The sequence below is a fragment of the Micromys minutus genome (assembly GCF_963924665.1).
Source record: "Micromys minutus genome assembly, chromosome: X".
In the NCBI taxonomy this organism is placed as follows: Eukaryota; Metazoa; Chordata; class Mammalia; order Rodentia; family Muridae; genus Micromys; species Micromys minutus.
Window position 1 is genome coordinate 47,525,072 of NC_137970.1, and position 69,747 is coordinate 47,594,818.

General features: G+C 43.7%; 3 protein-coding genes across 10 annotated transcripts in view; 2 read left to right on the top strand and 1 right to left on the bottom strand.

Moving 5' to 3' along the window:
• The window catches only part of ZMYM3 (zinc finger MYM-type containing 3), a 15,384-nt gene extending 2,058 nt beyond the window's left edge, over nt 1–13,326 (bottom strand). Inside the window, exons 1-23 of one of the 7 annotated variants that reach the window (XM_080909911.1) lie at nt 13,225–13,326; nt 11,792–12,474; nt 10,844–10,887; nt 10,480–10,552; nt 9,746–10,040; nt 9,341–9,518; nt 8,780–8,998; nt 8,340–8,490; nt 8,015–8,130; nt 7,768–7,854; nt 7,504–7,654; nt 7,092–7,264; nt 6,720–6,885; nt 6,006–6,103; nt 5,767–5,923; nt 5,404–5,516; nt 5,091–5,265; nt 4,773–4,919; nt 3,574–3,677; nt 3,086–3,254; nt 2,651–2,802; nt 2,024–2,138; nt 752–1,006 (exon numbers count right to left, since the gene is read on the bottom strand). In XM_080909911.1, the coding sequence (XP_080766037.1) occupies nt 752–1,006; nt 2,024–2,138; nt 2,651–2,802; nt 3,086–3,254; nt 3,574–3,677; nt 4,773–4,919; nt 5,091–5,265; nt 5,404–5,516; nt 5,767–5,923; nt 6,006–6,103; nt 6,720–6,885; nt 7,092–7,264; nt 7,504–7,654; nt 7,768–7,854; nt 8,015–8,130; nt 8,340–8,490; nt 8,780–8,998; nt 9,341–9,518; nt 9,746–10,040; nt 10,480–10,552; nt 10,844–10,887; nt 11,792–12,461 (3,808 nt within the window). In that variant the 5' untranslated portion in view covers nt 12,462–12,474; nt 13,225–13,326. Of the gene's footprint in view, nt 1–751; nt 1,007–2,023; nt 2,139–2,650; nt 2,803–3,085; nt 3,255–3,573; nt 3,678–4,772; nt 4,920–5,090; nt 5,266–5,403; nt 5,517–5,766; nt 5,924–6,005; nt 6,104–6,719; nt 6,886–7,091; nt 7,265–7,503; nt 7,655–7,767; nt 7,855–8,014; nt 8,131–8,339; nt 8,491–8,779; nt 8,999–9,340; nt 9,519–9,745; nt 10,041–10,479; nt 10,553–10,843; nt 10,888–11,791; nt 12,475–13,022; nt 13,156–13,224 lie in introns of those variants that run through there. The other 6 variants (XM_080909913.1, XM_080909912.1, XM_080909910.1 and 3 more) reach the window with 6 other exon arrangements.
• Nucleotides 13,327–22,896: 9,570 nt separating this feature from the next.
• Nucleotides 22,897–39,003, top strand: NONO (non-POU domain containing octamer binding). 2 transcript variants are annotated; one of them, XM_080910599.1, is made up of 12 exons: nt 22,897–22,966; nt 23,718–23,777; nt 29,262–29,430; nt 31,027–31,220; nt 32,212–32,513; nt 33,676–33,771; nt 34,047–34,243; nt 34,993–35,077; nt 35,419–35,518; nt 36,012–36,051; nt 36,650–36,759; nt 37,957–39,003. In XM_080910599.1, the coding sequence occupies exons 3-12, from the start codon at nt 29,271–29,273 to the stop codon at nt 38,089–38,091; spliced, it is 1,419 nt and encodes a 472-aa protein (XP_080766725.1). In that variant the 5' UTR covers nt 22,897–22,966; nt 23,718–23,777; nt 29,262–29,270; the 3' UTR covers nt 38,092–39,003. The 2 variants fall into 2 exon arrangements, with proteins under 2 accessions (XP_080766725.1, XP_080766726.1); XM_080910600.1 differs by having other exon boundaries at nt 22,910–22,966; nt 23,721–23,777.
• A 542-nt stretch (nt 39,004–39,545) lies between these two features.
• ITGB1BP2 (integrin subunit beta 1 binding protein 2) lies at nt 39,546–43,962 on the top strand. The gene is made up of 11 exons (XM_080910637.1): nt 39,546–39,680; nt 39,924–39,973; nt 40,062–40,118; nt 40,197–40,342; nt 41,987–42,081; nt 42,181–42,239; nt 42,347–42,417; nt 42,508–42,607; nt 42,856–42,969; nt 43,181–43,243; nt 43,552–43,962. Exons 1-11 carry the CDS (start codon nt 39,617–39,619, stop codon nt 43,783–43,785), a joined length of 1,053 nt encoding a protein of 350 aa, XP_080766763.1. The 5' UTR covers nt 39,546–39,616; the 3' UTR covers nt 43,786–43,962.
• Nucleotides 43,963–69,747: the final 25,785 nt, after the last annotated feature.

A 69,747-nucleotide genomic window follows, 5' to 3' on the forward strand; every position in this document is an offset into this window, starting at 1 on the left:
AGGGACCTGGTGAATCACTCACAGACAGGTCAGAATTCCAGGGCCAAAGAGAATGGAAACCAAAATGTAGTTTCTTTTTCTTCCTCTGCACAGTTTTTATTCGATTGTTGTTTTTCTGTGTGTGTGTGTGTGTGTTCATGTTTATGTTGTAGTGTGCACTGTGGAAGCCAGAAGCTGACTTTTGGTGCCTTCCTTTATCCGCTCTACATTATGTTGAGACAGAGTCTATCACTGAGACTGGATCTCACCAACTAGCTGGACGATGAGCTCTTGGGAAGCTGCCCGTCTCCACCCTGCCTGCTCTAGTCTAGGTTATAGACATAGGCCACCATGTCTAGGCTCACTTGGGTGCTAGGGATCCAAACTCAGATGCTCATGGCTATGTGGCTTGGGCATGTGTTTTACTGACTGAGCCATGTTTCCAGTCCTGAGTATGTAGGTTTTGCATCATGAAAAGGTTTGTATTCGCTTTCAACTCTCTCTGATAGCCAAATACAACTAATAGCTTACTACCTGCTCACCCTCATTCTCTCAAAAGAAGGCAAGCAAATAAATTGCCTAGAAATGATGAAGGTGAGAAACAGGCAGTTAACTGCCTTCCTATTAAGAAACAGCCAGCTGCTGTCTATCAGGAGGGCTGTTTTCATCTTTTCTGGAAACAGGGAAGCTAATGGCAAAGCAGAGGTATGGTGGGAATGCCATGAAAAAGAACATAAAGTACAAAAAGCAAAGGAAGGGGATAGCCTCATACCTCGCCCTTTCCTCTGTCGGACTGGGGCATAGTAGCGGATGCTCACCACCTTTGTGGTGCCCCGAGGCGTGGTACACTTTCGAGACTGCCGTACCACATTAGTGAAAGAGAGCTGCATGTGTTCCTCAGCTGTCTGCAGTCCAAAAAACTTAGTGTTGAAGAACATGAGGGTGTTGAGAAGGACAAAGGGAGAATAAACCCCCAGTTGCTTGCACTCCCAGAGGTGTTCTTCCTCCACACGGGAGAATACAGTATCTGTGATGGACAAAAAGAAAAAACAAAGGGGGTCGGCTTCCCAAAGCCACCTGAGTTCCTAACATGCATACACTTAACTGTGGGCTTCTTAGTACATACAAATCCTGGCAGCTGACCTACACAGTAGGACTGGGAAATTGGGGGCTGGGGGTGTTGAAACAGGGTTTTTCTGTGTCTCCTTGCCTGTCCTGGAACTGGGCATTTTTAATATACTTTTCATCTCCTTGAAACACTTCTCTGACCACCTCTAAGTTATATGCAGGTAGACACAAAGCTTAGAATTCCCACAACTTCCTTTCTTTCTTTTTTTATCAACTTATCATCCAAACCTGAACTATTTCTGGTTCCAGAGATAAATCTAAAGATCTGAGTCTCTTTGAGTCTTTTTTCTCTTTTTCTTTTTAAGAAAAGGTTTCCCCTATGTAGCTCAGGTTAGCCTTGAACTTGAGATCTTGTCTCAGTCTCCTGAGTAGCCTGAACTACAGACACAAATTATTGCTCCTGGATGAGACTGAAGCCTTGACCCTCTCCTCATCTTCCTTTTTTTTTTTTTTAGTGTTCCTATTCAAAAACAAAACATAAAAACAAAATAAGGCAACCCTATGTAGCCCTGGCTGGTCTGGACTAGGCTAGCCTCAAACTCAAAGAGATCCACCTGCCTCTGCCTCTCAAGTGTTGGGATTAAATGCATATACCACCAGGTCCAACTCATGTTCTTATCTTTAAAAATGACAGTATTTTAATATATAGTCTAGGCTGGCCCAGAACTCACAATTCTGCCTCAGCCTCCCCTGGTGCTGAAATTCTAGGCATGCGTCACCACATGTGGCTCTCCTCCTCATGCTCAAGGGCAAGGATTCTGGCTCCATTAGCCTGAAACCCCGTGGCATCCAGGTGCATACTCCTACCCTTGAACCCTTAGTAAAGAGTAATAGTTTAGCCAGTACAGGACTCTTGCAGTGGTGTGTTGGAAGAAGGGAAGAGAGGGAAAATGGATTGCTAAGTTCTGTCCCTTACTGTTGGGGAGGAGTGTGGGCTGCCAGGTACTCAGAGACTTGTTGAGTTCTTGAACGAAAGTCAAGTAGTAAAGGTCCGTGAAAATGTTCACCATTCGGTTATTTTCCAGCAAATACTAAAGAAAGAAAAACAAACATACATAAAGCTAGGCTGGACCATGATGATGAAAGCAGTCATGGTCTTTGATAATTAAAAGGGATGGGAACAAACTGCTGAGTAGATAACCCAGAGTGCTCTCCCTCAGGTGTGTTTCTACATTGCTGATGTACTGAGGCTTTGCTGAAAAGAGGCAGAGGCTTGGAGATGGTCCTCACAAGCTCAGATACCCATATCATTAAGTCATAACTGCTAAGCTCTCCTAGGCAGAACTAAACTTTACCTAACTACTCAAGGAACTCAGCCTTCACATCCTTCCAGATAGCAATCAACACTGATGCTTGAACAAGAGTCCTGGGATGAAGAAGTTTTAGAAGGTCACTGATGTCTATTTTCCAAAGGAAATTTAAGTAAGCTGCCTATTCAGGGTCAGAGACAAGTGATAAGGAGGAATGGGTTAGAAACAGTTCTAGTAGAATTCTGTAGACTGTGTGAGAAGTGAGAGAAAAGCAGGTGGTGTGCGAGAGTTACCTGCTGAATGCCAAGACACAGGTAGTAGATACTGTCAGGTTCATATCGTTCACCATTGGGTCGAGTAATTTCTCTCACAAACTGGGCCAGACCATAGTTGAGCTCAGCAGCTGAACAGGCGAGAATATCCTCCTTGATACGCATGGGTTTGGCTGTAGTGACATGTAGTAAAGGACAGGGTTAAGAAACCTTCATTTGCACAATTAATTGTTAGCTCCACAAACAGCCCTTCAGTCATAACTAGCTCCTGAAAAAAAAAAAAGAATTACAAAAGGAGTCCTCAGCCTTGGACTGAAACAGGTTCTCCATTTAGTCTACAACTGTTAGTTGTCTTTACTGGATGGGGAAGCCATAAGTGATCATACCCTTACCATTCCTAGGTATCTTCAGCTGGTCCTAGGTATAGACCCTTTTCTTTCCCTCCCATGTACTTACGGCCAAAGCGTAGCTCATCACCTTTGCTGGTCTCTCCATTGGCATACTTTGACTGTACCCAGCATTTCCAAGCGTTGACACCGTAAGAATAGTTGAGACCAGTACAACTAGGCTGGCTGCTCAAAGAGTCCCTGGAACAGCTTTCAGAAAGCATCAGCCTCTTTTGACCCTGGAAAGAAAGACAAAAGGAGAAAGGTGGAAAGCAAGGCCAGGGCAGCATAGAAGCTAGTCAGGACAGCACTCACCACCAGGAATGGGAGCACTGGGATAAGAACACAGAAAGCTCCATGGCAGAGTCCCAGAATAACTTTCATGATCTTTTTTACTGAGAGAAAAGCAAACTTTGGTGGCTAGGTCTCAGTCCTTCTATCGTTGGAGAAAGGAGGCCAGGGAAGGTCACATTAAGCTTTCTTGCACAGCTCTGAGAGCAGCCCTACCCCTTCAGCTGTCCAGTTTCTTTTTGTGGATATAGTAACCCCAGTTCTCACCTTCCTCATGGCTCTAGGAAGGTCCTGTTCAGTAGATACATCCTCAGGCCCTACAAGGCCACAATCAAAGAGGAAGTCTACACTTGGGTTAATGTCCAAAGGATCTAATAGAAGGGGCAGAAAGAAGAAATTAACTTCTTTAGGTCTCAACTCTAAATTCCTCTTATCCCATCCTTGCTACTTGCTCATTTAACTCAAGAGGAAGAACCACTTACTTGGTTGGCCTCACTGAACTCAACAGGAACCAGTAAAGCAATATGAAAGGGAGTCAAAGACACACCAGACACAAGCTATGTATGGTGGCACAGGACTTCCTGGGCCACAGAATGAGTTCAAAGCCAACCTGGGCAACTCAGACCCTCTCTCAAAATAAAAAGCAAAAAAAAAAAAAAAAAAAAAAAAAAAAACCAGGACTGGGATGTAGCTCAGTAGTGGAGCTTGCCTAACATACACAGGACCCTAGTTTTAATTCCTATAAACCCAAGCAAAAGGAATATACTTAACATGACTAAACTGGACACAAAAATGGTGACAAACAATGGGGACAAGGGAGATAGCTCAGTCGGTAAAATGCTTGCTACGCTAGCATAAGGAATTGAGTCTGAAGCCCTAGCACATAGGAGAAGCCAGGCATGGTAGCATGCACTTGTAATTCCAGCACTGAACAGACAAGGACAAGTGGACTCCTGGGGCTTGCTGACCAGCCAGCCTAGCCTAGTTGGCAAGTTCCAGGGCAGCGAAGGAGTCCCGGTGTCAAGGAGTAGGTGGACAGTACTTGAATGGCACCCAAGGTTTTCCTCTGGCCTCAACATGGACCCGTACACACACGAACATCCACACATACCCATATGCACACACATTCACACACAACTGAAAATACAAAAACAAAGGCTAGGGGATGTAGCTTAGTATACATGAAGCCCTGGGTTCAACCTCCAGTACCATTTTAATTAGGAGTGGTGGTACACACCAAAAATTTAAGCAGGAGGATCAGAAATTCAAGGTCATTCTCAGCTACAGTGTAAGTATGAGGATGGCCTGAGCTATATGACACTCTGCCTCAAAAATTTCAAACAAAACAAGAACATCCTGTCTTAATGAGTATGTTTTAGAGTCATACTTAAGATCACAAGAAACACTCCTCTCCTAATAACACAAATGCTACCATATTCAACGGGAATTCCTTAAATCCTACTTACTCTTGGGGAAATCAGCCTCCAAGTCTTGCCCAGGCTCATCCAAGACATTAGCCATCTTAACAGCCATGGCCAGGACATCATCCCGAGCTGTCCCAAACAGATCACAGTCTTCCAGAAGTCCCTCTGCACTCTGGTTGCTCACAAGATCTGGGAGGCAGAGAAGTCAGTTCAGTCACTGCAGTTCTTGTCCAATCCCCACACAGGCTTTCAGGGGTTGATCCCAGTTACCCCCACTTAGCACCAAGACCACACACCCCACCCTCCTAGGTAGATAGTCTGAAAGCACTATTTCCACCATCACCACTATCTACTGCATACCACAAAGATCAGAGGAGGCCTTGTCTAACTCTTCAGCCTCTGCAATCATCTCTGCCATGGCCAGGATGTCAGCCTCCAAGGGGTTGGAAGGGATCTTCACCTTCAGCTCCTCAATGGTCTCCACGATCTTCTCTGTGCTCTCCAAGGTAGTAGGCAAGAACATGGGCACAGGCACCTGGAGGCACAATTCCCAACTAAATGCCAAGAATCATACCAGTGGATAAAGGTACCAGCTTATGGGAAAGCCAGAGAGGGTGGGCCTCAATCCTAGAAGGGTAAAGGAGGACCCGTTGGAAAAAGCAAGAACAATTACCGGGATGGGCATTGAGAAAGGCACTGGGACTTTCTGGCAGTACAGATGCATAGGCACTGGCACAAATATGGGCACTGGGATGGGCAGCACAATCACTTGCGGCTTCCACTCTTCTGCAGACAAGAGAAGTCTTGTTAGCACCTGTTTTAGATGAGTGACATCTGACCTAGGACCCGATGCTCATTTGTTATTCCCAAAAGCTCTAAACATGTGTTCACTATCACAAAACTGCCCTTCAACAGACCAACAGACTGAGAGAGAGAGAGCTGCCCAAGGAATGCCCTGGTCCAGTTCCTGAACCTAAGGCTGGAGGCTTAGGACGTAGGAATACTGTCTGTGGAATAGAGGTATCATGGCACTCACCCGTCTGACTTCCTTTGGACTTCATTTCCACCTTGCAAGAGACTCCCCGATTCTGCATCAGCGGCTTACACATGGCAGCTTTGTTTTTTCGGGGTGTTGCTGGGGGTGGTGGGGGTGGAGGGGTGGGCACACTTGGAGCTGCTCTCTTCACAGGGATCTACAGCATCAAAGGAGTGTTAGTTCTGTAAATTACAGTCCCCTCCTCTGAGATAACCCTCCCTCTTGGCTTTTGTCCTGACCTTGCCCAAATTCCCATTCTCCTCTGGGGTCCTCACTGTGTTGTTGCTTTCCACTTTGGTTTGAGAGGGTGTCTGGGGCTTTGACTCAGAAGACTGACCTGTAGAATCAAACAAATAAACGCTCTTGCTGGAGGAACTGTTTGTTTGCCTCACCATTTTTCCCCCAGGAGAGTTTTATAAAAAAGCACACTAAAGAGAAATAAGTCTTGGATTTCTCTTCCTTCCTACTCTCCAGGTCTAGTCTTCTCTGGGCCCCAGAAACAATAGCCAAGAAGATTCTCTGCTTCTGGCTACCAAAAAGAATGACACACTACATTTAAAAAGCAATGCCACCTCTTCCTGTCTCTCGCTTTATACCTTATATTTAGACCCCCTTCAGGACAATGACTGTGGTACAACAAGGCTAACATTCTAGAAATGGTTTCTGTGTCACTAAAGGTGAAGCTTGTGCTGGTACTTCCCTTTCTCTGAAAACTAACATACCCACTACAAGTGCCATCCTATCTGGGTACACCTTAAGCTATATCCTCAGGGAGAACGAGTAGACTCTCACTCCAAGACTTAAACAAGAATACCCAGAAGAGTCCAAAAGATCAAAGGAGCACAATATCAGGCACTCTAGCCAGGATAATTAACTGCAAACTGAAGAATGGCTTGACCCAAAATTAGAAGAGCCCAGGCCATTCTAGTAGTGTAAAAGTGTCCCAGACTCACTGTTCAGTAGGCTTTCTGGCCCACTCTGGGTATCCAAGTTGGGTTGGTTCTGCTGGCTGTAGAAGCGCAGCAGACACTGTTGGTTGCAGAAATGACGAATTTGCCCACGCCAGTGGATGGTTTCCAGCAGCTTCCCCTGTCGCTTACAGGCATGGCACCGGGCAGCCTGAGGGTATTGACAGAATGGTCAGACCTGCCTCTTGCAAATGTGCTGGGCCCTCCTCTAGGATAAGCCATGTTTCTCTGTCTTTGGAGACTCAACCAGCTTAGAGACTGGGGAGGTGAGCTCCCCTCCCTGGAAGGCTGGTGCTGATGTCACTATAACAGTTGATACCCCTGCCACCTTCTGTCTGACATGTTGACTCTCCTTACCTTGCAGTACCATAACAGGTACTTGGTCTTACAGTCCTCGCTGCAAAAGTCCCAGGTGCTGCCATCCAGTTGCTCAGTGACGCCACGCTGACAGGTTTGGGAGCAGTAAGTACAAGTGATGCAGCACAGGCCCAGCTTCTTGGTAAAATCTTGCTTGTACAGCAGCACACAGCCTAGAAAGGAGACAACAGGACGAGAGCCTGGAGGCAGAGTTGCCCGCAGGAGTTAGACCCAGTCTTTCCAGAGTGCTGCATCTGCAACCTCCTCCAAACAGTCCTGCACCTAAAGCCTTAGCATAAATGGGGTAGAACATCCTGACAAGGCTTACTTACACCTTACACCCTGCTTCCTAAGCCTTGTTCCTTTCTTCGCCATAGGAGGCAGGGCCTTGGTTCCTAGCTCACTCCCTTACCTTCACTGCAGAAGCTTTTCTCTACCCCACTGAATCGAAGTTTCTCATGCAGGAGCTTTTCCTGCCGGCAGTGCTCGCACTGGGATACCACACCCCGAAGCCGCTTGAAGTCCTCACAGCAATCACGGCAGCAAAACTGGAAGACCTGGTCCTGAGGTGGAAACACAGGGCAGGGAGGGCAGAGCTACGACATCTGCACCTGATAGGCACAACTTGAGACTTCTTCAAACATGTGGCAAGATGTAGGTGGGGGGGGGATCTTACCTGCCACTCCAAGACCTCAGGCTTGCCACTGAAGAGGCTATGGCAGTAGTGACAGCTCAGGTGAATGCCCCCCTCAGGGCTAGTACGCTGGAGGGAAGGAAGACAGATAAGGGGGCAAGATGTGTGCAGTGCTGGAGGAGAGGGGAGGTCAGGCTTGCTCTTGCCTCTACCCAGGCCTACCTATCCCAGCTCTCCTACCCTTTCCCTGTTGCCACTCCCTTTATCCCTGGTCCAGGGTATGGAGTACCTGGAACTTGGTCCAGCAGCTGGGGCTGCAGAACTGGTAGACTGTGCGATCAACTTTGTTGTAGTAACAAGGGTCAGAGAGGCTGCGGCGGCAGAAGCTGCAGGGTCGGGGAGGGCCTGGGGCATAGAAAGAAAGAGAGAAAGAAAGAGAAAGAGGAAGAGAGAGCACATAGAAGGTGTAAGGTAGGGGAGAGATGAAATAGAAAGTTCATGGGAAGATGTGGCTGGGACTGAGGTTGGGCAGCAGAAATTACTCTACAAGAGGGGAATATGGGAAGTAGAAGGAAGGCCAGCAGGGATCTCAGAGAAGAGGGCTTTGCACCTACCAGTGAGCCCTGCCTGCTTCACTTTGTAAGAAGTGGTACAGCACAGGGAACAGAACAAGCTGGTCTTGCCATTACGATCCACATGTGATAGCATCTCAAAGTTCTTACACAGGGTCTTGCACCAGACACATGGGTACACACGTGTGTTTTTCTGTGAGGATGGGGAAGGAGAGGCTGAGGCTGGATTTGTCCCTTCACTTTTATTTTTAAAATTTTTTAAACATGAAATATTTCAGGCATACAAAAAAGTATAATGATGATATAACAAAGACCTGTGTGTCCACCAGCCAGCTTCAAAAATAAAACATAACAGATACAATTGAAACCCCCTTTATTTGTTTTATTTTTCCCAGCCCTCGACCCTTCAGGCACCTTTATTTATCACCCAAGGACCACACCCCCTTCCATAGCCCTCTAATTCACTACTCCCTCGGCCCCACCTTCTTGTATGCCCCCAAGCACGTTGTGTTGCAAAACCGCTTTTGTTGACCATCATGGAACAGGAGCTCTGGGCCAAGGCCCCCAGGCCTGGCATAGATATAAGCCCCACACTGGTCACAACAGTTGGTTTTCAGTCCCTTGTTGGCTCGGAATTTGGAGAAGCAAGAATCGCTGCAGAGTCGGTGCACCACGCTGCCATTGCTGACCTCATGTAGAACCTGCCACACATACATATACGCACCCTGAGCTGAGGCCAGGCCACCACCGCCCACCCCAAATCAATGCAAGGACAGGACTCCCACCTCACCCTAGACCTTTACAGCAGACAATGGGCCTAGGACCCCCCAACCTGTGCTTCAGGCGGTAGACTTGATGACGAGATCCTGGGAGGTAAGAAGGTCAGCTGCATACATCCTGGGAGAAGCTCTATCCTTGAATTTTTTTTCCCTCTTATTAGCTACCTTTTCCACCCAAATCCCTTTCTCCCAGGGTTCAGCTCCTGCAGCTCAAGAACCAGAGGGGCGGGTCAGAGCCAGCAGGCCTGTGGTGAGTACCCTCACCTCTCCAGTCTTCTGGCATATGCTGCAGCGAGTGGCATCGGCAGGATCCCCAGACTGGGGGATTGGACGCTGCTGCTGGGCCTCGTATAGAGAGAGACAGACAGATGTGCAGAACTCATGGAAGGAGCCTCCTGAACCAGTCTGTACCACAACTGAGTCCTTGATGTTCCAGATCTCCCTGGAGGTGGGAACAGGTTTGAGTAATCCAGGACCATCCTCTCATTCTAGCAGTAACCCCTGCACTCCCTAGGACTCTTACTGATGACCACAGAGTCAAATACTCTAACCACTTCCCTAAAATTAACCCTATCCTCTCCATCCTGCTTGGTTTTGCCAACATAATCTCTCTCACCCATAACTCCCTCCCCTAGTCCCTGCCCCGCCCACCCTAAAATCTGAACGCACTTCTTGCAGAAGGTACAGGTCTTTCTGCCCAAGGGCTTCTTGGAGAAAGTAGTGAGACAGGATGAAGAACAGAAGAGCTGAGGCAACCCCTTGCGCTGATAGGCCGTCTGCCCCTTCTGCAGTGGTGTCCGGCAATGTGCACAAGACATCTTGGTACCCATTGAAGAGCGCCCAGCCCTTTGTGCCATACTTGAGCGCAGGGACATGCGAGGAGAGCGCCGGGGCCGGAATGGCACAAAGTCCTCATCATTGGGGTCATCTACCATGGCATCAGAATCCTCATCTGACACTGGAACTGTGAGAGTAGGCGGAGCAGTGAGAAAAGACCACCAGAACAGATCTCCAGTCATTTGATGATAAGATCAACAGTAAGTTCAATATGGATCCTGGGATCTCTGGCACGCCTCTTGTTCTGGCCCTTATACTTCCTTTCCCATTATACCGGATCTTAAGCTACTCATGGTTATCCTACAATATTCAGGAGAAGAGGGGGTTCTAAGAGAGAAGACTGGGGACAGGGACAGTATAGTTGAAACTTACTATTCTTACTGTTCTTGTTTTCAATTTCCCCCGACTACCTCTTGGTTCCCATGCCAACCCACAGCAGAGACAGGCACTTCTCTTTCTGCAGAGAGGAACTACAGGAGCCAGAAGATCTATGCCCTGTCATAATCCCACCTTTAGCTCCTCTGCACCCGGAATTCCCAGGTCCCACTTCCTCAAATCCTACTTACTGCTCTCAGTGGAGTCCACAACCTCAGGCTTTGGAGGTTCTGCTCTTCTAACGCGCTCGCTTCTCTTCTGTACCTTGGAAAGAGGGGCAGGGGCAAAGCTGACACTAGTGGAGTTCAAGGTTTGGGGAGGGAATAGGAGATGGAAGGTGAGGTGAGAGACTCGGGACCCTTGGCCCATCTCTAAAGAGAAGTGGGGGAAACGGGAGCTGGACTTTATTCTAAGAATCAGTAGACACAAGACTTCCTCCCTTCTCTGACTCTCCTGACAGCACCCCCCCCAACATCTGGGAAGGAAAATGAAGGTTCTGTCCTTATTAGAGCTTTAGGGGAACTAGACTCTTTCCAATCCCCTCCCCCCCCTCACCCTCTCAGGTGGCTTCTCCATCTCCTTCCCAGTCAGGCCATCTCCTGCAAAGGAAGCAAGAAGGCAGCCTAAATCTCCAGCCTGCCCAGGTCCAACCCCCACATCCATTCCTGGGGAAGAATTTACTGAAAACTAAACAGGAAGAGTGTCTGTGGCTTCTCACCCTTTCAGAGTTACCTCAGACTCGATACAACGTGAAAATGGGGGGGGGGGTGCTGCTATTCTCCAATCATTTCTGTCCCATCGTACATGAAGAATTTATATTTTACCAACAAAAACAAATGGAACCATTTAAAGGGATCAAGAAGGGGGGAAACCCATCAATGTATGGGCAGGTTTCTCTGAGCTTTGATGACATCTATCAGTTTATATATCTGAAGATCCTTGTCACAGGCTAGAGGAAGGATATCACTAGGTAGATTAAGGAAGAAGAAACTAGAGCTCCAGGTCTAGATTGCCCCTCCCCTATCAGAGATGCAATCCTAGATCCTGCCTCTTTACAATTATCCTGAAATCAGTATGCTATTAGGGGCTTCAGAGAGGAGTTACCATCCATCAATCCCAGAAACTCCACTCCCATTTAGAACCAAACAGCTGGAAAAATCGTAGAGCCTAGAAGCCTGCTATTTTCCTTCAAATCCTGAAGGAAGGACCCTGGCACTGGAAGCCCCTTGGGCTATGAAAGGGGGAACCTCTGTCATCAAATCCATTCTTTCATACTACCCCATTCATCCTGCAGAGCCCTTCCACTCCTCCCAGCCATTTTCCATAATCTTCACCACACCCCACTCCTCCTTCCAAAAACCCAACTCCTTTACCACACATAGCCCTGCTTTAATCTTTCCACCCTCCTGCCCCCTCCTCCTCCTCTTCTCAAAGCACATAGCCAGCCCTCCTTACCACCACCCTTTCTTTCCCCAGCCCCCTCCAAATGATTAGGCAACCTACCTGGCAAAGAAGGATGTGCAGCAGGGTTAGATACCCCAGGTTTGGTCTGAGAACTGTTGATTCCATCCCCCAGAGTCTCTCCCACTGAAGGGCTAGGGGGTGCATTTGGGCTCTGTGGCTGCCCTTGGGTATGCTCCTCCTCCTGCCCAGGGGAGCCCCTTCTCCTTGTAGCTAGGGGGGTTATCTCCTCCTCTTCAATATGAGGAGACTCCAGGATTATTGGAGAATCTGGAGCCAAAGGTTCTAGTAGTCCCTCGGGTGAAGGGGGACTGGCCCCAGCCCCTGGATCAGGTGGCATCACCTCAGGGGTCTGACACCCTGGTCCAGGTTCTAGGGTCCGCTCCCCCGAATCCCATGCAAGGGTCCCCTCAGGACCATGGTCCACCTCTGGGGGAGAAGGGGCTTTATAGAGTAGCCCCCCCAGCCCCAGTAGCTCAGTGGCTCCATCCAGGACTACTCCAGGGTCCTTCTCCAGGCCAGAAGGGGTATCAAGCAGGTCCAGGGCTCCAGAGGATGGAGACGGACCTGGGGGGGCCCATCCTCGAGTTGGGGCAGTCTGAGATTCCAGCAGATCCTCTCCAAATTCCATGTCTACTGGAAGGTCTCCAGCCAGGGGCTTCTCTGGCAGGGTCAATGGGTCAAATGGACTGGGGAAATCACTGGGGTCCATGGCTGGGTATGGGCTGCAGATCGGAAGAGGGGGCAGTAGAGGTGGTCTTAGCCTGAATTTCTTATGTAGGCTGTGGGACACACCCCGTCGTCCACTTGGATTTCTCATTAGCAGCCGTCCCCCACAGCCAATAGGCATTTCCAGAGGCTTCAGTCTCAATGTCCACTCCCGCCCCCCAATACAGCGCCCTCTGTGGGGAGTGGCGTTCCCTGCCCTGGCCCGGTGCCCACTCTCGCCAGGCAGTTGGTCTCTAACCCGCCCGACACCCCCCACCGAGACTCGTAGCTCCTTCCTCCCTACCTCTCACACACCCCCCACCTCAGACTGAACGCCCCCTCAGATTTTCCTGTGGCTGCCGCAGCCAAAACCTTTCCCGCTCCAGCGACCTCAGCCTCTGCTTCCTTCTCACTCTCCAAAAGCCCCTCAGGTCTCCAGTCTCTACCCATCCTGTCCAGCCCCCCCCCCGCCCCTCCCCACAGAGCCCCGTCTTCTCTTAGCCCTTCCCCGCCCCCACAAACTGCTCTCCCTAGCCATTCCCCCCCCACACACACACTCGGTTACCTTTCAGGATGGACCACTTCCTCAGCCACGTCCCCCTTTCCTACTGCACCCCTAGTCGTTCCCTTCTCCTGTTGCCCACCCCCCACCTCAGGCATTTACAGGAAGACATTTTGGAGCTACGATTCCTTCTCAAACCCCCCTCCCGACTACTGCGAGATACAGCCTGCAGGTTCGGTTCGGCTTGAACAGACCCGACCCCTACCTGAGGCAGGGTTAGAGTAACCGCTACAAGCCTAGAACTGCAGACAGCAACGGCCCCGCGCTCCTTCTCCACCTCCCTCCCTAGCAGCCGGGACAGGGGTCGCGGCCCCTTTAAATGGCAGCGCCGCTTGCAGCGCTGAGCGCTCTGCACCAGGCAGGCGGGCGGTGCCAGCAACCAATCCCATTGGCTGGCTGCAGGAGGGGGCTCGCGAGACAGCGCCGGCCCCCAGCGCGAGACTCCCAGCCCAGTGGCTGCCTGGAAATTGTGGAGTGGAGTGCCGTCACTGGGGATGGAGCTTGAGCCCCCGCCCGGGGCCCCGTTAGTTGAGGAACAGATAGCCTCTGGAGCTTTGGAGCCCGCCCCCGGGGAAGGCGGCGCCCCCTTTCTACCGAAGGGCCCAGTACACTAAATACACAAAAAAAAAAAAAGAAGAAAAACCCAGATCTACGCACCTGCTTTCCTTACCTGGCTCAAGAGTTGGGCCCCCGTCACACCCGTGCCCGCCCTATCTCCGGAGCCCACTGTACCCGTGATCCCCTCCTCTCATTCAAATGGTTCCCGGTCCCCTCCCCCTCCCCGTGTCTCTCCGCTTCCCACTCGTGTCCCCCCCCCCGCATCCCCCCTCAGCACTCCCTACCTACGCCGTGCAGCAGACGCCTGCCAAGATTACCCTCCCCCATCCCCACCTCTCCGGGGCCCGCCCCCCAGGCGACTGTTGGGGGTAGTGAGTGACAGCGGAGAATAGGGGAGGCAAAGACCCAACCCTCAAGTGCCCCTCCTCCCCTTGTCTGCAACCTCAGCCCCCCCTCCAACCTGTCTAAGAGTCGTAGTTATGGGGTGTCTTAAGCTTCCTCTCCAACCACCCTTGCCAGTTAAATGGTTCTGGCTTAGTGACAACGCCTATATGCAGTAACGGTTACTGCCTGATGATCCCCCCCCCAAAGCAGGTTCTGCAAGGCTACACCCCCCTCTCCCTCCGTGGCCTTCAGTTAAGTTCTGGGATCATTTCACTGAATCTTCCTGTCGGAGCTTGAATTTTCTCTTCAATAGTTTTCCTCACCAGAAGCCCCCCACCCACCCACCCACCCACTCACTTGTACACGCGTGCGCGCGCGCAAACACACACACACACACACACACACACACACACACACACACACACACACACACACACACACTGTCCTTTCCTCTACCCTCTTTTTCTGTTCTTGTCTGTCTCTCCCTCACAGCCTCTGGTTTCTGCCTCCTGAGAGCACTCAAACAGAGTCTCCTGGGATCTTACTTGATGGTGGGCGTGGCTATGATTAAGGTTTGAGAAGTAGGGTAGGGGTCACTAACATTAGGTCTACAGACTTAAAAGAATGGGTGCCAGTGTTCTTTCTCAGACCTCATGATAGAACACTTCACCATCCCTCTCTCCACATTCCCAAGATAGTTCCTAAGGGCTGCACAGCACTTACCGACTCAGATACTAGAAACTCAGGCAAGAAGAGTCCTGGGTTGTCCATTGCTCCTCTAGTCAGCTTCTGACCTTTCTTCCTTCCCACAGAAAGCCTGCCCAAACCTTGTCCTTGACAATTTTGCCCATATTTTCACAGAAGCCTTGTTTTACCTTCCACTCCCCCCCCCTCAGCCTTGAGATTGTCTTTGCTCTCTCCTACATCTGAGATAAATGTAATTTTTTTCCAGTGTAGGTTTCCTAAACACAGCTTTCTGTGTCTTAATCAGTATGCTCTGTAGCCATCTCCCAATCTCTGCTTCTTTCTCTTTGTGCTGCTTCTTTGTATTTTCTGTTTGTTCCTTCTCAGTTGAGTCTCCTAGTTCCTTTATTTGCCTGAACCCCTAACACCTGCCTGGACCCTTGAGTCTTCTGGTGATAGAATGTCTAATTTGGTGGCAGATCACTGATTTTCAAATGGAGTGAAGACCATCTAAGAGGGATGGGTGACTTCTGTTCTGGCATGGTGGTCTGGAATTCCAGCACTTATAAGGCTGCATCAGGAGAATTGTGACTATGAGAATAGCCTGGGTGACATAGTGGAACACCTGTCTCAAAAACAAAAACTGGGAACCTGAGGCAAGATTCCCTGTAGTTTGAAGACAGCCTGGAATACATAGCAAGATCCTGTTTCAAAAGAACAAAAGCAAACTAAAACAAAACTTCAGTCACACCAAACAATGGCTGGGGGCAGTGAAACTGCTTAGCAGGGAAAGGCACTTGCTACCAAGTCTAAGGACCCAGATAATAGGAGAGAAGCTAGGTCTGCAAGTTGTCCTCTGACCAGCACACCTGCGATGTAGCATGAATGCATATATAGGCACACAAAATAATAAGTGTATTTTTTTTAACTAATGACAAAGAACACAGGATTTTACAATAGTAACACCACTCTGCATGATATAATAACGGTAGATACAAGTCAGTATACATTATTCAAATATAATGTAGAATACTAAGAGTAAGCTCTAATGTAAGCCATGAGTTTTGGTTAGATTGATACTTCTGTGTCCATTCATGGACTGAAAAAAATGGACCTATCTTGCCCTGGATATTGATAATTGGCAAGGTCTCGAGTGTGTGGGGACACAGATATACAGGAAAGCTTTATCTACATAATTATACTATGAAACTAAAAGTCTATTCCCACCCCCCACACCTACCCCAAATCTTTGATTGGTTGGTTTTGGCTGAGATTTTGTTTTTGTATTTTTGTTTATTTGTTTTATTTTTCTTGTTTTGGGGTAAGGGTCTTATTGTCCAAGTCTGGTAATTTTGAAGATGCTATGTAATTCAGGCTGCTCTACAACCCCCTTTGTAGCCAAGGATGACTTCTAACTTTTGATCCTCTTGCCTCCACCTAGTATTACAGGCATGTATCAGAACGCCTGTATTATGCCATGCTGGGGAATCAATCCCAGGGCTTTGTAAATACTAGGTAAGAACTTGACCAACTAAGTTATATACCTAGCCCAGAATATTATTTATTTCATGTTTGCAGTGCTGGGGCTTAAAACTGCACACATGCTAAGTGCTATATAACTGAGCCACACACCCTCATTTTATTTATACGTTTTTTTTAGATTACAAAAGTATAAACATGTCAATTATAGAAACAAAGGTCTGTAATCTTAGTATTTAGGGGGCTGACAGGAGATTACTGAGTTCAAGTTCAGCCTAGATTACACATTAAGAGCATTTCTCAGTCGGACCTCTTAGTATAGATGATAAACGAGGCTACTCAGGAGATTGAAACAGAAGGATGGAGAAAGCTCAAGGCCTGTCTGGGCTACAGAGTTAAGTTCGAGGCTGGAGGGATATGCAGTTAATCCAAGTGCCTAGGGTGGGAGGGATAGATTTCTGTGAGTTTAAGGCCAAAATTTTCTACACATTGAGTCCCAAGTCAGCTTGGGCTACATCATGAGACACTATCTCAAAGAGAGAGGTAACTGTTTCAAAATAAAAGACAAAAAGAGGATTGGGGATAGAAATCAGTTTTAGACCAGTTGCCTTGAATTTCTGATGAGCTCTTGGATCAGCCCCCAGTGCTGCTGTGAGTGATGGTTCCTGACATCATTAGAAGAAATAGGCAAATCCCTGAGTTCAAGACCAGCTTGGTCTAGAGGGAGTACCACGACAGACAGAGCTACGTAGAGATACACTATCTCAAAAGCCACAAAGTGTGCACTGTGCATGCACACATATCCAGTCCTGCAAATAAATAAATACCATGTCTCATTTATCTGTCCTTAAATGTTCACTCATTCACTGTAAAGATTTTGAAAATCACAGAAAGCCTTAAGAAAGCAAGAGAGCTGGGCAGCGGTGGCATGTGCCTTTAATCCCAGCATTTGGGAGGCAGAGGTAGGAGATTCTCTGGGTTTAAGGACAACCTGGTCTACATAGTGAGTTCCAGTACAGCCAGGGCTACAGAGAGAAAACCTATCTTTAAAATAAAAAAACAGAAACAGAAATAAAAACAAAAGAAGACAGACAGACAGAAAGACAGGGAGAAAGCTAGCTAGCAAGACGGTTTGGCAGGTGAGTTTGATTCCTGGAACTCACGTGGTAGGAGAGAACTGACTTCTGCATGTTGTCTGGCACTTGTGCATGCACCATCGCCCTCACCACACACAAATAAAATGTAAAAATTTTAAATTATATAATTCCCTAGCACTTACAAATAAACACTTCCCTTTTATTGCATTTTGGCAATGGGTATCAAATATAGGGACCTTGAATCTGGGAAGTACGTGCTCTGCAATGAGCTACCCTAGGCTATTTATTTATTTATTTATTTATTTATTTATTTATTTATTTATGAGACATTTCTCACTATGTGGCTCTGGTTGGCCTGGAACTTGCTATTCTAACTGGATTGGCCTCAAACTCACAGAGATGCCCCTGCTTCTGTGTCTCAAATGCTGGGATTAAAGGCTTGTACCACTATGGCCAGTGTATTTTTAATTAGATTTATTGATGTGTGTGTTGAGCTAGGGTCTTGCTATGCTGCTCAGGCTGGCCTCATACTCTTTTCCTTAAACATTTATATTTAAAAGAGCTCTTCATCCTTCAACAGAGGAATGGATACAAAAAAAATGTGCTACATTTACACAATGGGGTACTACTCAGCTGTTAAAAACAACAATAACGACTTCATGAAATTCCTAGGCAAATGGATGGATCTAGAAAATATCATACTGAGTGATGTAACCCAGATACAAAAGAACACACATGGTATGCACTCACTGATAAGTGGATATTAGCCCCAAAGCTCAGAATACCCAAGATACACACATACCACATGAAGCTCAAGAAGGATGACCAAAGTGTGGATGCTTCAGTCCATCCTCTCAGGAGAAAATATGGAGACAAAGTTTGGAGCAGAAACTGCCCCACCTGGGGATCCAGCCCATATTCAGCCATCAAACCCAAACAATATTGCTGATACCAAGAAGTACATGCTGACAGGCGCCTGAGATAGCTGTCTCCTGAGAGGCTCTGCCAGCCAGATCATGACAAATACAGAGATGGATGCTCATAGCAAACCATGGAACTGAGAATGGGGTCCTTAATGGAGGAGTTAAAGAAAGAATTGAAGGAGTTGAATGGGTTTGCAACCCCATAAGAACAACAATACCAACCAACCAGAGCCCCCAGAGATTAAACCACTATCCAAAGAGTACACATGGACAGGTCCATGGCTCCAGCTGCACATGTAGCAGAGGATGGACTTGTTGGGCATCAACCGGAGGAGGGGCCCTTGGTCCTGCCAAGGCTTGATGCTGAAGTGTAGGGGAATGTCAGGGTGGGGAGGAAGGAAGGGGTGGGTGGGTAGGTGGGTAGGTGATCACCCTCATAGAAGCAGGGGGAGGGGTAATGGAATAGGGGATATGGAAGGGAATCCAGGAAAGGGGATAACATTGAAAATATAAATAAAATATATCCAATAAAATCGGAAAAATACAATAAAAATGTTAAAATAAAAAAAAAGTGTTCCTTATTGTATTATTATACATTGCCTGCATGTATATATGTGTACTACCTTTATTCAGTGCTTGAAGACACCAGAAGGGGACACAAGATGCTCTTGGAACTAGAGTTACAAATAATTGTGACCATAATATGGGTGCTGGGACTCACATCCAGGTCCTCAAGAGAAACCAGTGCTGTTAACCACTGAACTATTTCTCCAGCCCCAATACTATTTTTTTATGTTTGTATTTGGGAAGGGCATTTGCATGCCACTGTGACTAGAGGACAACCTGTGGGGGTCTATTCTCATTTCATGTCAGTCTAGGGGTCAAAGTCAGATTAAAAGACTTGACAGCAGACATCTTTACTCACTAAGCTGCCCTGACAGCCATGGTCTCAAACTCCTACTGCCTTAGCCTCTCTAGTGCTGGGATTATAAGTCTATACAATGATAAAACCCAGCAATATGTGGCTAAAATTAACCTAATTAAAATGAACTAGAAACTGGATGAGGTGGTGTAGGTGAAGTCAGGAGGATGAAGAGATTGAAGCTATACGTGTGAGGTTCTGTCCCACCACTACCTTTCAAAAAGGAAAGGAGCTCTAATAGATCTGTGTCTGACTAAGGTAACACTGCCTGTAGACTCAGGTACTCAGGAGATTGAGTCCAACATATGCAACATAACCTATCTCTTCTTAAAATAATTCTGTGGCTGGAGGATGACTCAGTGGTCTCGGTGGTGAAGAGAACTTCCTGTTCTTCTGAAGGACCCAAGTTTGGTTTCTGACATCCAAATTGGGCAGATTACAACTACACAACTACCTGTAACTCCATGTGGCACATCCCACACACAATAAATACATTCTAATGTAGTTATATGTATATGTGTGTATATATGTGGGTATGCACATGCCGCAACACGTTTCAACATGTGGGTCTCAGGGATTGAACCCAAATTGTCAGGACAGTGGCAAGTGCCTTTACCTGCTAAGTTATCTTAGGTTGACCCTGACTTTTTGAGACAGTCTTACTATGTAGCATTGGCTGGCCTGAAGTTCACTATGTAGACCAGGCTAGCCTAAAAGTCACAGAGATCATCTTGCCTCTGACTCAGTGATTGCTGAGATTAAAGACAGAAGCTTAATTAAAGATTAAAGACCAAGCCCAGCTTTAAAAAAAACAAACCAATAGTTTTGCTATGTATCTTAATCTAGCCTCAAACTGAAGAGTCTCCTTCCTTAGTCTCCCAACTCTGCTAGTTTTATTTGTTTGTTTGTTTGTTCTGAGATAGGGATTATCTGGGCTTGGGGATTTAGCTGAGTGGTAGAGTTGCTTGCTTAGCAAGCTCAAAGCCCAGGTTCGGTCCTCAACTCTGAAAAAAAAAGAGAGAGATAGAGATTCTCTATATAACACTGGCTGTTCTAGAACTCCATCTAGGCCAGGCTGTCCTTGAACTCAAAGATCTGCCTACCTCTGCCTCCCAAGTTCTGGGATTAGAGGTATGTGCCATTTCTAAAGTATATTTTTAAAGTTTTTTAAGATTTATTTATTTTATGTATGTGAGTACACTGTAGCTGTCTTCAGACACACCAGAAGAGGGCATCAAGTCCCACTACAGATGGTTGTGAACCACCATGTAGTTCCTGGGAATTGAACTCAGGACCTCAGGAAGAACAGTCTTAACTCTTAACCATTGAACCATCTATACAGGACCTGCTAAAGTATTTTTTAAAATATTTATTTTATCAAAGCATGTGTGTGCATATGTAAGCATGTACACGAGGTTGTTTGGTTGATTGGTTTTTAAAGACAGTGGTTCTCTGTGCAGTTCTGACTGTCCTGGAACTTACTCTGTAGACTAGGCTGGCCTCAAACTTAGAGACTATCTACCTCTGCCTCCCAAGTGTTGGGATTAAAGACACACACCACAACTGGGCTATGCCTGAGTGTATGTATGTTGTGGATCACAAGCCTTCAGGAGGTTGAAGAGGTCGGAGGTTAGATGCCCTGGAACTGTAGTCACAAAAAGTTGTGAACTGCTCTGTGTCTACTGGGAATGTAACCAGGTCCTCTGCAAAAGCAGTAAGTGCTCTCAACTCCTAAGCCATATTTCCAGGCTCTGTGTTATTTTTTTTTTCCAAGAAAATCATGGTATACAAAAAGTCACAACTGTGACTTCAGGGATGGCTCAGAGGTTAAGAGCACTGGACCTGGGTTGGATTCCCAGACCTGCATGGTGACTTACAACTATCTGTAACTTCAGTTCTAGGGGATCCACCATTGTCTTCTGCCCTCCTTAGGCATTACACGAACTTACATACATGCAGACAAAATACACATATAAAATAAAATAAATATTTTGTTGTTTAGTTTTTCATTTTATGTCCATGGCTGTTTTGGTGTCTGTGGACCACATGCATGTAGTACCCTCAGAAGCCAGAAGAGGGTGTCAGATCTCCTGGAAACTGGAGTCACAGCCAACCACCTATGGGAGCTAGGGTAGGTACCCTAATCTTCTGGAAGAACAGCCAGCACTCTTAACTGCCAAGCCATTTCTCCAGTCCCCATTACATCTTTTTTGAAAACAGAAAAGGTCATGGTTTAGACAGTATACATCTTTAAAATCATATATATATATATATATATATATATATATAATTTATGTATTTGTCGGTGTGATTTTGTTGTTGTTTTGTGTTGAGATAGAGTCCTAGGTACTGGATACCCTGCTACTCACTATGTAGTCCAGGGTAGCCTCCTAGGCAATCCTCCTTTCTCAGCCTCCTGAGTGCAGAAATTAAAGGCTTAATCATTTTTGTTTGATCGGGACAGTCATACATAGAAAAGAGCTGTCATAATTGGGTAGTGGGTATAGGAGTAGAAGGGGTGAAACTTCATACTGCCAGGCATTGTTTGATCCCCCCAATAAGTAGAAATTTATTATTATTTTTTCATAGTAAAGTGCTATTTTATCTCAAAGAGTTTGGGAACCATTGGAATAAGTATACCCAATATAGTAACTTGTAGCCATATGTTGCTACACACGCACACACGGACACACACACGGGGTGGCTTGGGTGGAATATGGCTTAGTCTCTACTACTGTATTGAACGGCGCCACGGAAACTTGACAACGAGGCTTATTAGAGAGCACAGGTCTATATCATTGTGTCCTCATATAAGGTATAGGTAGTGCCTATTGGGACAATCTGACAACCAGAGTACGAATTAATTACTGAGGATTAACTACTAGTGCCTATCAATTGAACCTTGTAATCCTTGGTTAACCACCTGGGAGAGCTAGGCATTATGGAACAACGAAGGTTGTTATTACCTGATAGGCCTCCTATGGGATAAAGAGTAGGTCTGATGTGAAGACCTCCAACATACTGGTACTGGCACCGCCGACCAACCTGTTGAGTCTCTCTGAGACAGGAACCTCCGTTTGTTTGGCCCATCAGGTTCTCTGGTTACCATGGAAATAGTGCTAGTCACAGTTCTGGGTAATCACTGAAATTAAAGTGTCAAAATCTCTTGCCCTCCTGCCTTTCTACAACCATGACCAATTCAGTTACAGTTCCCAAACATACCCAGCACTGAGAAAGGAACCTAAAACCGAATAGGGTGTCAGGGTGGACGCTTTGAGGAAGTGTGAAAAAAGAAACATGGCGGGGCACTTTTTTTTTCAGTAGCAAACCGCTAGCTCTGCTTCATAGAATACAATGACATTGTTACTCTTAATTTTGCACAGGCGCAGTGCATAAGCTCTCAGCGCACGCCTACGTGCACATTTTTCTCTCCTTTTCTCTCTGAGACTCTTCCCCTCGCACGCGTCTCTCTTTCCTCCTCCGACAACTAGGTTTTCAGTCCTTCCGTAGGGCCGGGTTAGCCTCTCCTTCCGACCCCCTACCTTCCACGGCTGGCTCCCCCTCCCCCTTCCTTTTCCGTCTTGCGCTCAGCGCATCTAGTGCATGCGCATAAGATACAAAGCCTCGCTCTTTGTCCCTATCTGTCGTTCACACGAACCCCAGGCTTTGGCAGTCGGTAGCCAATAGAAGCTAAGAAATGGCGGACAAATGAGTCCTTCTCTGGAGCTAACCCTTGATTGGCAGTTCACGTAGCCAATCGGGAACCCAACATTGCCCCCCCCTTGGGAGGCAGCGAGCTCCGTCGGCTCGTTTCCGGCGGTCGCGCGCTCTTTTCTCGGGACGGTGGAGGCCGTGCAGCGTCGCCCTTACTCTGAGGAAAGAACTGTGTGTGGGCAGAGGGTGAGTTTTGGGATGGCTCTTTGCTTGTTTGGTGGGGCAGTGGGGCTTCCTGCGACACTCTGTGAAGGAAGGGGTGAGGGCGAGGCCGGCTTTGCACACAGACTATGGGTTCCGAGGGCCCGTGAGGCCTTTCCCCCTCCGCGCAAGGCCTTCGCAGCCCACCGGTAGGGTCCAGCGCGCTCTCTGCCCCACGCCGGCGGCTTTAGCCCTTGCCTTTCTTGCTTCCCTGCCCAGGCTCTTTATGCTACTCACCCCGAATTTTAGCGGCCCTAAGTTGGTGGCTTCTGAACGCCGTGGGCCAGAGGATGTGGGGTCTTTTATACTAAAGCCCTGAAGTCGAGGTTAGAGGAGGAGGCGCTTTGCTTTGTCGGATGCTCCTCCTCCCTAGCCCTTCAAGGCCATTAATTCCTAAAGGGCCATGGGGGCCCCTGGAGCTATGGATTTTTGGTTGTTGTTTTTTTTTTTTTTTTTTTTTTTTTTTTTTTGGCTTTTGAAACAACTTTTAAGTGGTAAGTTTGCTACTTCAGACCCCTTGGCTTTTGGAGCTAAGTTCATGAAAACACCCTTCACCCCACCCTTGCGAGCGCGCGCGCGCCTTTTTTTCTGGATCTCTTGCTCCTTAAGCCTCTCCTAGCCTTTTGTAAGCATCGGTTTTCTAAATTAAACTTATATCTGTGGCTTTACTTTCGAGTATTTTTCACTTTGCGGAAGTCTTACTGTAAGCTGACACCTTTCTTTGTGTTTTTAACAGCAGTCGGGGTTAGAGAGGACTGGGAGGCAGACACTTCGCTGTGTTCAAATCGAAGTCAAGGTAGGTGCAGGGGGTAGGGTCACCAGGTAAAGTGCAGGATGCTTAATTGAATACAGATTTCACAGACAAGAAATTAATTTTTGGTGGACTTTTCATGTTATTTAAGCTAAACAGTTTTTATAAATCTGAGACTAGAAATGGCTGAGTGGTGTGGGTTTGTCTTGGGTTTTTTTGTGTTTATTCCCCTAATTATGGCTGTTCTAATAGGGGTTAGTGGTTAAATTTATGTTTGTCCAACCTCATTGTTATTAAATGAAAAGTCCTAAGAAACTCAGCAGCAGCCTTTACTATACTATGATTGTATTTTATAGCTTTTACAGTAGCCCACCAGGCAGCCATATCAGCCTGGTAAATCGACACTAGATTTCTCTAGTGGCTTTCTACTTAGTAATTTGACTTCTAAAATTGAGAGGATCTTGATTTAGATTTCAGATACCTGTGATTAATGTGGTCCTGAACATGTGTGCAGTTGTATGACACACAGTAGCTTTCATTGTGGTCAATCTTAGGACATGCAAGTAGACAGAAATCCTATTTGCCAATCTCTGCGGTTAGGGTTTGATAAGTTTATTTCTGTATGTTTCGTGTAATTAATATTGTGGCAGTTAACATAGGAATATATTTCTTGTGTACTTGGTTCTTACTGTGTATACAGTGGTAATTTAGGTTCTTTGAGCAGTGCTAACCTGGATAAATGGGAACTTTGGGAGAAGACTACATGGAAGGAAAAGATTATGAAAGCTGTCATTGTGGGTATCTTTATTCAAAAGCATAAATAAAAGGTGGACAGTTTGGTTATTACAAGTATCCATTGCCATGGTGGCAGAGGCAGATGGGTCTCTTAAGAGTTAAGGGCCAGCTTGGACTACAAAGCAAGTTCCAGGACAGCTAAGGCTATGTAGAGAGACTGTCTCAAAAAAGGAGAAAGAAAAAGTTATTCATTAGTTTGTATACATACCTTTTTTTTTAAATTAGAGCTCAGAAATTGACAATTTAGGGAGAATCTGATGGTGGCATTTGCTTAACATTCTTATTTCTTCAGTGGGAATAGGAATGATAGTTTCCTTTGGGAGCAATTGCTTCATTGTTCCTGAATGATAGCTAAATGCTTTGTAGTAGTTTTTCACTTAGGTCTTAAAGTTAACCATCCCTGTAAGATCAATAACTGTTATTTACCCTTGTCTCCATCATAACAGGTTGCAGAAGTTAGGTGTCTTAGCCAGTAAGTTAGCAGAATTTAACTTGAATTGAAGGCTCATTTGATGCATGATGGTTTTGAATTATAGAGGTCCAGAGATCTCGGTTCTATTCCTTGCACTGGTGTGACCTTGGATAGATGGGTAAAGTATTTCTTGTGCTTCTGTTGTCTCATTTAAAAGAAAAACAGCTAGGGACACTAAATAAAATAATGTAGTTGCCTGGATTTTGGTGAGTCAGGATCTCACCCACTATGATGGCCTGACACTCACCTTGTAGACCAGGTTGACTTACATATCTCAGAGATCCACCTAACTTTGCCTCCTTGTGTTGGAGTTAAAGTAGACTGGGATACCCAGGGTGTTTTTGTTTTGTTTTAGGGGGCAGGGCCTCAGTATGTATCCTAAGCTGGCCTGAAACTTGGGTCCATCCTCTGAAGCCCAAACCACTAAGCTCAGCTTCTAAAAAGATTTCTATTAATGTGGAAATGCGTGTGAATTCCTTTGAGTGATAGAAGCTACTGGGGCTGGGTCCATTCCTTTCCAATTAAAGACTGGAGGAAAAATGGTTTTTGGTTCTTAACCTGAAAAAAAGTAAGATTGAGTGGGACAAATGACTGTGAAGATGACAAATCTGCCACTGACTACTTGGGGATAGAGGGGACAGAGGGAGACATTTAATACCTGAACTTAAAATAGGAAAAGATTTGACTCTCCTACCTTCCCCCATCTCTACTGTTCTGGGATGGGCCTTCATTTCTGTCTTTTTGAAGCTGGGAGGTGTTGAGTCTTGATATGTAGCCATGGCATTCCTGAAATTGTCATATTTCAGCCTGTATAACTGAAAGTACAGGTGTGTGCCATCACTTCTTGCTTGTACATCTTTTTCCCCCCTTTGAAACAGGTTCACATTGTAGCTCATGCTGACTTCAAATCAAAAAGGCTACAATTATAGGAATAATTCACCTTACCCAGTTTTCCTGGAGCCATACATTCACCTTTAATCCCAGCACTCAGGAGGTAGAGGCTAACCTGGTCTAGTTCCAGGACAGCTAGGGCTACATAAAGAAACCCTGTCTCAAAAAATCAAAACAAAGATTTGGTTTTTAAAAATACTTTATTGTCATTAAATCTCACTACACCTGTTGAAAACATTTAAGAATATGGCTTTCCAGAAAAACTACACTGTCAAGAGTCATGAAGCTAGATGCTGTTTTCTAATAAACAAAGCTTAAAGCACTGTACTGCTTTAATAGGAAAAAATGAGAGCTGTCTAAATTATGATGGTAGTTTAATAAATTAAATTTATTTAGCCACGTGTACTTTGTGGGCATTAACAATTATGTTGACATTGCAGAAATGAGGAAAATCTAAACATTAAATGGTATGTTAAAACAGTAATATGTCAGGATATAAATAAGCAGAGTTGGAAGTAGTAAAAGGATTATTTAAATGCAGATGTGCCCAAAGAGAATATCTGTGTGTATTGATTCTAATAGTGAAAATTAGAACTTTTTTAGAACTAAGTGTCCAACACAATAGGAGCTTGGGTGACAGTGTTATCCATTCATGTTAGTCTTTATTTTTTGGAGGGGTGACAGGGAGAGACAGGATCTATTAGCCTTGGCTGTCCTCTAGCTTGCTATGTAGACCTGTCTGCCTCCTTAATTGTGGAATTAAAGGTGTGTACCATTATGTTCAAGATTTAGTTACATGAAAATTGATCATTTCGACTCATAAAAAAAGAAAGGTTATGAACTGGTTTCTTTTGGGGGTATTGTTTTACTTTTTGAGGCAGGTTTTCTGTGTAGCCATGGCTAACCTAGAACTACTAGCTCTGTAGACCAGGTTGGCCTGGAGAGAGAAATCCACCTGTCTCTGCTTACCCATTGCTGGGCTAAAAGGCGTGCACCACCACTGCCTGGCATATACCTGTTTTAAATTAGATTTGTTTGTTTTTTATCTTTGTGTGGGTGTTTCAGCAGTATGTATGTCACCATCACATGTGTCCATAGAGGTTAGAAGAACTGGGGTTATATTACAGATGGTTATGAAACACCATGTGGGTGCTGAGAATTTAACTGGGGTCCTCTGCAAGAGCAACTAAAGCATCTCTTTAGCCTTCCCCAAACTGTTAATGTGCAACTTCAGATAGAAACTGATGGGAACTAAAGAGATGCCTCAGTTGTTAAGAGTACCTACTGCTCTTGCAGAGGGCCTGAGGTCAATTACCAGCAACCATGTCAGGAAGCTTCATAACTCCTTTGAAACTCCAAGTCTGAGAATCCAGTAGTTCTTTTTGTTCAAGAGGCTGGACATCTCAGCTGGTCTTCAGTATATACTGGAATCCTGATGACTTTGATGATGCTAGTCAAGGAATGGACTTACTTTGAGATTGAGGGCAAGCAGGCAAAGAAAGTAATCTTCCTTCTTCCGAGTCCTTTAAATCTGCCACCAGAAGATATGGCCCAGATTAAATGTGGATCTTCCCACATCAGATGATTTAATTAACAAAAATCCCTCACAGGTGTCCCCAGCCTTTTGGGTTTTAGTTAATTCCAAATATAATCAGGTTGAAAACCAAGGATAGCCATCACAAAGGGTGTACTAGAATGTTAACAGTAGCTGTTAGTGTGATGATTATGTATGTATGTATGTGGTTATGTGCCCAAGAGATTCAAAGACATCTGATTCCCTGGAGTGGGAGTTGCAGGCATTTGTGAATTGTCCAAAGTGGGTGTTGGTACCAGGGTTGCTTTTTTTCTCTTCCTCCTGGTCTCTATAGCCCAGGTTGCCCCTAAACTCATAATTTCCTGCCTCCGCCTCTTAAAAATGTTGGAACTACATGAATGTGCTATGCAATGGCTGTTTCTAATTTAGAGGCCAGGTGTGGGTTCCAGGCCAGCTGGGGCTATATGGACGCTGTCTCAGATTTAAACAGCTGGGCTTGTATGCCTATAATCCCAGCATTCTGGGAGACTGGTGAGTCTTTGTGTTCTGGACTAGCCTGATTTACACAATAAGCTCCAATATAGCCAAAACTACATAGAGAACCCTGTCTCAAAAAAAATTAAGTATGTGTATGTATCTGAGGTCAGAGGAGAAAGTATGAGAGTCAGTTCTCAGTTTCAAGTATAAGGGTCCAAGGGGGTTGGACTGCTTAAATTGTAACATTGGTGAGAAATGTGACTGAAATGTGAGAATTCACCTGGTGTGGTAGCATAGGCCTTTAATCCCAGCACTTGGGAGGCAGAGGGAGGCTGACTGAGTGCCTATGATATATTGGGTTTTTTATTTGGGTAATCATATTTTACTAGTATGATTAAGAGTTATTTACTGGGGCCTGGGGAGGTGGCTCAGTGGTTAAAAGCGATTGCTCTCACAGACGAATGGGTTCAATTCTGAGCACCCACATGGCAGTTCATACCTGTCTGTAACTCCAAGATTTGACACCTTCACACAGACATACATGCCAGCAAAACACCAATGCACATCAAATAAAAATAATTTAAAAAAGAATTTCTATCCAGGTAGTGGTGGCATAGGCCTTTAGTCCCAGCACTCAGAGGCAGCAGATATTTTCGGTGAGTTCAGGGCCTGCCTGGTCTTGATTGCTTGATTGATTTGGTCTCTCAAGATAGGGCTTCTGTGCTTGTCTTTGTCTCTGAAGTGCTGGGGTTAACAAGATGTGCACCATCACCCATCCTTTACTAGTTGCAGTCTTTAGTGTTTAAGTGTTGGGATTAAAGGCATGTACCAGTACCATGCCTTGCCCTTAGTTTTTTGTTCTCTTTTGGTTTTTTGTTCTCTTGTTTTGAGACAGGATCTCACTGAAACTTAACAAGTAGACCAGGTTGACTTCAAACTCAGGGATCTCCTGCCTCCTGAGTACTAGAATTAAAGGCATGTTGACTGTCCTTATATGTTTTGCTTTTTTGTTTGTTTTTGATTCAGGTTTTTCAAGGCAGGTTTCTGTAGCACTGGCTGTCCTGGTACTTTCTCAGTAGACTAGGCTGGCCTTGAACTCACTGATCTGCCTCACAAGCCCTGGGATTGTATATTTGTTTTGTTTTGTTAATGTGAGGGGATTTTTTTAAAAAAATTTTTTGAGACAGACAGGGTCTTGAATATACTAGGCTGTCCTACATTGTACTCTACTATTTAGAGTAACCAGTTGTAATCAAGAAAAAGGTAGAATGCCAAGATTGTTTTAATGATGTGTAAACCATCAAGAATGTAACTGACTGGATCCTGGTAATGGGTTTTTGACATTCCAAATTTTCTTTAGGCTGCAAAAATGCAGAGCAATAAAACCTTTAACTTGGAGAAGCAGAATCATACTCCAAGGAAGCACCATCAACATCACCACCAGCAGCACCATCAGCAGCAGCAGCAACAGCAGCAGCAGCAGCCACCCCCACCAATACCTGCAAATGGACAACAGGCCAGCAGCCAGAGTGAGTAGATGCTGGGTGATGAGAGGGTGTGAACAGATTCCCTTGGGAATGGTTTTAATGGTTTTGAATAAATTTCTCAGGATTATAAGTGAACGGGCCTTTGGTTGTGTTCTTTTTTTCTTTTTTGAAGGAGGTTGGTCAAGACAGGTTCTCTTTGTATCCCTGGCCGTCATAGAACTCACTCTGTAGTTCAGGTTCCTTTGAATTCTACCAGTTTCTGCCTCCAGTGTTGGTATTGGGTGCCACCACTCAACTTTTTGAGATAGGGTCTCAATGTGTAACCCTGGGTGTTGGCTTTGAGCTTCCGTTGATTTCCTTCTGAGTGTTGGGATTAAGGACATGTGCTGCCATATTTTACTATTCTGGTTTGGTTTGACAAGATACATGTGTATGGATGTTTTGCCTGCATATATTTATATTCCTGGTGCTCATGGAGGTCAGAAGAGGGCATTGGATCTTCTGGGTCTTGAGCCTGTTTTTTGTTCATTTGTTATTTTTTTTTTAAGATTGTTGTTAGCTGCCATGTTGGTGCTGGGAATCAGTGAGTCCTGCTCATCCAACTCTTAGCTCCTCCTATTTGGTTCTTAATTGATATTTTATAAGACTTTTTCAGCACATGCCCAGCCCACTTTTAATCTGTAAAAAGTTTTTATATGTTGTCATTCTTCAGGAAACTGAGTACCTATAAAAAGGTGAGGGTAACTAGAGAGCTGGTTCAGTGGTTAAAAGCATTTCCAGCTCTTCCAGAGGCCTTGAGTAAGTTAGGTTCCTAGCACCTACATGAGGTATATTGCTACCAACTGTAATTCCTGTTCCGGGAAATTCAGCATCCTTTTCTGACTCCTTGGGTACCCATGCACATGTGGCACTTAACACATATACACATAAGTAATTTTTTAAAGGGGAAGTAATAGTGGAGACTGGTGAGGTAGCTCAGCAGTTAAGAGCTGTACTGCTCTTGGATCCAGGTTCTTGACACTCCTGGGGTGGCTCAGGACCATTTGTAACTACAGTTCCAGGGGATCTGCTGCATATAATTCATCCAGACAGACATACATACACATTTTTCTTTAAAGCCAAACACACAACTGGGCTCAGTAGATAACTCACCTCTTAAAAGAACAAACTTGAGGACATGAGTTCTGGAACCCACTGTATAAGAGAAAGCTAACTTCTAAAACATGCCTCCCTGGACTTCACATATATGCCGTGTGTGTGTGTGAGATACATACCTAATGATAAATTTTTAAGCTATCAGAGCTTACTACAAAAATATTTATTACTCATTTCTTTATGTGCAACCTGTCATGGGGTTGGTAACTAGTTAAGAAATTTGAGCAACTTTAAAAGTCTGATTCCTTAGTGCATAGTTGCTGTATCATTTGATTATTTGTCTCTGATTAGCTACTTTAGATTCTGGATTATAGTAAGACTGTTAAGTCTCCTGGTCTCTTCATGGCTGCTTTCACATTCTAAGGTGCAGTTTGCTGATGAGTAGGACACATTGGGAAGTGGTGTTTGTCTCCCATCACAGAAACAGTGTTGAAGATATGACCAATTCTTTACACAGTCTTTTGATTGACTGTCTTCTTTCAGATGAGGGCTTGACTATTGACCTGAAGAATTTTAGGAAGCCAGGAGAGAAGACCTTTACCCAACGTAGCCGGCTCTTTGTGGGCAATCTTCCCCCTGACATCACTGAGGAGGAAATGAGGAAACTTTTTGAGAAATATGGAAAAGCAGGCGAAGTTTTCATTCATAAGGATAAAGGCTTTGGCTTTATTCGCTTGGTGAGTATGAGCTTTGGGGCATATGTTTGGAGGACTGGGGACTGAATATGGAAACATAGAAGTGAAAAGAATGACGTTGTTTATATGGTAATAGGTTTTGTTTTTATTGTCTTTTTTTTTTTTTTTTTTTTTTGAGTCTGGCTATCTTAGAACTTATTTGTAGACCAGGCCCAGGCTAACCTTGAACTTGATCTGCCTATGCCTACTGAATGCTGGGTTTAAAAGTATGCACTACCACCTAGCCTTATTTGCCTGGATTACAAGAACTAAAATAGTTTGAGGGCTTATTTTTGGCTGCAGAGCTCATTTTTTAACCCTAGGCTATCCTTGATCTTACAGACTTCTACCTCTGTTTTTAGAGCTCTGAATGATCAGGCATGCATTTACCATGCTTGGTTTAGGAAAAAATGAAGCTTGCTTTAGTGATTATCAAGGATTATATAATTTATTTCCAAAGTCTTTGTATGCATGTTATGTTGCTCTTAAACCTTGAGGGGACAAGTTTTTTGTGGATATCCATTTTGTTTCTGAAGCAGGCAGTTGGACACCGCTGCCTCTAATGTGCAGGCTGAACATATTAGATAAGTGTACTACCAACTCAGCACTACTCACAGTTCTGCCAGTTTTGAATGTAGATTTTATTTTTAAGATCAGATTTTAGGGGCTGGAGAGATGGCTCAGTGGTGAAGAGCACTGACTGTTCTTCCAGAGGCCCTGACTGAGTTCAATTCCCAGCAACCACATGGTGGCTCACAACCATCTGTCATGGGGTCTGATGCCCTCTTCTAGTGTGTATCTGAAGACAGCCACAGTGTACTCATATATAATAAAAAATAAATACATCTTTTAGAAAGCCTAGAGATCTACCTGCCTAAGTGCTAGAATCAAACGTGTGCCACCACACCCAGGTTTTTTTTCTGAGAGACATTTTATTGATGGTTGACTGGTTGGTCTTTTGTCAAATTCTAATTTTCAATTTTGTTTTCTCCAGGAAACACGAACCCTAGCGGAAATTGCCAAAGTGGAGCTGGACAATATGCCACTCCGAGGAAAGCAGCTGCGAGTGCGCTTTGCTTGTCATAGTGCATCCCTTACAGTCCGCAACCTTCCTCAGTACGTGTCCAACGAACTGCTGGAAGAAGCCTTTTCTGTGTTTGGCCAGGTGGAGAGGGCTGTAGTCATTGTGGATGACCGAGGAAGGCCCTCGGGGAAAGGCATTGTTGAGTTCTCAGGGAAGCCAGCTGCCCGGAAAGCTCTGGACAGATGCAGTGAGGGCTCCTTCTTGCTAACCACGTAAGTAATTTTCAGGCAATGGTTTAGGGTTCCTTATTTTTATTTATTTATTTTTTTTTGGCATGGAGTGTTAACATCTAGTAGCCATGTTCTTATTTTCATTTAAAGACTTAATACTAACTCAGCTTTCCTAATGCAGTTTTCAGTATAGTCCTAAATACTTACATATTCAAGTGCATGCACATGCCATGGTATACATGGGGAGTTGGGAGAACTTTGGGAAGTTGGCTTTCTCCTTCCACCTTTACATGTGTTTTGGGACCAAGCGTAGGTTGTCTAGCTTGCATGTGACTTTATCATCACGGTATGGTATGGGGATAGCTTTTTAGGCTGGAGAAGTACTTAAGTGCTTAAGAGCACTGGCTGCTCTTGCAGAGAACTGAGTTGGATTCCCAGCACCCATACATTGGCTCAAGATCATCTGTAATTTCCGTTCTAGGAGATCTGATGCCAGCCTAAGCAGGCACCAGGCATGGAAGTGGTACATTGATATATACATCTGGGAAAAACACTCAGACATGTGGAATAGCTTTTCACTGGGCATAGTAGCCCATGCCTCCTGTGTTCCCAGCACGTGGAAGGTATAGATATAAGAATCTGGTGTTAAAGTCATCCTCATCTATATAACAAGTTGCAAGTTAGCCTGGGATAAGTGAAACTGTCTCCAGAAAAAAAAATTCCCCTTCTAGAAACTTAGAATTCTGAAAAATGATCTGTGGATGTACTTTCTCTTAGTGTTTTTCCTTCCTTCATTTTCTGGAGTTATCAAATGTTAGATAACTTGACCTGTTCCCTTTAACATTTTTGAGACTATTACAGAGATCTGAAACCTGGCTCCATATGAGCTGTTATCCCCAAATTGTTCATAATATTGGTAAGAGGGACTCAGTTACTTGGGGTATAAAATGTTTTAGAAATATGTTTAGATGTGGTGGTTCATATTCATAATCCCAGTATTTGGGAGGCTGAAGTAGTAGTGTCATTAACTTGAGACCAGCCTAGTTTACAATATGAATCCTTGCCAAGTTCTCCTTCCTGTCAAAAGTACCATAGTTGTTCAGTCTTATCCCTAATTAGTTCCTCAAGCCAATGTCAGGTGTAGGAAGCATGCTTGTTAGGTAGGGTATGGCCTCATTAACACTAACTTTCTTCTTTCACCCAGATTTCCTCGGCCTGTGACTGTGGAGCCTATGGACCAGTTAGATGATGAAGAGGGACTTCCAGAGAAGCTGGTTATAAAAAACCAACAATTTCACAAGTGTGTAGTCCAGTTGTTGACTTTTATACATTTCTGGGGTAGAGGTGGGATGTGTGTTTATATGTGTGGTACTGGTAGTTGAACCCAGACCCCTTAACATATTTGTCTACATTTCATCCCTTGGTTATTTTTCTGTTCTTAAAATTTAAAGGGGTGATTTTAAAAAGGCATGTCTTTGCAGTATACATGTACTCACTTGGCCTTTAGAAAAGAATGTGTGATTCTGTGGAATTTTGGATAAAAGTAATACCATATATGATATGTATTGTCTATAGGGAGAGAGAACAGCCACCCAGATTTGCACAGCCTGGGTCCTTTGAATATGAGTATGCCATGCGCTGGAAGGCACTCATTGAGATGGAGAAGCAACAGCAGGATCAAGTGGACCGGAACATCAAGGAGGCTCGCGAGAAGCTGGAGATGGAGATGGAGGCAGCACGCCATGAGCACCAGGTTATGCTAATGAGGCAGGGTGAGTAGACAGCCTGTAAGCAGGAAAAGTGAATACATAACAAATGCCAGTTTTGTTCAGTGGTTTCTTTGTTCCTTAGTAGAAAAAGACAAAATCTCTGCCTTTATTTATGAAATACTTTATCCTAGTAGGGAGATGAATTTGGAGATGGGTATAGAATACTGGATAGAGTCTATGAAGAAAGAAATAATAAAAGTTTGAGTTTCCTTGCATGGTCATTCTGGTCTTAGTTAAGGGTTCTGTTGCTGTGATAATACACCAACTTGACCAAAAACAATTTGAGGAGGAAGGGGTTTACTTTGTCTTAAAATTATAGATAACTCCATCATTGAGAGGCTAAGGCAGGAACTAGTGCTGTTTACTAAGTTGTTGACCATGGCTTGGCCACTTTTTTTAGGGGGGGGTTGTGATGTAGTTACTTTTGGGTTTGTTTGTGGCTTGGTTTCTGTTTGGCCCTGGCTATCCTAGAACTAGTCTATAGATCCGGTTGGCCTTGAACTCAGATCTGCCTGCCTCTGCTAGGACTAAAGGTGTGTACCACCGCACCTGTTCATCCACTCACAATGAGCTGGGCCCTTCCATGTCAAGAAAATGCACCACAGGCTTGTACACTGACCAGTCAACTGAGCTTTCCTCTTCCAAAATGACTCTACATCTTGTGTCTTGGTTGACATCTTTGCTTTCTGGATATTTATGGAAAATTGTTGCATATATGTAAAGAGGATCAGAAAGTTTCAATCTGTTGCTAGATTTGATGAGACGTCAGGAAGAGCTTCGAAGAATGGAGGAGCTGCATAACCAAGAGGTTCAGAAACGAAAGCAGTTAGAGCTCAGGTAACTTTATTTTTAATATTTATTTGTTTGGGGCCTGGTTTCATGCCACAATGTGTTGAGGCCTTCCAAATAGTCCTAGGAATTAAATTTGCCATCAGCATTGACAGCAAGCATCTTTATGCACTTAGAGCTGCATTGGTTCTAGGAGTTGCCTAAGGGGCTTCCCGAAAGAGAAAACTTAATGCTGGTCTCTTGATTTCTTTGATTGTTGCCCTTACTTTTGTCAGGCTGTGCTGGCTTTAATAGGCCTGTCTCTCATTCCCTTAATCTTCTTCCTATTCAACTGGTCTACTCATTTTTTGGAGTGTCTTTTATCTTAAAACACATTGATAATTCTGTAGGCAGGAAGAGGAACGCAGGCGCCGTGAGGAAGAAATGCGGCGACAAGAAGAAATGATGCGAAGGCAGCAGGAAGGATTCAAGGGAACCTTCCCTGATGCGGTATATCTCCCATGTGCCTATGATGTGGTAGGCCAGTCATATAAGACTATGAGATATCCATAAGGATACTAGGTTATGAGTAATTTTTCTATATTATAGAATCCCTTTTAGGTATAATGTTGATAGGAGGTGAGGTAAGGTTTGAGGGAGAGCTCTTGCCATATATAGCAAATTTAGGATGAAAATCTGGGCCCACCTTGTTACTTATATCCATTGATAATAAGAGAGAAAATTGAATCCTATTGCAGACTTTGGCTAATCCACTGCTACTCTTGTAATTAGATGGTTTGCAGCTCTAAGAAGTGAACTATTTCTTCCCCCTGTTGCCTCTTTTGTTTCTAATAGAAAATTATAATTTGTTACCTGAAATCACTGTACAAATAGCAAGAGGGCATTAGTATGTCATCACTATTTACTTCCCTTTGTGTTGTCATCAGTGCACTGTAGCAGTAACTGTTGTCTTGGACTGTGTTAAGTATATATTGTTTTTCAGAGAGAACAAGAGATACGGATGGGCCAAATGGCTATGGGAGGTAAGAACTTAAGAATTTAAAAGTTCTGGTGCCTTTTATCCTCAGGGGATAAAGGGTAGTTATAAAATAAAGAACAGCAGGTATCCAGGAACCAAAGAACTGCCTGTCTGGTTTTGTTTTTGTTTTTTAGGCTGGCTGGCCAGTTACTGTGTTCTGCCTATCTCTGTCTCTCAAAGCAGGGGTAGCAAACATGTACAGCCCTGCCCGGCTCTTTTTTGTTCCTTTGAGACAGGTTCTTACTGTGTAGCCCTGGCTATCCTGAAACTCGCTATGTAGATCAGGCCGGTATTGAACTTAGAGAGCTCTACCTACTTCTGCTTCCTAAGTGCTGGGTTAAAAGTGTGAGTCATGATGCTTGGCTTTTAATGTGAAAACTGTGTTTTTAAACTTAGATTTTTATATTTGCAGAGTCTTCTTTCTCTTAATCTGTATTATGGAGCTTCTGCTTAGTCCACATTTAAGTGACATCACATTTACAGGGACATTAGGGCTTATCTCCTGGGAGTAGGAGATTGATTACATACTGAATTGTTTTCTTTGGTAGGGAAAGAGACTGTTAATCTTTTCCTCTTATAGTGATCATACTACTCTGCTTTAGGTGCTATGGGCATAAACAATAGAGGTGCCATGCCCCCTGCTCCTGTGCCACCTGGTACTCCAGCTCCTCCAGGACCTGCTACTATGATGCCAGATGGAACTCTTGGATTGGTAATAAATTACAGGGCTTCATAGTAATTGTAAATAGTGGGAGAAGGACCTTCTCAACCCCCTGGGATCGTGTGTGTGTGTGTGTGTGTGTGTGTGTGTGTGTGTGTGTACATGTAAGTATAGGCTAGAGGTCAGCTGCTTCTGTCATTGCTCAGGGGCCATTCGTAATGTAGGACTTGCCAGTTAGGCATAGTGGCATGCATTTGCAATCCCAGCACTGGGGAAACCAGAGCATTCCTAGGGCTCACAGAGTAGTCAGCTTAGCCTCAAGCTTACAGAACAAACATTTTACTCAATGAGTTCTCTTCTCAGCCTCTCCTACCTCTGAGTCTATTTTGACTTTGGTACAGATACTAATCTTCAGGACTAATGGCATTCATAAAATGTAACCTAAGCTCTTAAGGGGTGGTGCGGGTTATTGAACCCAGGATGTGATATATGCTAGGCAAGGCAAGTGTTGTCCCACTATCCCATATCCCTGGTCCTTCACTTTTTAATCTTGAGAAAATCTAATATCATATGCTATTTTAACCTTGGAGTTAAACTATAGCCTATGACTAACCTGAAGACTGTTATAGTTGTTGCTATCCTCAATAAGTTGCTTTTTTGTTGTTTGTGTTTTGTTTGTTTGTTTGTTTGTTTTTGAGGTAGAGTCTTTGTAGTCTAGACCAGCTGGCTTCAAACTCTGAATTGCTCCTGCCTCTTACCTCCCAAATGCATATACCATCATATCTAGCCAGCAGTTTGCTCTTTAAATGGGAAAGTCAAAGAAGGTTAGATATTAAGATGTATAATAGATGCGAATCCAGGGGTCTTGTGGTTCGTGACATCCTAAAGTTGTTCTGGTTCTAATGTTAAAAAGGAATGAGCCAAAACTGGATAGACTTAAGATTGCTAAAGAATGATATCCTGTTTTTCCTGGCTCGGGCAAAAGGACTTGGATAGAACCTATCCAAAATAGGAATTTCAGTTGTATGTAAAACTTGAATAGAAAGCTAAAGATGAATGACTGAACAGAGCCATAACTAGTAAAGCCTACTTTTCCTCTCAGTTCTCCACTACAGCTCTAAACAGACTTGGTTGCCTGCCACTAACAGTCAGGAGTCTTGAATAGTTAAGTAGAAATGGCCTTTGATGAGCTAGAACCTGCAGAGACAGATTCTGTTGTATGTAACATTGTTCTCTTTCTCTTTTAAGACCCCACCAACAACTGAACGTTTTGGACAAGCTGGTGCAATGGAAGGAATTGGAGCAATTGGTGGAACTCCTCCTGCATTCAGCCGTCCAGCTCCAGGAGCTGAATTTGCTCCAAATAAACGCCGCCGATATTAGATAAAGTTGCATTGTCTAGTTTCCTGCAGCCCTTAATAAAAGGGCCCTTTTTGGACTAGCCAGAATTCTACCCTGGAAACGTGTTAGGGGTTCTTCCCAATAGATAGGTCTTCCCTGCTTGTACTACTCTAGGGAGTTTGCTTGAAGGCAGAGGGCAAGGGAGGCATGGTATTTAACAAATCAAAGTCTGTGGTATAGTGTGTTATCAAGTCTGTCTGCTGCATTCCTGAAGTATACTGATTGTTGAGGGCCTGGACAACCATAGGAAAATGGACTCAGAGCTCCATTCATTAATCTTGATCATTCCTTTTCTCTCTCTCTCTCCCTCTCTCTCTCTCTCTCTCTCTCTCTCTCTCTCTCTCTCTCTCTCTCTCTCATGCTTTAATTACTTTTTTATCTTTATTCCCCTCAGCCCCAGAGACACTGCCATATATACCACAAAACCTAAACATCCTCCAACGACCTAGCCCAGTTCCTCCATTCACTCCCAGGAGAGAATTCAGACATATGTCCACAGAGGTTACAGCATAATACGGTTCTGTTATAGCTCATATATGACCCCTTCATGTCCTATGGAAGACATTTTCTCTTAGAGGTTTTCATTTTAGTATATCTTAAAAAAATATCTTGTGTTAACTTGCGTCCATCTTTTTCTTGGGTAAGGACTACACTTTTGTGTCTCTGCTGTTGCTGTTCACAGCTTTTCTTGACAGGCCTAGTACAATCTTGGGAACAGGGTTGCTGTGTGCTGAAGGTCTGACAGTAGCTCTTAGTCTTGCCTATCTTAGGTAGTTATGCTGTGCATTTTTATTGGTGTACTATGATTTGTTCCTGATACCTTCAATTTGAAAAATTTTCTGAGAAATGGAGCAGTAATGCAGCATCACCTTATTAAAATACATTTGAAGCCTTTTCATTTTCTGTGTTGTTTTTTTTTAAAGGAAGGGAAGACAATTCTGTTTTGGGAGGTATATACAGTAGACTACATTGGGGGTGATCTTTGTGACCTTCAGATTGAAATACTAAAACATCAGGGAAATCTGGGCAAGAGAAGGTGCCATTCAAGGTGGAATGGCTAGGATCAGTGCTGTTGGCACTACCTGGAAGGTAATGGCAATGGCAGGTAAGCTATTCTAGATGGCAGAAAATGGAGGGGTTGTACCCATACTCACATAGGGAGGGGGGACTTAATTAGTATTTTGTTTCTGAGCAGCTGCTGGTATGTCAGAGGCTTGGAATTGGCAACATCTAAAACTGCTGTAGTTAACTGACCTCACCCAAGTTCCAAGAGCTCTTCTTCCTGATCCTTTTTTCCTGAGCCTGAGCTCTGAAACACTTTCCTATTGGCTGGGAAGACCAACTCAAGTTCCCTTGCCCATGTTTGGAGGTGGACGCCTCCTGGACTAAAGATAGAAACAGCTGGCCCTTCTAAGCAGCTAAAAGCCTCCAGACTAAGAGGTGTTCCCCACTCTGCAGCCAGACTCCTTGAAATACCCTTTGAGTAAGCTCATCACTGAGTGCCTCCATGGCTCTGCTCTGCTATAACAAAGGCTGTGGGCAACACTTTGACCCCAATACCAATCTCCCTGGTGAGTAAATTATTTACCTCAGGGGCTCTGGGTAGGTGTTAGGGGTTAGCTGTGTATGTGGCTGGCCATTGGGGATAGGGAGAACAAAAATTGGACATAATTGGATTGGATCTGGACAATTTTGATTGCTGGTTTACTTTCCTCATCCCATGAAATGCCATTAGAATGAACCTGGAGAAAACGTGAAGGATGGTATTTGGCATGGTTACTTTTCAGCCTTGATCTTTCTTCTGGTATCTACAGATTCCTGTTGCTATCACCCTGGGGTCCCAATTTTTCATGATGCACTTAAGGTGAGGAATAAGGCATGGGGGCTTAGCACGCGAATTTTCCCCAAAAAAACACCCAGAAAATAAGCTGATCTGGGTCTCTTGTTATCAGGGTTGGTCCTGCTGCCGAAAACGAACTGTAGATTTCTCTGAGTTCTTAAACATCAAGGTAAACCCTTTACTTCCTTGGATTCAGCTCCCTCCAGAAGAATTCTACTTCTAACCCTTATCTCCTTATCTGTACTAGGGCTGTACTGTGGGACCACACTGTGCTGAGAAGCTTCCAGAGGTCCCTCCTCAGCCTGAGGGCCCTGCCACAAGTTCACTTCAGGAGCAAAAACCTCTGAATACAATTCCAAAGTCAGCAGAGACCTTGCTCCGAGAAAGACCTAAGTAAAGAGACCTGGGGGCTTTTGTCTACATACATCCAAGCTTCCTAGGAAACGATGAGTCACTGGGGTTTGGAAACTAGGGGCTAGGGATGTGAGGAGGGTCATGTGTTGATTTGGATAATGCATCTTTTGTCATGGGGGAAATTTGTATCAAAAGTTCTTTGCTATAAGACTGTATGGAAGATGGGATAGCTTTATTCTAGGGACTAGAGAGCCCCTCAGAAACGTGCTTAGTATATAGCAGTGTTTTGGTTTTGTCCGCTCAGTCTTGAACTCGATCCTCTTGCCTTAACTTCCTGAATGCTGAGATCACAGGTGGGCACCACCACACTTGAGAATGAAGTGATATTTTTGTTGTGTATTTTCAGTTTTTAATGATCATTATGTAGTATAGAAAATAGTGGGCTTCATTACATTTTCATGTGTATCGCTGCACCTTGATCACACCACCACCAATATGCCTGTATTGCTCTCTTAGTTTGTGGAAGAACCTTAAATCTTCCAGTTCTGTTTTGTTGGCTCATTCTTGTAATCCTAGTGCTCAAGAATTCTGAATCAGCGAGATTGTTGTGGATATTGGGCTGGCCTGTGCTACAGAAAATAAAATACTGGTTTGTACCTGTCTACATTCCAACACTTAGGAGGCAGAGGCAGCAGGATCACCACTTGTCTGAGGCTACTCCATTCTATATAGTGAGTTTCAGGTCAGTTATGGTTACCAAGTGATAGCCTGTCTCAAAGCAACAAAACAGCCAGTAGTATATATAGCTCAACAGAAAAAAAGGTGATTCCTACATCCTGTCGAGGTGAGTTTGATCTGTGAAACATTAAGACTGAAAGAGAGAACTCACTCTACAAAGTTGTCCTTTGACCTCTACACATGTGCTGTAGTATGCATGTCCCTATGCTAAAAATAAAATATCAAAAGCTCAACATTCTATTTGAATTTCTTTTTGAGACAGTAGCCCCAACTGGCCAGGAACTCACTGAGATCTCACCTGTTGTTTTTATTTTTGACTTTCTTTTTGCATTTTTATTTCTATGTATGTGTATGTGGTTACAGGTGGTTGTGAGCTACCTGATATAGGTGCTCCAGGTCTTCCGACCCTGGCTGAGCTATTTCTCCACCCCTTAAAAAAACACTTTGCAGGGCATGGTAGAGTACACCTTTAACCTCAGCACTCAGGAGGAAGAGACAAGTAGATCTTTGAGTTTCAGGCCACCCTGGTCTCCAGAGTGAGTTCCAGAACAGCCAGGGTTAAACAGAAACCCTGTCTCAAAACAAAAACATAAAAAGCTACATCTTACATCACAGAAAGGAAGTAATATTAGCAAGGCAGGGGGCTCCAGAGAACAATACAAGCAAAGTCATTAGGTTCACAAGGGAAGAGAAAGTGATGCAGTTCTGCAGAGAAATTCAGAAGATTGGAAGCAACCAGCCAGAAAGGAAGCGGTGGGCACTTTCCCAGAGTTCTAGAATGTGAATGTCCACAGAGATGAAAATTACCAATGGAGTTGCTACCTGACTTCTCTGACCCTGCTCACTTTAACCAAACTGACTTGACTTTACTCTCATGGGTAAGAGTGCTAGAGCTGGTGATTCTGAGGAACGATTCAGAACTAAATGCCTGCTTATAACCTCTAGATCTGAGATGCCTCCCAAACTGCTGCCACTTCTTATATCTCAAGCCCTGGGAGTGGTGTTGGAACAGAAAGAACTAGACCAGGAACCTGGAGCAGGTAGGTAGGTCTTTCATAGGACAGGTCTCAAACAGTGCAATTTTATGTAAATGCCAGTAGGGTGAGGGAAATAGGTTCCTGACTGTTTCCTTTGTTCAGGACTTGACCATAGTCTGATCTGGACTGGTTCCAGCTGCCAAAACCCAGGATGTGATGCTGTGAGTGAGAGTTTTGGGGGGCTCAAGCATGTGGCTAAGATATTTTAAGGGATGCCTGGGTATAGGCAGGAATTTGAATAACCTGATTTTCCTTTGGCCTTGTTTAGGTTTACCAAGGTCCTGAGAGTGATGCTACTCCATGTACCTATCACCCAGGTGCACCTCGGTTTCATGAGGGGTAAGAGAAGGGACTGGACAGGCTTCTCCAAATATGGATGAGAGTTAGGACTTGGGAGTAGGATTCAAATAAATTACATTCCTCCCTCAGAATGAAGTCTTGGAGCTGTTGTGGTATCCAGACTCTGGATTTTGGGGCGTTCCTGGCACAGCCAGGATGTAGAGTTGGTAGACATGATTGGGCAAAGCAGGTAAGCCCCACTTTTCCTAAACACTTGGTTAGGACCCAGTTATAGCTCTCTTCCCAGTATCTCATGGCTGACTTCCCTAACTTCTTAGATACAAATCAAGTAAGATTCTGCTTTTTATCCCTCCATAGCCCAGAGTCTAGGCCATATAAAATAGTTGATTTTTCTGGGTTTTTAGGTATCTTTGTACCCCGGTGAGACACCTCTTGTGTTGAGTTGACTTTTACCATCCTTATTTCATTTCTCCTTAGCTGCCAGCATCTTGCCGCCATGATTGGCACCAGACAGATTCCTTGGTAGTGCTGACAGTCTATGGCCAGATTCCACTTCCTGCATTCAACTGGGTGAAGGCCAGTCAAACTGAGGTGAGGAACAGTCTGCAGCAGGATGGGAGCCTAGTGAACTCTGGTGGCAGTGCAGTCTTACAGGGAGAAATGCTGACTGCTGTCACTCTTGAGGTTCCACAGTCCCCAGAGAGGAATGGAAAGTTATTACTTCAGGGTTGTCTGGCTTGTCTGTGGATCTTGCCTCTGACCTTCCGGAATTGCTACTATCCTTATAATTCTTTTCTCTCAGCTTCATGTCCACATTGTCTTTGATGGTAACCGTGTGTTCCAAGCACAGATGAAGCTCTGGGGGGTAAGTGAAGAGAAGTGGGCAGAGGCAAGGGAGATGGACTAAAAGGAGGGCAAGGCTGAGTTGAGAGAGGGGATGCTGAAAGATAGGATTTCTCTTTAACTGCTTTGGGTTTCCCTCCCTCCCTTCCTTCCTTCCTCCCTTCCTTCCTTCCTTCCTTCCTTCCTTCCTTCCTTCCTTTCTTCCTTCCATCTGCCCTTCCCCATTACCTTCCTCTGTCTTCCTCTTCCTTTTTCTGTTCTTATTCATGCCCACTCTGATCCCAAGCCTATGATTTCTTTATTCTTTCTGTCTTTTCCTCTCCTCCTCAGGTCATTAACGTGGAGCAGAGCTCTGTCTCTTTGATGCCATCACGGGTTGAAATCTCCCTGGTCAAGGCTGACCCAGGATCCTGGGCCCAGCTGGAGCACCCTGATTCACTAGCTGAGAAGGCTAGGGCAGGGGTTTTACTAGAGATGGATGAGGAAGAATCTGAGGATTCAGATGATGACCTGAGCTGGACAGAGGAGGAAGATGAAGAGGAGGAAGAAGCTATGGGGGAATAGTAGTAACAGCAGATAGTTGAGTTTCCAGGTAGGCCCTCAGTGACTGCCTTAGAACCTCAGAGACCAGGATATGGTTGATCATATGGTGTCACTGAGCAGCAGGAGGCTGAAGGAGGAGAGAACAAAATGTTCAAACTGTGCTGCTGCCCCTAATAAACCTTATATTCTGAAGTCTCACCTAAGTCTCATATCTCTCCTCATCATAGAAGAGTGGATTCAGCCCTGCCCCATCCTCTCTTGGCTGTGTGTCTGACAGCAAGCACATGCATGTTCTCACATCCACCAGGCACTCACTGAGCATTTCCCCTGTGTCCAGTTCCATGTTACATGCATGGTTTATAGATAGCTGAGAAACAGGGGCTTGTTCACTCTCCCCAGAGAAAGACCTGAGCTGGGCATGGTACATGCTTGTAACCTATCACTTAGGAGGTGAAGATGGTCAGGAGTTCTAGGTTATCCTCACCTACATAGTGAATTAGAAGCCAGCCTGGGCTACACGAAACCTTGCCTTACAACCCTCCCTTTGAATAAAAGGAACAGAAAGAGAAAACGAAATGACATTCTAGATTGGGTCTAGTGGCTTACATACGCGTAATCCCAGCATTGAGGTGGAAAGATCGCCGTGAATATGACTACATAGTGAATTCCAGGCCATCCTGGATTGATCTCAAACAAAGACATTCAAGCTAGCTGTCTTGGCTTGTTCCTATCATTTTAGCAGTCAGGAAGCTGAAGCAGGAGGATTTTAAGTACAAGATCAGCCTATGTCACATAGACAGGCCGGACCAGCCTGGGTGACAAAATGAGATTCTTGGTGACCATAGTGCTTCTACTATTGTGTACCCCACTACATATCAGAGTGTATGTGTAAAGAAGAAGGTTAAAAAGTTAGTGGGGTGTGGCTAGACTAAAAGAAGAAAGTCCTAAAAGTATGATCTTGGGTTGCCTCAAACTTAGTATCTTCTTGCCTTAGCCTCCTCACTGCTGAAATTACAGATGCTAGTCCCCATGCTCAGACCCAGATAGTAAGGGGTACTTTTGTTTGTTTGTTGTTTTGTGTTGCTGGGGATACTTAAATGTCTGATGTACAGGCATTCTATCCCTAAGCTATAAAACCCTAACTAAAAGAGAACTTTAAAAAAAAAAAAAAAAAACAGTATGGGGGCTCAGTATATGCTGTGTTTGCAAAGGAGCTGAGTTTGATTCCTAGTGCCCACATCAGGTGTCTCACAGCCATCTTAACACCAGTTCCCAGAACGTCTAACTCCTGTGGTCTCTGTGGACATGTGCATTCACATGCACATACCTACACACAGACACATGTTTTTTTTTTTTTAAATCTTAAAACACACACACACACACACACACAATTGAGCACTGGAAAAAGTTACCAAAAAAGCCCTCAAAAATAAGTAAATGGTTAGCTTACTGTATCTGCAGATTCTGCTTACATGGATTCAATGATTGCGAGTTGAAAATAGAAAGAAAAATTTGTTCTGAATGGTTATAGATTTTCTTGTGTTTCTTAAATAATAGGGTAGAAATCATTTACAAAGCATTTACTTAATACTGTAATCTAGAGCTGAATAGTTATAGAAGAATATATGTTGGTCACATGCAAATTCTATGCCTTTTTATATAAAGGATTGAGCATCTTCCAAGCTTGGTACAGGCAGGAGGTTCCTGGATGGACCTCCTTCCCTCCTACTGGTATTAAAGGACAAACAATGACTGTAGAGACTTTCATTTTTGTTTTATTGGTTTTTTTTTTTTTTTTTTTTTTTTTGTGTTTGAGACTCTTACACTGTTGCCCAGGATGACCTGGAACTTATTATATATAGCTCAGGTTGGCCTCAAACTTGGAATAATCTTTGTACCTAGGCTTTTGAATATTGGGGTGAGCCACCATACCCAGATGAAAATATAGATTTGTGATTTAAGTATTCCTCCAAAGAATGATCAATAATTTGAGAAAATCAAATTCCAAGAAACAGGACTAGAAAGATGGCTCAAGGTAGGAAAGGCAGTTTCTACATCAGACAGGTGGCATTCCCAGGAACCTATGATAGAGAACCAAATCCTGAAAGTTGTCCTTGGATCTACCCACATGTGCTATTGTACGAGTGCCTTTGTGTGTGCATGCATGTAGATACACACATACAGACACAGTATAACACACATACAAATAGTAATAGTAAATTTACAAGAAATACCCAGCAAGGAAACCTTAGGGAATCTTAAGTTTTTTCTTTCTCCCAGATCCATCTTTTTCCCACCCTACTTTCTCTCCTCTCTCTCTCCTCCCTTTCTTCCTTTCTCCAGGATCTCATGTAATCCTGACTAGCCTGGAACTCACTATGTAGAGCAGGTGAGCCTTGAACTTGTGGAGATGCTCCTGCCAGCACACCTGCATCAAGCTCTTTAGCTGGTATCTTTTCATTTCTGTTGAAGGAAGCTAGGATATGATTGGGAATTTGGGGTATGATGAAGTGTGGGCAGTAACACGCATGAGGATTTGGAGGCTCAGGGAAATTTAGAGGAGAGCAGGGTGATATCTCTAAGGGTGTGAGTACCACCCACAAAAAGTTTGATCCGAGGTAGAGGGTCTTCCTGGGTTTGTAGGATACACGTCAATTTTCATTGCTCCCATTCTGTCGATTCTAGGGTAAATAAAGTTTCTCCTTTGAACTAAATCCTTGAGAGCACTCTTTCTTCCTCCTCCCTTTTTCCTTCCTTCCTTCCCCATCTCCTCTTCTGTGGGACAGGGGGTTTCACTATGTAACCCCACCTAGACCAAAAGTGAAATGGAAAATGTAGGCCAGGCTGACCTAACTCAAAGAGATCCACTGCCTCCTGAGTGCTGGGATTCAAAAGCTGTGTGCCACTATATTCAGCCCAGATGGTTTACTCTAGTTAGTTAGTTTTGGTTTTCCAAGTCAAAGTTTCTCTATGTAACTTTGGCTGTCATGGAACTCACTCTGTAGATCATACTGGCCTCAAACTCACAGAGATTCACCTGTCTCTTTCTCCTAAGTGTTGGGATTAAAGGTGTGTGCCACCAACTCCTGGCTGCTTTTTAAATATTTTTTAAGATTTAATACATATATGTATATATACATATATATGTATGTATATATATGTATATATATATATGCATATATATATATATAAAATTTTCAGACACATCAGAAAAAGGCATCAGGTCCCATTATAGATGATTGTGAGCTACCATGTGGTTGCTGGGAATTGAACTCAGGACCTCTGGAAGAGCAGTACCCTTAACTGCTGAGCTATCTCTCCAGCCCTAAGTATTTCTTTATTATATTCTCTTTTTAAAAGATGGGTGTGGTGCCATATGACTTTAATCCTAGCACTTACCAGGCAGAGGCAGGTAGATCTCTAGTTGAAGGCCAGACTGGTGTACATAGCATGTTCTAAGCCAACCAGAGCTACGTAGTGAGACCCTGTCTCAAAAAAGCTAAAAAGTTTATTTTTATTTTATTATTTTATTAGATTTTAATTTAATTTTATTATATTTTCATTTATTTTGTGTACACATGCATGGGGTGGTATGTATGTAATTATGTAGATGTCACCTTATGACAGTCAGTGTTCCCTTCTACCATGTACATTCCAGACATTGAACTCAGACTTGGGAGCTAGTGCCTTTACCCTCTGTGCCGTCTCACTCCTTCCTGCCCAAAATGTACTCTTCAACTTATCTTTGTAGGGGTGAATTGACATAAATTGGATACTATTTTTAAAAGTTAGAGGTGCAGCCAGGCATGGTAGTGCATGCCTCTCTTTAGTCTTAACACATGAGGCCAATGTAAGAGAATCACTATGAGTTCCATATTAGTACAGGCTAGATAGCAAGAGCCTGTCTCAAAACAAAGAGGTAAAACAGTCAGGTATGGGCTGGATGTGATGGTGTGTACTCTTAATCCTAGTACACAGAGGCAGAGGTAGGCAGAGCTCTGTGAGTTCAAGGGCAGCCTGGTATACAGAGCGATTTCAGGTCACTGAGAGACTATATAGTGAGACACTATCTAAAAAAAATCAAAACAACAATTCCCTGCAACCCCAGAAACCAAGTGTGGTAGTACATACCTATAATCTTAGTACTTGGGATGTTGTGGCAGGAAAATCATGTGTTCCTGACCAAGCTGCACAACATGGCAACTTTCAGACCACTGTGGGCTATATAATACATTCAAGGCTAGTATTGGTTTCATAGGGAGACTTTCAAAGTTTGAAATAAAATGACTATAGAAAGATATAGACTATACATTAATCTTAACATTTTTCTATCTTCTCAAAATCAGGATAACAACTGTCTTGAAATCCTGAAGAGAAAAGAGGTGAGGATTTAAAAACTCCAGGTAATTATCATATATAAAGTTTATATATAAAATGTCAAATATTTAGTGTTGATGAAGTATGGTCCTAGTTCATTTTATAAAGCCGAAGCATAAAGTCTAAGAAATTTCCAATTGTATGATATGCATAGTAAAAATAGTAACCACACAGCTACTATGTGTGTATGTACATGTATACATGTGTACATGCATATGCATGTTGTATGTGCATGTGTGTGGAGGCCACAGGTCAACATCAAGTATCTTCCTCACCTTAATTTTTTAAGGGCTACCTCATTGAATGTATAATTCATTATTATTTGGCCAGTTTGACTGGCCCAAGGAGCTTTAGCTTCAGTGACCCCCCCTCCCCTCTTCAAAAAGCACCCACCTCTGCCTTCTCAATGCTGGGGTGGCTTTTATTTTATTATTTATCCTTTTGAAGCAAGGTCTTAACTATGTCACCTTGGATGTCCTGGAACTTATAAAGTAGATTAAGCCATGGAAATCCTCCTGCCTCAGCCTCCTGAGTGCTGGAATTAAAGGGATGTGCTGTTACCTCTCCCAGCTTGTAATGCCTTTTATGTAGGTACTGACAATCAAAACTCAAAGAACACAAATCTCACCCACGTCCCCAGCTTTATTTATTTCTTTATTGTGTAAAAAGAAAATGTTTTATTGCTTCTAGTTCCCATCCATGGTTATTCTGTTGCTTCTCCATGTGGCAGAGAGATAATAAGGGACCTTCAGCAAGTATGCCATTGAGGGCTATGACCCTGTCACCTACTTGCTCCAACTAGGCCCATCTCCTGTTTTCTATCTCCTGACAATAATGCTATCCATAAGTAACATTTCTGGTTCATACAAACTAACATGCTGGGCCTTATGCTAAGTGCTTTTTGTGAGTCATCTCAAGCCTTCTGTCCTACTCTCAGATCAACATTTGCTCACAGTAGCACAGATCCTCTCCCTTACCTCCTTTTACACTTGTTTTATGAATAAGGTCTTTGAAATTTTGTTTTGGCCTCTGTTTTCAGAGGTTTGCTTTTCTTTGTTTAAGATTTTTTTTTAATATGTGAGTACACTGTAGCTGTCTTCTGACACATCATAAGAGGGCAACAGATCTCATTACAGATGTGAGCCTCCCTCCCTTTCTCTCTCTCTCTCTCTCTCTCTCTCTCTCTCTCTCTCTCTCTCTCTCTCTCTGTCTCTCTCTCTCTCTCAGCAACAGTACTTTTTCCATGTTTGTTTTCTTTTGTGGTGCTACATTTAAGTGTGGCTACCAAGGAGCTACATCCTGAGTCTTGAATTACCCACAACCCCACCCATATACATCTTTCCTGTCTTTATATCTTGTTTTGTTCTTTTTTGTTTGACTCATGTAGCTCAAACTTGCTATGTAGCTGAGTCAAGGTAAACCTTAAATGTCTGATCATCCTGCCTCCACCTCCCAAGTGCTAGCAAGGATTTTTTAAGATTTATTTATTTTTTACATATAAATACATTGTAGCTGTCTTCAGACACACCAGAAGAAGGCATCAGATCCCATTACAGATGGTTGTGAGCCACCATGTGGTTGCTGGGAATTGAGCTCAGGACCTCTGCAAGAGCAGCCAGTGCTCTTAACCACTAAGCCAACTTTCCAGCCGTGCAAAACTCAGTTTGTGATAGGTTCATAGTTGACCACCAAATCACTAAAACCAATAGACATATTTCGTCTTCATCTTCCTAAGAAGCAGACTGTGACATTGAAGATGCTTTCTTCCTTGAAGCACCTTTCATGCACAGGCTTCCCAGGCCCATTCTTCATTGTTGTCCTACCACTCTGGCCGTTCTGGTTCAGCTTCTCCTTTTAACCTGGCCATTTAATCCTAGCATTTCTCTTATGTGATGACTCTTCCAGACATGCAGTTTTGCCTATGACCTCAAACGTAACATGAAGAGCAATCACTCACCCTTTTATCTCTGGCCTATATCTTTCTTTGTGACAAATCTAATAAGCATCATGTAAAATATTTCCTATTACTTTTACTAGTCTATTCACTGAGATTTTTTTCCTTTTTTTATAAAATTATTTTATTTATTTACATTCCAAATGTTGCCTCCCTTTTCCAGTCACCCCTCCCAGAGTTCTCTACCCCATCTACCCTCCCCTTTGCCTCTGAGAGGGTGCTCACCCCCCACATAACCTCCCCAACATCCCCCTTTCATGGAACCTCAAGTTTCTGCATGATTAGACATTCTCTCCCACTGAGGCCAGACAAGGCAGTCCTCTGCTACATATGTGCCAGAGCCATAGACTCTTTGGTTGGTGGCTTAGTCTCTGGGAGTTCCCAGGGATCCTGGTTAGTTGATACTTTGTCTTCCTATGGGGTTGCAAACCCCTTCATCTCCTTCAATCCCTTCCCCTGATTCTTCCATAGGAGTCCCTGACCTCAGCCCAAGGGTTGGCTGGCTGTAAGTATCTGCATCTGTCTCAGTCAGCTGCTGGTAGAGCCTCTTAGAGGACAGCCATGCTAAGCTTCTGACAGCAAGCACAACACGATATCAGTAACATTGTCAGGGTTTGCTGCCTGCCCATGGGATGAATCCCAAATTGGGCCAGTTACTGGGTGGCCTTTTCTTTGATCTCTGCTCCATTTTTGTCCCTGCATTTTCTTTAGACAGGAATAATTCTGGATCAAAAGTTTTTAAGATGGGTTGGTAGCCCTGTCCCTTCATTGGGGGCCATTGTCTTTCTACTGGAGGTTCCCTCTCCCCACTGTTAGACATTTCCACTAAGGTTTCCCCATTGAGTCCTGGGAGCCTTTCACATCCCAGGTCTCTGGGACTTGGAGAGATTTCTTTGTTCTCATTTTTATTGAGGTATGGTCTTATTATGCTATCCAAGATAGCCTTGGATTTGAAACCCACCATAGCCATGGCTGTTACACAGAGAAACCCTGTCTCAAAAAACAAAACAGAACAAAATGAAAACCAAAAACAAAAAAGAAAACCCCAAAACACACAAAAAACAAACAAACAAACAACAACACCAAAAAAAAAAAAAAGAAACAAAATCAACCATACGAAAACCCAGAGAGGTAGGCATGATGGTGCATCCCCTTAATTTTAATTTCCAGTACTAGGGAGGCAGAGCAGATATACCTCTTTGGGTTTGAGGCCAGTGTGGTCTGCATAACAAGTTCTAGGCCAGCCAAGGCTACACTGTGTGACATGTCTCAAAACACCAAAGGAAAACAAAGCCTGGGAAGGAAAAGAGATTGGTTCAATATCTGGACTGCAGGTTTTACTGTTCTATGAGGTGATGACATTTTCACTGAAGTTTTGTATCAGCTTCAAGATGAGAGGGGCTGTCATTTTTTTGCTCACTGCGTTACTGGCTTCTACTCAAATTATTTTACCTAATCCTTGGAACAGGTCTGATGGAGGTATTAGTAGCCTATGTTTTATTGCTAAATTTCTAATTGTTTCCTTTTTGATCCAAGATCTTACTATGTAATGGCTCATGCTTACTAAGATCTCACTATTTAGCATAGGCTGTCCTTGAACTTGTGAGCCTCCAATCTTAGCCTGAGCACTAGAATTACATGTGTTTATCACTACTCCATTTCCAGACTCCTTACATAATAGCCTTGGTGGCACACACTTATAAAGCTAACACTCAGGAGTTGGATGCAGAAAGATCAGGAGCAGAAGACAGAGAGCACAAGGGACAACCTGGTCTACATGAGACTCTCAAAAACAGAAGGAAAAAGAAGAAAAGATAGAGTGTGCCCAAAGTCCAACATTCAATTACAATCACACACACACAAAGATACAACAAAGAAATTGATTACATGGGTTGCTTGAGGTCACATGCCTACTAATTAAAACCTCAGTCATCGCTAAGAGCTGTCTTAGTGCCATTTGAGAACATGCAAAGTCCAAGATCCTTCCAGGATCTTTGAAGAAGAGGGTTCTCCTAGCCTCCTGGTCTGCCCCTTTGTCCAGCCTAACTGGGGTGCAGGAGTCTCTTGATCAGTGATATCACACACCAACATGAACCTTTTCTCAGCCACTCTGACCACACTGATGGCCTGATCCTTGACCTCAGTGGGACTGCAGCCACAGAACCCCTGCTACCTCTAAATCAAGACACTCTCTCAGGTGTACTTGCGACTTCACACTCCCTGGCAGCAGCCACTTCAGTGTCACTGTCTCTGGGACTTCCTCATCCACTGTCCTCTCTTTCTGTTTCCGCTCCCAAAGTCCCAGGTCACTGCTAGAGGGAGAACCAGGAAGACAAATATAAATCTGTGCCGTCCAGTTTCAAATTGGCCCTTGCAGCTGCTCAGCAACCCTTTATTTGTCCCCTGCATTCCCTGGCACTGTCTCCTGCAGGGCTGTTCAGATCATCCGTCTTCCTAATTCCCCTCCTTTGCTCTACTCTTTTAGACTAATATAGAGACTTTCATCAGATGCTTAGAATTCCACAATGTCGTTGAAAACTTCTGTGTCTGTGAAGAATTTACAGTATGGACAAAAGTAGGCAGAATCGCACATAGAATCATTTACCACATACTCAGAAGGAATACCAATTTTTGGCCAATCTTATTTCAAGTATCTTTTCATCTATTTCTTTCATCCTATATTATTTTGGAGAGAATTCCAGACAGTATATCATTCCAAACTTAAAGATTTCAGTGTGTGTGTGTGTGTGTGTGTGTGTGTGTGTGTGTGTGTGTATGTATGTATAAAAGTACAAATCCTAATGGTGATGTCATTAGCACATAAAATAAATACACCCAGTACCAAATTGGTATTTGCACATTTCATAAATGTAGAAATATAGCCTTTTGGTTTGAATCACTATTCAAATTTAACACATAATATATATTGTAATGGGTTTTGTTGTGACATCTTCATATGTATACGTGATGTATTTGATTATAATCACATACACACACACCCACCCATTACTCTCATAACCTCTTCTACTTCTGCTAATCTATTTCATCTTCCAGTTTATGTGATCCAGTAAGTTCCATTAGAATTCTGGAGCAATAGCACTCTATCAATGGCTACCTCACTAAAGAACATGCCTCTGCTCTCTTTAACTGTTAAATGTATATAAATCCTCAGGAGCCTAGCATGGTGGCACGTACCTTTAATTCCACACCCAGGAGGCAGAGGCAGGTAAGTTCAAGGCTAGCCTGGTCTACAGAGAGAGTTCCAAGACAGCAAGGGCTACTCAGAAAAACCCTGTCTCAAAGTAAAAAAAAAAAAACAAATCTCGGGGGGGGGGGGGGAGGGTTGGTCCATAAGCTGTCGCTTTCTATGACAATATAATGATATGATGACAGACCCTCTCTACCTTGTAAAGGTCATCACAGAATGCAACAGCCATGACATGTCTCGGGGTCAGCATTCCTTCATCTTCTCTCCATTCTTCCTACTGTCTGCTTCCCTGTTCCCCGATACAAGATGTCCCATTTATGGCCCAATCACTCAGCAGTCACTTATTCTTAGCACTTGGGCTAATCTCTGTAGTCACTGCTGCTCACTGCAAAAAGTTCTCTGATCTGAACTGACAGCATTGCTATTCCATGAGCATAAACAGTGATTTAGAAGGTATTGGCATGGACCATGCCCAGTTAGAAAAGAACAGTAGTGGGCAGCTTTCCCCAGCCGTAAGCTTTTCACTGGGTTTGATGTACCATGTATGCCACTAAAAGTTCATATTCTTCCTTTTTTTACTTTCTTGCAATTAATTTGAGAATCTTACTATGCAACTCAGGCTAAATTTGAACTCACTACTAGCCCAGGGTAGCTTTGAACTTGTTCTCTTTCTGCCTTGTTATCCTGAGTGCTGGGGTTAGAGGTGTGCACTTGTAAGGTTTTTACTGAAGAAGTTGGACAGTTTCCCAGTAGTTTTGAAGCCTGGGTTTTATTTGACTACATGTCAGTTGTATAGTTTAATCTGTCCTTTTGACCTCCTTGTATTAACATTTTTATAAACATGTCTCATTTTCATTGTCCTTCTTTCAGTGATATAGAGAAATTGTCTGTGTGACAAAGGAATAGAAGACTGCTCACTGGCTTGGAGCATGACTCAGAATGGAACCCGGACCTCTTTACCAGGACAAAAACAGATGGTTGGCGTCCTAACTCAATAAATAGTAACAGAGGTCCAGGGAAGGTAAGATGCTCAAGGGGTCTCGTAGTATCCAATTTCCACACAGCTGGTATGTAGACTAGGCCAGGCAAGAGGCATTCAGGCTGAAGTCAGAGCTAGAAAAGGAGAAGCAGCAGTTGAGGCAGCAGCTGGGATTATTGCTCAGGGGATTACTCTGTTCACTACTCCTGTTTTCTAAATATATCTTGGTTCCCTCTGTGCCTTTGCCCAGGATGAGTCCTGTGTTGGAATACCTTTCTCTCTTCTCAGATATAACAACCAGTACACATTCTCTTGTTTTCATATTCTTACCAATAGGGTCATGAAATATCTGAGAATGAATAAATGATAGAAATAATGTCCATTGCTTTTCCAGGAAGGGAACTGAATAGGTAAGAGAAAGGGCTAGAAGGCTGACAGATAATACTAATTTGTTGCAAATGAAACAGTTAATCTGATCAGAGTATCCAGTATGGAGTCTTTTGAAGTAGGAGCAGCACAGGAATTTATAGTTTCAGAAGAAGACGGATGATCTGAACAGCCCTGCAGGAGACAGTGCCAGGGAATGCAGGGGACAAATAAAGGGTTGCTGAGCAGCTGCAAGGGCCAATTTGAAACTGGACGGCACAGATTTATATTTGTCTTCCTGGTTCTCCCTCTAGCAGTGACCTGGGACTTTGGGAGTGGAAACAGAAAGAGAGGACAGTGGATGAGGAAGTCCCAGAGACAGTGACACTGAAGTGGCTGCTGCCAGGGAGTGTGAAGTCGCAAGTACACCTGAGAGAGTGTCTTGATTTAGAGGTAGCAGGGGTTCTGTGGCTGCAGTCCCACTGAGGTCAAGGATCAGGCCATCAGTGTGGTCAGAGTGGCTGAGAAAAGGTTCATGTTGGTGTGTGATATCACTGATCAAGAGACTCCTGCACCCCAGTTAGGCTGGACAAAGGGGCAGACCAGGAGGCTAGGAGAACCCTCTTCTTCAAAGATCCTGGAAGGATCTTGGACTTTGCATGTTCTCAAATGGCACTAAGACAGCTCTTAGCGATGACTGAGGTTTTTGTTTTCACAATTTTAAAAAACTTACATTTTATTTGTTTTGTGTGTGTTGGGAGAACTATACCACTTGCCATGGTACTTGTGTGGAGATCAGAAAACAAAGTGAGGGAGTCGGTTCTCCTTTCACCAGGTAGGTTCTGGTGATCAGAGTCCATCAGTCTTGAGGATAGTTACCTTACATCAGTAATTCATCTTGCCAGCCTGCAGCTGAAGGTTTTGTTTCCCTCTTAGACAGGGTCTCACTTACTATGTAGCTCTGGCTGGGTCTGGTAGTTAGGTTGATCACCCTGGCTTATCACAAAGATCTGCCTAACTTTGATTGTGGAGTGCTGGGTGCCACCTCATCTAGGTACTTTATTATTTTAAAAGGATATTTATTATTGGGCTGGAAGATAGTGCTGCTCAGACACATTATGCAGGCAACACACTTTTTTTCCTTAAACTTGAAATGTTTAGTTACACGAGCTGCATGTGTCTAGCAGTTCTCCTTTTAGATGGTGACCGTAGAGAAAGTTCTTTTTTTTTTAAGATTTATTTATTTATTTTATGAATATGAGCACACTATAGCTATCTTTAGACACACCAGAAGAGGGCATCAGACCCCATTACAGATGGCTGTGAGCCACCATGTGGTTGCTGGGATTTGAACTCAGGACCTCTGGAAGAGCAGTCAGTGCTCTTAACTGTTGAGCCATCTCTTCAGCCCCCAGGCAAAACACTCTTACACATAAAATGAAAAGATTTTTAAATTATTCCTTTATCATCAAATCTTTAAAGTGTCTATAATTATTGGTGAAAATGTATAGATGAGCCAGGCATGTGGTATACATGTGCATTATACAGGGTGCACAGACAGACAGGAATCTGTAAATTTGAGGCCAGCCTTATCAACAGTTAGTTTCAGGACAGCCAAGCCAGGGCTGTGTAGAGACCTTGTTCTATCCCTCCCACCCTCTGCTGCTGTGGCTGCAAAATAGACCCTCCCCCAAAAGAAAGAAAACATGGAAATTTTTATAATAGTGTTGCTACCTGTATAAGATTCATTTAATGAGGCAGTAGTGCTGGTGTGAGCAGGGTTGTAATCCTGTCACTGAGATGTACAGGCATCATGGTAATGAGTTTAAGGTCATCGTCTATAAGGAAGCTAAGACTAGTCTGAGCTACTAGAAATTCTGTTCCAATAAACACACAAACCTACCTATTTAGCAGGTGTAGTGACTCATGCATGTATCCCTACCCTCAGGAGGCTGAGGTAGTCTGATTAGTGTGGGTTCAAAGGCAGACAAGGCTACATAGCAAGACCTCATCATGACTTAAAAAAAAAGGAAAAGAAAGACTTAAGATGACAAAATTGCCAGTAAATACTGTATCCAAGAGTGGTGACATGGAGCCATACCGTGGTAGTAGTAGTGCATGCTTTTAATCCCAGCACTCAGGAGGCAGAGGCAAGAGGGTCTCTGTGAGTTCAAGACTAGCCTGGTCTACAACACAAGTTTCAGGACAGCCAGGGCTATTACACAGAGATACCCTGTTTCAAAAAACAGACAAACAAACAATGACAACACAAAGAGTGGGGACATGGACCCTATAATCCTTTTGAAAATCTATTTATTGCATGCATAAGTATCTTGTCTTCATGTGTATCTCTGGGTAATGTGTACCTAGTGCCCCTGGAGGTCAGAAGAGGGGATGATTGTAAGGAAAAGATGACAGGGCACCAATGAAAGGAAAAGTCACAGGGAACCAATGTTGTGAAAAGATGATGTCCTGGGTTTCAGCACCAATGTCAGGGGAAGGATGAAGAGAATGGGGAGCATATGGCCCATGGAGGCGCGGCGAGGCCTGGGGGCAAGGGAGATGCCTCTGAGGGGGACCAGCCACACGATGGTATAGTAGAGAATAGAGTCTATTCAGGTCATGGGAGAGTCAAGAGGGTAGTAGAGGCAGAAAGGGGGGGGAGGAATAGAGGAGTAGAGGCCGGCCATGAGCACGTGGAGAGAGAGGGGGGAAGGGAAGGGCAAGAGGAGGAGAGGGGGGGAAGAGAAGGGCAAAAGGAGGGGTAGGGTTGGAAGAGCAAGAGAGCCAGGAGGCAAGAGAGGCCGAGAGAGAGGAGGGGGCAAGCAGCCCCTTTTATAGTGTCAGGTCACAGGGGCGGAGCATAACTGGCTACTGCTGGGTAATTGAAGGGTGGGGTTTACAGAATCCCAACATTCCCCCATTTTGGTTTAATTAAAAAAGAAAAATTAGAGGCGATGGTGGTCCAGGAATAGGGTCGTTGTGATCTCTTCACTGCTTCATACTTGTTTGGGGTGACGTTTCTAGAGAGTCCAGAAAAGTGGGGGTAGGGATGTTTGTCCAGTCTTCGAGTTGGCTATTTCCTTGTTGTCCAGAGTCTGTGGAACCATCTGAGGCTAGGTCAGAAGGAACAGGTCCAGTAGAAGTGTCTGTGTCTGCGAGAGAAAGCTGAGGCATCTGTAGGTTGCTTCTCTGTTCTCGATGTAAGGAGCGCCTGAACTTGACAAGATGCTGGAACACACACATGTCTACATTATAGGTAGAAATTAAGTACCTTTGGTTTGGAAGAAAGAAAACTTTTTTCAGGAGCAGTCCTAGTGCTGCCATTCTCCCCTTTTCTTACCATAAAGAGGAGAAAAAAGGGAGGGGGAGGCCAGTAGTGAAAGGGGAATAGGAACGGCGAGAGTCTCGTTGGCTATTTCCTGCTGTCTTGGGGTGTCATTGGGGGTGCAGCTGGCTTTCACCATTGGGGTCCACTTGGCAAACATTCATATCAGGCTCCTCTATGGACAGTGGCTGGTAATCCTGTAACAGGAACTAATTAATAGTTTGATTAGTAAGTTTCTGTGGCTATCGTTAAAGGAATGTAGAACAAGATTTGATAAGGTTTGGAGCAAAATTCTACAGGATATGTCTCAGTTGTCTTAAAACAGGTTGTCATGCCATGAAGAGGGTTAGGGGAAAGGTGTGGGGTCATGGCAATGTCAGAGTCAGAGCAGCTGAATGTTGATAGTACTTACTGGGGACCCTGGTTGGTTTTTACAGTAGAGCTTACTAATAACTTCTATCTCTCACCTGGGATTTCACGGATCTTATATGTGGAAAAAGAGGTGTAGGTGTCTCGAGAATCACCTTAAAAGGGTCCTAGTATGGTCTAGTAATTGGATGGGAACAGAAGAATGTTTAGCAACAGAGGGGTTTTCGACATCTCAGACTCGGGGGTCTACTGAGAAGGTGGTAAAGGAAACATGTTTGTGTTAGTAGGCTGACTGGCTAGAAGAAGGAGCAGAGGGTTTGCTGGCGAGCTTGGGTTCAGGCAAATGGGGGGAGCAAAGGAAATAGAGGCTCCCAACTTAGCTAGAAGATCTCTTTCCCAATAAGGGAACAGGACATGTTGGAACTACCAAGAAGGAATGCCTAAAAGGTACACCCCTAAGAATGTAAGTAAGTGGTGGGGTCTGGTGAGGAAGGTAAAGTTGTCCAATAGGAAAATGGAAGGAGAAGTGGGTCCCCAGAATTCCATCAGGACCGAGTAAGTGGCCCCAGTGTCTAAGAGGAAGGAGATGGGCTACTCACACACCATGATAGCTACCTGTGGCTCCCTGTTCGTGATGGTAGTGGTCAGGTCAAGGGAGCCTGGGCCTCTTCAGTTGTTCATAGCCAAGTCTAGAAGGCTGGAGGGTTATTTAGGCATGATGTCCCTCTGTTCTATGTGACACAGGGCAATAGACAGCCCAGTGTTCCTCTGGATTATACTTAGGACATGGCCCCTTGGCTTGTGAGGGCTTGAGCAAGCTTTCGCCCAATGACCTATTGACCACATCTGTAGCAGGGGCCCGATGGTGTAGCAGTGGCTGGGGCTGGTCAGGAAGCCTTTGCCAGCATATGGTATTTGTTTGTGAGCCTTTTTACCTTTCCCATGGTACACTTTAAAGGCCAGCACCAAGATTTCTGCCTGTGGAGTTAGGGTTCCCCTCTCTAGCTTTTAAGCTAGTCCCTTATGTCCGGGTAGCTCTGGGAAAAGAAATAGGTCATTAGAAGTTGTTTACTTTCTGGGTTTTCAGGGTCTAAGTTAGTGTCTATCTGTTTGATGGATCTCGTCTGCATGCATTCTTTTTGCTCCCAAAGTCGTTGGCTTTCCTCAGAAAGTAAATTATTAGTGAGAATCATACATAAAGCATGGAACTTCAGACTATAAGATTGTGGCACAGAAGAGGACAAGATAGGGAGGTAAGGGGCATCAGCAGCAGTGCTTGAGGCCAGGTGGTGTGCCCACATCCACATGTGAGTCTGGCCGTGGAGGGGAGAGTTTTGAAAAGCTTAGAATAACATGAGTAGAAGCTGAGATAGAGGTTTGGGTTTGTGGCGGAGAGAGCATGGCTCATTGGCTGGATCGAGAGCTGTGGTGTCATCTGCCTTATTGCCTCATTGCTAAAAGAGGTGGGTGGGGTTACAAGAAGAACACAGAGAAGGATTAGAGTGGAGATAGATAAATGCCTGTACACAGGGAACATCTTTCCATTTACCAGATCTTTGGCAGTATGAGTGAAGGTCTCATAGGATTAATGAGTCTAGGGTGCCATTTTGAGTCATTATCTAGTTGCTACTGAGTCCAAACATTGTTGCAGAGGTGTATCAATTTAGATGTCTTTAGCTGAGGTGTCACTGGAACTCCTTACAGACAGTTGTGAGCTGCCATGTAGGTGCTGAGACACAAACTGTGGTCCTCTGTAAAAGTAATGTATTCCCTTAACCACCCAACCATCTTGACAGTTACAAGCGATTGATCTTTTCTTAAGCAGACAGGCTTATGATGGCCAGGTTGGCCTTAAGATTTGAATTTAAGCTATTTGCAGCACTCTCACCTGGGACTAGCAGTGTGTACTATCATGTCTGGATTAAAACAAAACAGGGCTGGAGAGATGGCCCAGTGGTTAAGAGCACTGATTGTTCTTCCAGAGGTTCTGAGTTCAATTCCCAGCAACCACATGGTGGCTCACAACCATCTGTAATGGGATCTGATGCCCTCTTCTGGTGTGTCTGAAGACAGCTATAGTGTGCTTATATATAATAAATAAACAAATCTTTAAAAAAAAAAAAACACAGTTCAGACTGAGTAGTTCTGCTGAGGAAAATGGAAGAAATGTGGATTAACTTGAGAGAAAGCTTCATAGGCAAAAGTGAAGAAGTAATGTGGTCTTCTCTGTTCTTTTCTACATAAGACTGATTTTTATTTGTGTGTATGTGCAGTTTAGGCCCCCTTGGATGTGAGAAATGGGGATCTCTCTGGAGCTGGAGTTCCAGGCAGTTATGAATCACCTGATGTGGGTGCTGGGAATCAAATGCATATGCACTGCAAGATCAGCAGATGCTCTGAATGGCTGAGCCATCACTGCAGCCCTCTTCTCTGTTCTTGAACGCAATACACTCTAGTCTCTAGCGTCTCTGTACTACCTGTTCCTCTTGTCTAGAATAGTTTTGTTCAGATTTCAGGTCACCTCTCATGATAAGGAATTAATTAAGTTGAAAACTGGCCAATAAAAGGAAAGAATCCACCATTAACCTATCTTTCCCAGGGGAACTAGACAGAAAAATATTATTTGTGTCTTTTTGCAAAAGTATTCCAACAAATTAGAATATTATCATTTTTTAAAGTCTATACTCAGGAGGCAGAGGTAAGCAGATTTCTGTGCATTTGAGGACACCCTGGTCTATAAAGTTAGTTCTGGTTCAGCCAGAACTGTTACACAGAGAAACACTGTCTCAAAAAAAAATAATAACAAGAAGAAAAAAAAGGAAGAAAAGAAAAGAACTCTCTAGGTATGGAGCAAGTCTTGGTGGCAAAAGCCTTTGATCCCAGCACTAAGGACAGCTTTCTGTAAACCAACCTGGTATATATAGTGAGTTTTAAGAAAGCCAGGGTTACATAGACCCTATTGGACAGATGGATGCATAGATAGATAGATAGATAGATAGATAGATAGATAGATAGATAGGTAGATAGATAGGTAGATAGATGATAGATAGATAGATAGATAGATAGATAGATAGATAGATAGATAGATAGATAGATAGATAGATCTGCATGTGGTTATACAGGCCTGTAATCTCAGTTACTCAAAGCCTAGGGTGGCCTTGAACTCAGAGCCCTTTGGAGTGTTTCATTACAGACATGTATCACAGCACCTGGTTCAGGAAAAGCCATCTAGACAATCTCTAAATCAACACCTAATGTCCAGTTATATTCTGATTAGCCTTGATTATTTTCCCATAACCCTTATTAGCTGAAGTTTCCTTAAATGAGAAGCAATAGAACAGAAGCAAGGGGACACACTATGATGTCAAACTGAATTCAGGTTGTCTTCTTCACTATCTAGCTGTATGGCCTTAAAGTATTTAGGAGCTACATGTCTCAGTACACCTAAGTATAAAACAGAAATAATAAGACTGTATCATGAGTTCATTAGTATTAAATAAAAGAGCATATAAAGCCCTCAGCACAGTCAGAGCCTGGTATAGGACGCACATCTAAATGTTAGCATTGTTAATGTTATCTTATTGTATGATTATTTGTTTATTTGTACATTATTTTTTTCCACTAAAATAAAATGTTATACTAATACAATATTCCCAGGACCAAATTTTACATAGTATATTTAATATACGATCAGCTGAGCCAGCAACAAATGTGTAGGAGCCAGGTTCTGGAATGTATGCTGTTGTCCTAGCTACTTAAAAGGCTGAGACAGGAGGATCCAGGTCAGCCTGGAATGCCTGAGACCTTGCCTCAACCAAATGAGAGCCAGGTCGGTAATGCCAGCAATCTGGGAGGCAGAGGTAGGTGAATCTCTGTGAGTTTGAGGCCAGTTTGGTCTACATAGGTAGAGAGTTCCAGGCCTGAGGAGCCTACACAGTGAAACCCTGTCTCAGAAAAATAAAGGCTGGAAGAGGTATGTAGAATAATAACAGAGAAGGAAATCCTGAGGTCCAGCTCAGTGTACACTGGGTGCTATAGTATACCTGAGCCTGTGCGAGGCTCCAGGTTTTCAAGAAAGAAAAGATCCTGGATGTTGAAGTATATATGTATGTGCACCCATACACAGTCACAGGAACACCGTGGCTCACATGTGCACTTCAAAGGGCACTTTTGTGGAGTCAGTTTTCTTTTTCCAGCTTGTGCATCCTAGGGACCAAACTCGGGTCCTTAGGCTTGAATGATGAGTGCTTTTACCTGCTGAGCATCTCCCCAGACCCTGAACATGACATTTTTGTGAAAGGATGAAAAAATACACTGAATGTTTCTAAGATTTCAAGTTGAAGTAGTAAGGAGACTAGTAGCCTTTTTGTTTGTTTGTTTGGGTTTTTTGTTTTGTTTTTTTTTTTTTTTTTGAGACAGAGTTTTCTTTGTGTAGCCCTGGCTGTCTCTGTGTAGCTCTGACTGTCCCAGACTTGCTTTGTAGACCAGGCTGGCCTTGAACTCAGAGATCCACCTCTCTTTGCCTCCTAGTGCTGGGATTAAATGTATGCTCCACCATCTCCCTGCAGTTTTTTTCTCCATTAATTAATTTATTTACTCACTTTACATCCTGATTGCTGACCCCTCCTCCCAGAACCCCCTCACATCTTCTTCCCCCATTCCGTCTTTCTCCTCTGAGAGGGTAGAAGCTCTCCCCATGGGTATCTCCCCACCCTGGCACACCAAGTCTTTGCGGGGCTAGGCACATCCTCTCCCACTGAGGCCAGACAAGGCAGCCCAGTTAGGTCCAGCCCGTGTATGCTCTTTGATTGGTTCACTCTCTGAGAGCCTCAAGGGTCCAGGGTAGTTGACTCTGTTGGTCTTCCTGTGGAATACCTATCCCCTTCAGAGCCCGAAATCCCTCCTCCTGGTCTTCCAAAAGAGTCCCCAAGCTCCAAGTTTAGCTGTGGATCTTTGCATCTGTCTGAATCAGCTGCTGGGTGAAGCCTCTCAGAGGCCAGCCATGATAGACTCCTGTCTGCAAGCATAACAGTGCATGCTGACAGGAGCCTGATAGAGCTGTCTCTTGAGAGGCTCTGCCAGATCATGGAAAAAATACAAAGGCAATGCTCACAGCCAACCATTGGACTGAGAATGGGGTTCCCAGTGGAGGAGTTAGAGAAAGGAGCTGAAGGGGTTTGCACCCCCATAGGAAAAACAACAATATCAACCAACCAGAACCCCTAGATCTCCCAGGGACTAAACCTCCAAAAAAATACACATGGAGGAACTCATGGCTCCAGCTGCATATGTAGCAGAGGATGGCCTTGTTGGGCATCAATGGGAAGAGAAGCCCTTGGTCCTGTGAAGGCTCAATACCCTAGTATAGGAGAATGCCAGGGCTGGGGTACATGGGTGGGTGGGGGATCACTCTCACAGAAGCAGGGGAAAGGGGGATGGGATAAGGGGTTTCTGGAGGGGAAACTGGGAAAGGGGATAACATTTGAAATGTTAATAAAAAGTATCCAATAAAAGAAAAAAATAGTGTCAGGGACTGATGCCTGCCCGTGGGATGGGTCTCATGTTGGGCCAGTTATTGCTTAGCCATTCCCCTGGGCTCTGCTCCATTTTTGACACTGTGTTTCTTTTAGAAAGGACAAATTTTTAGTCAAAAGTTTTGTGGGTGAGTTGGTGTCCTTATCTCTCCATTGAGGGGTCCTACCTGGCTACAGGAGGTGGCCTACCTGGCTACAGGAGGTGGCCTCTTCAAGTTCTATATTGAGATGAAGAAACATAACCAAGATAGCATATATAATATAGACTACCTTCTTATCGCCACCTAGCAAGTACTCTTTCTTCTTATGCCTGTGTTTCATTTCATTCAACATTTGAGATAGGAGTTTGTATAATAGCCGTGGCTGATCTGGAACTTGATTTTAAACTGTGCTAAGCAAGTACTCTCTGAGATGCTGAGTTCACCTTGAGCCCAGAAAGCACAGTAAAACAAACCCAGTGTGGTGGTGCATGTCTTTAGTTTCAGGATTCAGGAAGCCAAAACAGGTGGGTGTCTGTGAGCTTGCAACCAGCATGCTCTATCTCTGTGAGTTTGAGGACAGCCTGCTCTATGTAGTGAGGTCCAGGACTGACAGAGTTATATAATAAAGGGAGCCTGTCTCAAAAAAATTAAGAACAGACAACGCATAGAAAAACAATAAATGGGAACTAATATTTGAATATTGTTGTGAGAACATTATTTTAGAAATGGGTGTTGCAGTAAATATTAAAAATGGATGGCTTACCAGCCCCTGCTTAATATGGAGCTGTGCACACAGGCTCTGTCACTTGGTCCATGAACTACAGTCTCCACAAGATTCCCTTCCCTAGTGGTTCACTCCACCCACCCTGGTGCTTCTGCCCTGCGTGTTTCCTTGCCCCACTGCCAGGCACAAACATGACTCTAAGGCCCCATAGTTTTTCATATAGGTGTATACATTATAATCTCAATCCATAAACACTCTATACCATAAAATTGCATCCAATGGACAAAGATGCAAACTGCCCTTCTATATGAGATAAAATGACCTACAGAAACCCTTAAAAATAATTATATCTACCTATAGCCGATTAAGTCCACCTGGATCTAAGTCTGCTTTCTCCAGCTCCATCTTGCTCACCTCCATCTCTCTTCCTCTGACATTTTCCTACCTTTTCACTGCCTACTTTTTCAATGTCCAATTATGTATCACCTTAACATCAATCCACAATGGGCTTGAGAAAATTGGCATTTAGGAACAGAAAGGCAAGGAAGTACTTATTGGCAAATGGAATGTTAGAATTTGCAAGAAAAGTCAGCACTCAAAATGGGTATTTTCATGAGTATTAGCTGCATCATTTTGGTACTTTAGAATATTCAACTTTATTTATTTATTTAAACTTACAATGTATATGAGCATCTTGCTTCCATGTATGTCTGTATACCATGTGCGTGACTGGTACCCTTAGAGGCCAGAAGATCATCAAAATTCTCTGGAAATAGAGTCATAGATAGGACAGTTGTGAGTCACCACTGTAATCACATGCACATACCCATACAGACACTTACACGTGATTCAAAGTTAATCAATTAAATTAAAAGATAAAGTCTTACATAGCAGAGTCTGGCCTTGATCTCCTGATTCCCCTGCCTCTGTATTAGGATTATAAATATGTTCTACCAGGTATAGTATGAAATATTTTTGTATAAGACTCCTTCATTTCTAAAATGGAACAAATTTATAGAATTGAGTGAAATAAAAATTAATTCCTTCAATTATTCTTCATGGAAAAATCACATTTAACAGTTTAGTTGACTAATCCACCTCTCCCTCTCTGTTTCCTTGTTGGGGTATATATAGAAGGGTGTCAAACAGTGGCTGTGTAGCCCAGAATGGCCTTGAGCTTTGGTGTTCCTCCTGGCTCTTTCTGATTATAGGCAAGGTTTGAACCTCTGGATTTGCATGATTTTGTGGGGTTTTCTGGGTCAAGGGAGTAGCGAACCATCTTTACAGGTCACCTCTGGCTGCTTACAGGAAGAACTCTTTTATACTTTCTTGTGAGGGGGGTAAACTATTTTCTTACCATTGGTCAGCAGTATAATTTTCAGAAAGAGGAAAGGAAGGGGGAAGAAAGGGGGAGAATCTTTGGCAGTAAGGTTGTTGACAATTTGCATTCTCCTTGAAATTCAGTACAGGGAGGGGTAGGGGAGCTGTTCCTAAATCAGTCATTTTTGTCTTGTCTTAACTCAGCTTGGTCAGTATAGCTTGCCCTGTCCACTAAAACTTTGTTTTTACATTTTCAGACCCTTGTTTATATATTTCAAAACTTTGAGGGGTTTTGTCCTTGTTTTGTTTCTCAGACATGGGTGATTAGAGCATGAGCTAACTATGACATGCGTCAGGACCCTATATCTAGGGCTTTCTAGAGGGCCAGGTGGCTATCAGTCAGTATATTCTGTGTTTTTTTTTTCCTGAGAATTACTCTGGGCCATTGTTTTATTTGTCAGGCACAGGCAGGATCTCATAGCCTTGGGATGACTTTAACCATTTCTGTGTCTTTAGGGTCTCACATTCTAAGAATGGGGTGTTTTGGAAAAGTCTCAGAGCCCCCAAAACCTTGTTTTTCTTTACATCATCCCCAGTGAGACTGTTGGAGAAACTGATTTTTCATTTGGGAGCAGTGACATCCATAGGCAGGTGGGCCTGGGCTATATAAAAATACTAGCTGAACATGGGCCAAGGAGCAAGCCAATAAGGAATGTTTATCAATGGTCTCAGTTTTTGCCTTCAGTTTCTGCCTTTAGCTTTTTTCTCGATGATGGGCTATAACTTGTGAGATGAAATAACCACATTCCTCCCTAGGCTGATTTTGGTTATGACATTAATCACAGCAATAAAACACAAACAAAAACAGAACACTAAGCAAGACTGTCTATGCTAGGCAAGCAAATATTTGTATCATGGACAATCTGAAAGGTAGAAATTAGAAACCTGGAACTTAAAATGTTTCTAAATTATAGCTAAACATTGATTTATATAATTTTAAAAGTCAGGTATCATAAAAGGGCATAGAATAAAAGTTAAATATGAAAACTAAAGAGATGGCTTGGTGGTTAAAACATTTTTTATTGGATAATCTCTGTATTTACATTTCAGATGTTATCACCTTTCTCCCACTCCCTCCTTCTCCCATTGCCTCCATGAAGGTGCTCCCTCTCCCAACCACCCTCTCCCACCTCAGTGCCTTGGCATCCCCTACACTGTAAAAACGAGCCTTTACTGGACCAAAGGCCTCTCCTGCCATTGATGCCAGACAATGCCATCCTCTGCCACATATATACCTGGGGCCATAAGTCTCCATGCAAACTCACTGGTTGGTGTTTTAGTCCCTTGGAGCTGTGGTAGGTTTAGTTAGTTAATAATTTTGTTCTTCCCATGGGGTTGAACCTTTTCAGCTCCTTCAGTCCTTTCTCTAGCTCCTTTATTGGGGTCCTTGTGTTCAGTCCTATGATTAGCTGCAAGCATCCTCCAGGTTAAAAAATATTTACTGTTCTTCATGAGGAAGACTTTTAACTCCTATCATCTACATTGTATAGTTCACAAAAACCTGAAACTTCTGCTTCAGAGAATCCAGTACTGACCACTGACAGAAGCATGCAACACACGCAACACACACACAAAGTTTTGTGTCTTTTTTTTTTTTTTAAGATTTATTTGAGTAAGCTGTTGTTGTATTCAGATGTACCAGAAGAGGGCATCAGATTCCATTACAGATGGGTGTGAGCCACCATGTGGTTACTGGAAATTGAACTCAGGACCTCTGGAAGAGCAGTCAGCTCTCTTAACTGCTGAGCCATCTCTCCAGCCCCTCCTGTATACTTTTTAAAAGTCATATATTAATTATTTCAGTTCTCCAATTCTTTTTCTAGAAATAAACACTATTGCTAATGGTCTTTGTTGTTTTTTTGAAAACAACTATTTAACCTCTGATGGCTTGGAACTCACTATGTAGTCCAGGATGGCCTCAAACTAGAGGTGAACTTCCTCTCAAGTGCTGGAATTATGGCTAGTGCCACTATGCCTACTGGCACGCGTGTTTGTATCAATATGTCTTTCTGCTTTTTCCAGAAAAGGTAATATGTTATTAATCCATTCTTTCACTAACATATCTCTAAGACTGTATCATACCAATATACACATAGTGCCTTAATCTTCTATTGGCTATGTCATAATTTAATGTGTCCCCAACATTTTTTTTCTTTGCAGTTTCCTGCCATGAAAACCCCCTTGAACACTTATTTGGGGTTTTTTTTGTTTTTTTTTAAATTTATTTATTATATAAGTACACTGTATCTTTCTTCAGACACACCAGAAGTGGGCATCAGATCTCATTACAGATGGTTGTGAGCCACCATGTGGTTGCTGGGATTTGAACTCAGGACCTCTGGAAGAGCAGCAGTCAGTGCTCTTAACCACTGAGCCATCTCTCTAACCCTGAACACTTATTTGTATACACATACAGCATAATGCAGGATAAATTCCTAAAGGAACTGTTGGATATCACATAGTAACTGCTACCATTTTTGGCCAGTTCATGTCATATCTTCCTCATTTCGTTAGTATGCATATAGGATTGAAGGTGGAGAGGCAGAATCTTTCTCACCAGCTTCTGGAGTGCTGTAACATGGGTGAAACCCAATCATGCCTGTAAGCCTCATAGATTGGTTCAGGCAACTCAGGCTGAGCCCATGACACCATTTTCCTGTTTACAGGGATTGTTTAAGAATGCACCAAGACCCAAGAAAATGATTGAGGGAATTTGCTGGAGGATTTGTAGGTAGAAGGTTTTTTGTTTGTTTTGTTTTTTCTGGATGAGATACAAGAAGCCAGCCTTTTCTTTTAGACAGTGTTGTGGCTGCCTTCAAATACTTCATTCCTTTTGCTACCAAGGAATGAATCAATTTTAAAATGAAAGCTGATGAAGGAAATTGTTATCTGTGGAATCAAAGCAACATAATAACTGCCCTTCTAAAGTCTGCAGTTGAATGAACCAGGAAATTCTCTTTATCATTGAAGCTTATTGGAATTGAGTTTTTCATTTCTTAACAAAGTTTAAAAGAATGTGTACTTTTGTATGTTTCTTTTGTTTTGTTTGGAAAAGGGTTTCTCTGTGTAGCCTTGGCTGTCCTAGAACTCTCTAAGTAGACCAGGCTGGCCTCCAGAGTGCTGAGACTAAAAGAATATTCCACTATGACTGGCAAATCCAGCTATCAAATCCAGTAGCTCCTCAGTAGGGTGTGGGATTTCATGCCCTCAATGGCAAGGATATGTACTTTAAAAAGAAAAGATTTATTTATCATATATAAGTACACTGTAGCTGTCTTCAGACACAGCAGAAGAGGGCATCAGATCCCATTACAGATGGTTGTGAGCCACCATGTGGTTACTGGGAATTGAACTCAAGACCTCTGGAAGAGCAGTTAGTGCTCTTAACCACTGAGCTATCTCTCCAGCCCGGATATGTACTTTTAAAATATCTTGACAATTGCCTTTCCAAAATTTATACCAACAGCTGAACAACAAAACAGAAGGGTATCTGTTTCTCTATATTCTTGCCAAATAATATATTACCATATTTTCTAATATTGCTATTTAAGTATTTATTAATTCTTTGAGAATTTCATACAATGTATTTTGATCATATTAACCTCCTCCTCCAACCCCTCCTGGATCACCTCCACCTCTCCACCTATCCATGTAGTAGTCCACTTTGTGTTGCCCAAATACTCTTGGTGGCCTGCCCTGGAGTGTGGTAGAACTTCCAGGGGTCACACTATTAAAAACAAACAAACAAACAAAAGCAGATTCTCCCTTTGCCAGCAGCTATCA

Excerpts from the sequence above, each read along its gene's own strand:
- NONO (XM_080910599.1), top strand. The coding sequence starts at position 29,271 with ATGCAGAGCAATAAAACCTTTAACTTGGAGAAGCAGAATCATACTCCA. Across the intron at positions 32,514-33,675 it reads GGCTCCTTCTTGCTAACCAC|ATTTCCTCGGCCTGTGACTG; the intron begins GTAAGTAATTTT and ends TCTTTCACCCAG. Across the intron at positions 36,760-37,956 it reads CAGATGGAACTCTTGGATTG|ACCCCACCAACAACTGAACG; the intron begins GTAATAAATTAC and ends TTCTCTTTTAAG.
- ITGB1BP2 (XM_080910637.1), top strand. The coding sequence starts at position 39,617 with ATGGCTCTGCTCTGCTATAACAAAGGCTGTGGGCAACACTTTGACCCC. Across the intron at positions 39,974-40,061 it reads TTTTTCATGATGCACTTAAG|GGTTGGTCCTGCTGCCGAAA; the intron begins GTGAGGAATAAG and ends TCTTGTTATCAG. Across the intron at positions 42,240-42,346 it reads AAAACCCAGGATGTGATGCT|GTTTACCAAGGTCCTGAGAG; the intron begins GTGAGTGAGAGT and ends GGCCTTGTTTAG.